Genomic DNA, 69,689 nt, shown 5'->3' with positions numbered 1-69,689 from the left:
CATAATAACATCAATAATTATGGCATAAGGAAACAAAAACATAAGTATAGTAAAAGTCATAAAATGTCAAAAAACGTTATGTATAGTAAGTCAATAAAAAATGCCACAAAACGTCATAGTATAGTATTGGCATAAAATGTCAAAAAACATCATAGTATATTATGCATAAAGGTCATAATAACATCATAATATGGCAAGGAAACAAAACATAAGGTTTAGTAAGTCATCAAAAATGTCAAAAAACGTCATAGTATAGTAAGTCAGAAAAATGCCAAAAAAACGTCCTGAGTATAGTATGGCATAAAAATGTCAAAAAAACATCATAGTATATTAATGCATTAAAGGTCATAATAACATCATAGTATGGCAAGGAAACAAAAAACATAGTATAGTAAGTCATAAAAATGTCAAAAAACATCATAGTATAGTAAGTCATAAAGTCATAAAAATGCCAAAAAACGTCATAGTATAGTATGGCATAAAATGTCATAAAAACATCTAGTATATTAATGCATTAAAGGTCATAATAACATCATAGTATGGCAAGGAAACAAAAAACATAGTATAGTAAGTCATAAAAATGTCAAAAAACGTCATAGTATAGTAAGTCATAAAAATGCCAAAAAACGTCATAGTATAGTACGGCATAAAAATGCCAAAAAACGTCATAGTATAGTATGGCATAAAATGTCATAAAAATATCATAATATGCTATGGCATAAGAAAACATAGTATAAATAATGCATAAAATGTCTTTAAAAACATTATAGTATAGTAAGGCATAATATGTCACAGTATAGTGAAGCGTAAAAATGTTATCTGATAGTATTGCATAAAAACATCAAAAGACATCATAGTATAGTATCATAGAACAATCACATTTTGAACTTTGGTTTATCACACTTTCTACCTTTGTCCCTCTAAGACCTAGCTTTACAAATCCCATGATTTGAATCTGTCTTTACATGTATGCTTTTTTTCTGGTCCTGCATGGTACAAACTTAGGAGTTGCTTCTCCTTGACCACACAGGTGTTTCTCTCTGAGGTTGACACTTTTGATGGCACCCAGAATTGTTCACACACACACATCCTGACGATGCATCCTTTACTTCTTTCTCTAATAAGTGCATGGCCACTCTTTATTTGACCTCAGTCTGCAATTACACTCTGTTGGGACTGCTGGCTGATCTTTTGCAAAGATGGTATTAAAAGACACAGGGACAACTTGATCATTTATCAACTTTTTATTTTCAGATTTCCATCACAATAGTAAGGCATAAAATGTCATTAAATGCTCTTAGGCATAATACAACATAGTATAGTAAGGCATAGAAATGTCAAAATACATCATAGTATAATATGGCATAAAACGTCATAAAAACATCATAGTATATTAAGGCATAAAAGGTCATAAAAACATCATAGTATAGAATGGCATAATAAGACCCTGTATAGTAAGGCATTAAATTATATAGTATAGTAAGTCACAAAACTACATATTATAGTAAAGCATAAAAGGTCATAAAAACGTTATAGTATGGTAAGACATAAGACGACAAAAAATGATCATAGTAATTAAGGCATTGAAGGTTTTCAAAATGTCATAGTATGGCAAGGCATAAGACAACATAGTATAGTATGGCATAAAATTTCAAAAAACTTCATAGTATGGTAAGGCATAAAAACTGAAAAAAAAGTCATAGTATAGTAATGCATAAAAAGGTCCTTAAAAACATCATAGTATAGTAAGGCATAAGAATATTTTTAAAGAGTCATCCTATTGTAAGGCATAAAACACCATAGTATAGTAAGGCATAATATGTCATAGTATAGTTAAGCATAAAAATGTCATCTGATAGTATGGCATAAAAACACCAAAAGACATCATAGTATAGTGTCATAGAACAATCACACTTTCTACCTTTGTACTCTGTATGACCTAGCTTTATACAACCTATGGTGTGAATCTGTCCTTACATGTATGCTTTTTTTCTGGTACTGCCTGGTACAAACTAAGGAGTTGCTTCTCCTTGACATTGACCTTGACAGGTGTCTCTCTTTGACAGGTTGACATTTTTGATGGCACCCAGAATTGTTCACACAATCATCCTGACGATGCCTGCTTTACTTCTTTCTCTATAAAGTGCATGGACACTCTTTGTTCGACCTCAGTCTGCAATTACACTCTGTTGGGACTGCTGGCTGATCTTTTGCAAAGATGGTACTAAAAGAAACAGAGACAACTCGGTCATTTTGTCAACATTTTATTTTCAGATTTCCATCACAATAGTAAGGCATAAAAATGCCAAAAAAAATCATAGTATAGAAAGGCATAAAAATTTTAAAATACGTCAAAGTGTAGTATGGTATAAAAAGTCAAAAAAACATCATACTAGGCAAGGAAAAAAAAAACAAAGTATAGTAAGTCATAAAAATGCCAAAAAACGTCATAGTATATTTAAGGCATGAAAATGCCAAAAAACGTCACAGTATAGTATGGCATAAGACGCTAAAAAAACTTCATAGTATGGTAAGGCGTAAGACGACATAGTATAGTAAGGCATAAAAATGCCAAAAAACGTCATAGTATACTATGGCATAAAAAGTCATACCAATGTCATAGTATGGCAAGGAATCAAACAACATAGTATAGTAAGTCATAAAAATGCCAAAAAACGTTGTAGTATATAGTATGGCATATAAATTTCAAAAAACGTCATAGTATAGTGAGTCATAAAAAGTCATAAAAACATCATAGTATGGTAAGGCGTAAGACAATATAGTATTGTAAGGCATAAAACTGCCAAAAAACGTCATAGTATAATAAGGCATAAAAACATCATAAAACGTCATACTATAGTAAGAGATAAAATGTTGCTAAATGTCATAGTAATGTAAGGTATAAAATGTCATTATATAATAATGATTAACATCGTCATAAAATGTCATAGTATAGTAAGGCATAAAATGTCAAAAAACATCATAGTAATGTAAGACATAAAAATGTCATTTTATTCAGTTATATTTTCATGGGATTTTTCCGACAGGAATTCAACTCATACTTTGATATACTCACCATTTTATATTTACTCCTGCTAGCACCTTGACTGCTAGCCTGCAGAAGACAGAAAACAGGGTTACCTGGCCAGTTAACTTCAACTAACATAGTTATATAACATCAGTTGACATTCTTCTGGTGATGTTAGGTCCAACCGTGATACTCTATGATTTTAGCCTTCAGATAGTCCCCACCCTTTCAGTCAATCAAATGGTAACATGACTTAATTGGATGTCTTGGAGACATCACCTCTTGGAGGGCATACAAACAAGTTCACTCAAATATTGGTTGGGATAATTCTGTCCTCCCAAAATATTGGTAGGGACATGTCCCTACTGTCCATATGCAAACCTATGCCCTTGGGCTAACTGATAAATGGAGTAACCCTTTCAGCTGTACTCTTCAAAGTCATAATTTTAGATTCACTAATTTACATTTGAGTATTATTGCTATTACTGATATTGCTAATAATTACAAAAATAACCAATTTTGTATGTGGATAAAGCAGATATTTATAGTCAATATATGCAAGCTTGATAAAAGAAAAACATCACACAAATAACCAAACTGTGGAAAGTTTTTTTACACAGCACTTCCATTTATTCCACTACAAAAAGAGGCATTTCAAGAGCACCAGTAAAAGAACAGAGTCCAGTTCATCTCCGCCACAGACTGGACTGTTAGCCAAGCAAAGAAGAAAGAAAATAAGTCCTTTTTGTCCCAGAGAAAGATGTCAAACATCTCGCTGTCCATTTTCACATGCAGCAGAAATGCAACTGTACTGTAAAGCCTCTGCAGAAGCAAGACAATGCTGAGATCACATCAGGAGTCAATTTCAAAAACCTAGAAACAGCACATGACGGAAGAAAAGAAGCTTCTCTTATCCTCTGAGGCGAGAGAAGACAAAAGACTTTCTAAAAACTATTTAAGGTAGCTGAAAAACAAAATTCACAACACAATGGGCAATAATATAATAATACTTTTAAAAATATTTCAAAGGAAACATAAACTCTACCCAGAGGTGTGTGAGAGACCCAGTCAGGAAATATACTGTACACTCAGAGGTTTACCTGGCTTACTTGTTTTTTATAGAATACAGTAGGCCATACAATCATGAAATTGGGACCAAACTCAAATCTTTTATGTCAGTCCAGCATGCATCTCTATTTGAGCGGGACGTTGTACAGTAACAGCGGATCAGCTGTAACAGTAGTAGGATGTGACTTCTTGAGCAAATGAAGGAAGCTCAGCTTTTGTGGTTTGGAAAAACAGCATGAAAAACAGCTTGAGGCAGATTTCTGGAGTTAGTCATAAAATTTAGTACTGTAAGAAACTAAAAACTGAAACGAATAAACACCCTCCCCCCACCTTCAGACTGAAGAACCCTAATTCTTTAAATAATAGTCTGAGCAATGAAAATCTCAACACAGGAAATATCCCTTTACAATTCATTGCTTATTACACTAATAATAATAATATTGATTACCCCTTCCATGTACATTCAAGCATGAAAAGACCAGAGTGAGAAAAACGTTCAAGTGTCTAATGGTTTATTCTCAGTAGAACAGCCTACAAAGGTTTAAAGAGATTGTTCCATTCAGAAAAGATAAATAAAAATGTGATTGTTTCTCTCCAAAATGTGAAATTAAAAATGTTTTGTGGACCTTTTCTTGTCTTCAAGTGAAAATGCATAGCAGGATAAACATATCGTTCCTCCAGGGTTTGTTTGTTTCGTCACACATGGCTCTCATAAAACACCTGGCAGGGAGGGGTCTTATCGGCCGTCGGTTCAGGCGCAGCTTCTTCGGCACTCTGCTCCTCCTCCGCCTCAGGCTGCTCCTCATGGTGAAGAGGAGCTAGTGGTGGGGGTGAGGAGGGGGGAGGTGAGGAGGGTGTGTCCTCTGGCTGAGGTGGTGCTTCAATGCTGCAGCAACCTCCGACTGCGAGTGGCGGGTGGACAGACACCTGGATGGCGATATGCTGTGGCTGCTCCTGAACCGAGGAGTTGTCCGAGTCTGCGGCAGGGGATTCGCTGCGCTCCCTCTCCCTCTCCCGCCCTCGCTCTCTCTCCCTTTCCTGCAGGATGGTGAAGACATCTCTCCCCCCGATGGAAGCCACCCTGCCTGCAACCTCACGCCGTCCCTCAGGTGCTTGTCTGACAAAAGTGTGCCTCATCTCCTCCACCCCCACAACTTCCAGGATCTCCTCCATGAAAGTGCGGCAGTTCATGATGAGCGGTGGCAGCGGGATGCTGCGAGCGAGCTCCTCAATGTATCGCGCAAACTCCATGGTCTTGAACTGCGTCACCTTAGCCAGCTCCAGCGTCTTGGCGGAGGTGATGATGGGGATCCTCTTGGCGATCTCAAAGGCCTTTTGGAGCTTCTCGGCGCCTTCGGTGCGGAAGAATTCGTTAATGGCTTTCTCTGTCTTCTTTAGGTGGCTGCTCATCATGCAGAGGCGTGTGACGTTCAGGGCCATGATGATGGTGAAGGTAACCAGACACACCACCATGTAGTACACACCCATGTCACCGTTGGTGAAGACCACCCGCAGTGTCACTGTGCAGTTGGAGCTGCCGTGCACGTTGGATGCCATGCAGGTGTACTTTCCACGGTCTGCAAACTCAATGCTGGTGATGTTGAGGACGCCACTGTCCAGCAGCCACCACTTCCCACCTACAGAGGCAAACAGGCAGATGTTATGAAGCAAATATACAGCACATACCTGTAAGAACAAACAACCACAAATCTGGTTTATTACAACCTGGGTTTTACTGAGCAATTACTTCAACATAACTGATTGAACCAACAGCCAGCGCTATAAAAATTAAACCCAAACAGTTATTAACCATAATTTCCCTTTAAATACAACTGATAACCAGCTACTGTTTGGCAAGTCCTCAAAATCTGTCTGATCGAGCAGAACAAATACAACTTTCAGTTCAGTTTTTTTTTTTTTTTTTACTTGCTTTTAAAAGCATGATTATTCATCTATTCATCGCCCACCAAGTGACTCACTCTAAAGTCATAGTTTAAACCCTGAAAATCCTCTTAATGCATCTGTTTCTCTGCTAAATGACTCGACAGTAAACTCTCCTCTGCAGTGTTTCTGCAGCTGATGTTTGCTGCTTTCCAACAGGAACTTGTTTTATCAGATTTGCTTACTTTACATTGTTCTGACTTTTTTTAAGGAGCCTGGCAACTCAAGAACACATTGTTTTGGCAAACCCGTTTATAACTCAATTTAAAAAGTCCTTGAGGTAGCACTGTATACAGTGATCTCATGTCTAAGCCTCCATCTGTGCTGATCTCAATCTGTGGATCTGAAATGTAAAGCTATGTTACATTCAGTATCTGCCCTGCTAGTGAGTGATGTATATTTGATATCAGATAAATCAGTTGATCGGTTTTAAAGGGAACACTGAACATGGATTTCATCTGTGTTTGTGTCTCGAGTCTAGAGAACAGCAGTGACCTTTCTAATGCTTTCCTTATTGAAACAGGTGGCGCAGCTACATCTCACCAGGAAACACTGCTCTGTGTACTGAGGTTTGAGTCCCTAATCAAAACAAGAACCATCTATTTACATGCTGGACTGGGGTAGGATAAACAAGCATGAAAACATGTTTTAAAGATCCAGTTCACCCTTTTTACAAAACATACATTTATTTTCTCATCTCACAATTTTATCAGACTTTTATTTTTTAGGATTGGAATCAAACCTGGAAAAAAAAATTCAAACGTGATTCTGCATTTTAAGATACTTAAAGTTACAACATAAACATACTGTACATGTATTTGCATGTATTTTCTCACTGAGAGGCTAATGAGGCTAGCTATAAATATAGTTTTAGTCATAGCCAATGATTACATGAGCTGAGCACAAGGAAATCACATATCACCATATTGAGAGAATATCAACATTGTCCAACACAAAAGGTCAGAGAGTCTTTGACAGTACAAAGTGCCCACAAGGAAACAAACATTAAACAAGCACATATTAACTCTCAAACTCAGGCTGAGTCAGCAAAGTTATAGAGTAACACATCACTCCAGTGACAACAAGACTATCTGAAAAATGTTTTGGAAGAAAGTTTTAAATAAAATCTAAACTGGGCACAGATACATGGTCTAGTCACCAGTAACGCCTGTCAGTCAACACTTTTTTTTACCAGTGGTACCAGTAAAAAAAATCCTATAATGGTAGCTGTAATCGTGTGTTTAGAACAAAAAGTGAAATGAACTCTGTGCTTGGTCTTGAACTAGCGATTCACGGACGACTTCAAGGGCAGCATTTATCCACCAGAAGTTAAGTTTCAGTGAATTCAGCTGCAACTCCCCCTCAGTTACTGTTTCTACAGTGTGGGAGTACAGATGGAAATCACAGAAGGCGTCTCTAAATCTGTAGTCTGAAGTCTGGACGAGACCGCCCTCTATACTGCGAGCACCATCAACTTCCCACACTGGTATCCTCTGGAGGAGATGAATGAGCAGTCAGGAAAAGCAGCGTGGCTGACAACAGCGTCCTGCCCATCCGCCTTTTCATGTGAGAGCAAGGTTTCTAATTTTACCTCCACCACCGGATCATGTGATGCGATTGATGTACTGCCCAGTACTACAAGCAAGTTTGTAGGGAAAATAAAAAACACCCAGGAGCCTGAGTAATGGACCGACATCTGCAGGGGAAACCAGCGAGGGCAGATTAGTGACACTGCTCTTAAAGTGACCACTTTTTATCAGAGTGAACTGCTGTGGTGAAAGTCTCTCGCTCCCTAATTATATTCCTGTGTGTAACCCTGGGGAAAAGCTCTGTAATGGTACAGACGCTGTTCTGGGTTTGTGGGTCATAATAACAATGCTGCCTCTCCTCTCTTGGACAGCAGGTTTCAACAGGTCGGCTCAGGAGAAGCAGCAAAACAACAAACGACTCTTCCCTCGGCATTCCTTCTGAGGTGGATCGCAATATTCAAACAGACGAAGGAGGCTCGGCTTGAATGAAAATCATTAGTAAAACAAACAAACAAAAAAAAAAGACTGTCTAAATGACTTCCTAAATCTAACTGGGAAACGCCCGCTGTCACAGAAAGAAAATAATATATGCTGCAAGAAGAAGCGAGCAAAGATTGAGACAAATTTCCCGGAGGAACACAAAGCTGTCCCATCCACATGTTCAGAAGTCAAGTTTCACTTTGATTAAACATTCACAGACAACTGTCTGTGGCATATCAGAGTGGAAGCAGGAGTAAAATCAACACTGTACACAAAGTCTTCAGTTCCTGTCTTGTCTTTTCACTCTTCCTTTTTATTTGCCAAGAGCATTAACTTCCATTACTGTCTGACATCACAATGGCCTTGAATACACTCATTTATGAGCTGGAGGGTCAGCTCCTTTGTTCTTACTGATAGTAATCGTCCATTTTCTTGTGACAGTGCATCCAGATGGAAACTCTTTACGCTGGAACAGAAGATGGCATTTCAGGACCTGACTTCACATCAGTTAATAAGCTCTGATAGCTGCATTCACAATGTCGATCACAGATTATCATCATATTGAGTTGGCACAGTGGCCTTGAAGAAACTCAGACAGAAACTGAGCTGATGCAGCTGCTTTTTTTCTGTCTCTTCAACAATTATAACGATTACTTTTCGTTCAAAAACAGACGGATGACACTTCCTGTGGTTGCTTTTGGTTCCCACTTTAATTGAGGGGAACCCCCAACCCATAGTGTATGAAGTGCATTAAACACCTGTGACTATTGTTTTCTATGTAAGCCCACACACCAGTCGTGTCTTTGTGTGCATCAAAGCATCAGGACTCTACGTTGTCCTATTTCCCAGTGTCTAAACACGTAAAAGCAGCTTTTTTTTTTACATTTGCTCCTCAGATCAAAACATCCTGGCACCGGTACACTACTACTTCTGTCTATGTGGTATATCAGCTGGTGTGAGTATCATCTGTACATTACCTGATGTTATTTCATCCATAAACAGTTTCTCAATCAATTTTACATCAGATTTTACTGTATCACAATATATCCAAACATATCCTCTATTTTAGTGAGAGCTGTTTACACTAAATTGTGTTTTTTCATGCCTTCAAGAGCGGGTAAGATGGCTGCATGGCTATTTTTATATAGTGTACAGACGTCTTAAAGCTGCTAACTGTTGATCTTTTTAATTACAGTATGTGGACCATGTTGATCCCCACTGAGCTGGCCGAGTGGAATTTTTTAGAATTAGAGGGGCTTTGATAGGCACTATAATAAAATCAGCAGGTGTATTTCTAGCCTGGTTATTCACTGGTTCTTATATAGAGTTGGGCCACCTCCAATAACACTGTAAACATTGTGTATGCTTTTCTGAAATAAAACATCAGCCTCCAGAGAAAAAGAGCAGAGTTGCAGTTTCACAGACCAAGTCCCATATATTTGATGAGTCTGGTCATTAGGTCTTCACTCACTAAAAACAAGGATGTGGGTGGCTAACCACCTCTCTTGCATAATCTCCTGGAAGAAACCCTGTAGTATGCATGATAGTGTGGAAGTAATGACTACTGACTGACTTGTTCAAAATAAGAAACTATTCTAAATGTCCTGTTGTTAACTTTCAGAGGCCTTGTCCATAGTATACAACAAACCTGACACCTTTTCTTCTACTGAAATTATAATTAAATGACTGGCAATGCTGGTGTCAAAGAGAACAGGAAACCAGGTTTAAAGTAACAACACAATCTGACTCACCAGTTGTCTCCGTGTCCAGACGGTCGCCATGGGAGTTGAACCACTGAACTCTGGGGAACGGGTCTCCGGTGACATTGCAATCAATCAGCGCACAGCTCCCCTCCCGGGCAATTATCTGGCTCACTTTTGTGAACACAACTGGGACAAATCCGTCGTCTGTCACATTGCCGGTTTGTGTATGGTTTCCATCCGTGTCCAGCGATAAGGCCCCGGCGGTGTGATAGGTGATAAGGGACACCAGGACCACAAACACGTATCCGACGGTCCAGTGCATTTTCTCTGAATGTTGGTGAGGGGGAAGAGGCTCTGTCATTCCTCCTGGGTGTCCATCCTGCACACTGGCTATCTCTTGATAGTAGAAGGCAATTTGGTATTCAGCTCTGCGACTTGAAACATCTCACTGAAAACAAGAAAGTAATTGCCATTTATTAATCAGACAGCACAGGACAAAACAACATGTACCTGTTCAGGCCTTGATGCTCGGCAGCTGGAATAAACTGATAAGGACGCTGCTCTTGTAACACAGGACTGCAACTAACAATTATTTTATATATTAATGGTATGGCCTATAAAACATCTCAAAAAAAAAAAAAAAAAAGCCAGTATTAGCCAAAGCCAAAAGTAACATCTTCAAATTACTTGTTTTGGCCAACCAAGAGCCTAAAACATAAATATATTCAATTTACAGTGATATAAGACAAAGAAAACCAGCAAATTTCTGTTGATTGACAAATTATTAATGAACTAATCATTTCATCTCTTAGTAATTAACAATCGATTAACCAGAATTTCTTTCTTGGCTAATTAAATTTCAATGATGATAACTAGCTATTTAATGTTGTAGTTATTGTTTATCATGAAAAAAATCCCAAGAGGTTGCACCTTCATATCTACTTAAAGATCCTTGCTATTCCTTGTTTTGTATCATAAAATTTCAAATACCATACTATCTGATTACTGACGGTCTTCTACTGACATCCTATGATGTTAGTCTGTAATTGATTATTAATCGTTTAATCAAATAAAATAAACAACATAAGAGGTTAAAGTCTTGCCCACATGCAGCATGAGTAATGGTGTGGTCTCACTAACTCACTGATCATATCTACATTCATTCAGTTACCTAACAGCACAAAACACCAGCATTTAGTCTGGGCTTTCATCCAGTCTAATCTAGCTAATATGTGTTCACTGCTAAAGCCAGTTACATCATATGAAAAATAAAAACATAGGCATCTATAACTTGCAATGACGTAAAAAGAGATCGACTGTAACATTAAAAATCACACAAGTAGCTTTCTCATCTGTGTTAACAGCACCAACTGGCTTGATTAATACGAAAACAAAGCCACATTACAACATAACGGAGCTGTGTGTGGGCTCCGTCTATTTTCTAGCTCACTTCGTTGCCAGACACATAGCCAACGAAGATGACATCGTTAGCTACCTCATGCAAGCCCGATAAAAACAAACTCACAATAATATGGATTGTCAATTGTAATTTAATTATATACGGGGCTGTTACGGCGAATTCGTCGCCTTGAACTGTGCCGTTTAAACGCAACACAAAACAAAGGCGTGGGACCCGGCTATGTGCTGGACGACAGTCGGTTTTTATATCACGGGACCCTTCCAGAACTGTGCCACTGCTGTTTACAAAATGTAGTAAGACAGTCTCTTTAGCTAACATTTAATGGACGATTTATGTAGCTGCCGTTTACAGTAGCAGCAGCAATTGATGACGAAAAAGCGATAAAAGGCTCTGAATTCATACCGACAAACGCGATAACGTTACCTCCTCGGAGCGCGAGCACAGCGGTCCAAGCACACGGCCAACTCAGTGTCGACGCTAGCGGCTAAATGTTGATAAAAAAAACAAACGAAATTCTTCCAATTAAACACTATTTCCTTACTTACATCATGGTGTGTCGCCGGTCAAACGCGGATGTTTGATGGGAAGCACCAGAGTCGATGTTTTGTCGCTTATTTCTCCGGCATCTCGATTCTCCTCCCACCGCTGGTCGTCCGCTATAAGCAACCAGCAACTAGTTTCTCTATGCTTCAGGACGCGCTGGGTGGCAACATTGCCGAGGTGCTTGGGTTGCATTGCTTGGATAGGTTAGGCACTGAGGTGAATAAATTGCTATTTAGACAATGATTTAGAGTAATAAAACATTTTAATGATGAGTTTTTATCACTGTTCCATTAGTGTAAACACTAGTTCCAAAGTGGGTCAATGTATGGGGGTCCACAGGTCTTCTGAGGACATTTCTAGAGCAAATCAATTTCATTTCTAAATGGGTGACATATTATATGGGTCATGAGTATGACTGTTGTAGTCACAGTCTTCCATATTGGCTATTACTTCTTCACCCAGTGATGGAGAGTGAGTACATTTACTCATGAACTGTAATTAAGTACAAGTTGAGCTAGGCTTATTTTGTACTACTTTATACTTTACTACATTTCAGAAGGAAATATTGTTCTTTTTTTTTTTTACTACACTACATTTATCTGGCAGATAAAACAAGCAGTTAAGACATATAACAATCTTATAAAAAACAAGGCATTGTAGAAGATAAAACCTGTGGTTTCCAATCATTTGACTTGTAACCCCTTTAATCTTCTCAGATGATTTCATTTAAACTGTTCAAGGCCCAAATTGGTGAAAATGTTTTTCACATCATCTGTATTTCTGACAGGTAAATGCACTGTGGTCAAAACCCATTGCTGCCTTGCATTTACTTTGTTATCAATTAAAGCTAAAAGGTTAGGACAGTCAAAGCAGACAAAAACAACAACAATCAGGGTAAGGGGCGTAGAAAGCAGCAGGACACAGAAACAACAAATTTCCTTTTGGAACAATTAAGCAATATGGATTTAAAAAAAACGTTTCCTGGGCGAAAATAAAGACAGAACAAAAGGCCGTACGGGCTGTTTGTTTGTGAGCCAGAGTTGATAACTGACTGACCTTGAGGCCACAGTAAAAGTCTGAAATCGACAGTCTGCACCAGGTGTCAATAACTGAGTCAATAATGCTCCATCTACGTATAGAAGCTATGGATATTTCAGGAAATGTGTGTGTGACATTGCTTTAGTTTATGTGATAGTCACCAAAGTCTATGTTTGTTTTCATAATGGAGTAAGATTATCCCAAAGTACAGTTTAGAAGTTAAGGTATATGCTTTTCATGTTAATTTTAATAACATTTAGAGGGAATTTTTTCTTCCATTGTTTTCTTCTTTTCTACCCAAGATGCTTACGAAGATTTTACAGCTAATAGCTTACATTTACGCAGGCAAAGTTTTAAATCCAGGGTTCAGGATGCATATTTTTAATGTAGTATTTTTCCATAGTGGTATTTCAGCCTTTACCTGAGGATTTTTAGCTCTAACACTGCAGCCAGAGGAGTGTAAATAAGTGTTGCAAAAGCCTGATTTCTAAGCCGCCCCTCTGATCTTCTTAACCTTCACAGATGAATGTTTCAGTTGCACACAAACACTTCTGAGATCTCAGACACACTGTTCACACAGTGCTACATACGAGGTGTGGCTATTCAATAATGAGGCTAATGCTGGTTTGACTTCATTAGCCCGGTCTCGTGTTAACACAGCGGGGAGAAAGTCTGTACAAAGGAGAAGGAAACAGTTTCCACCAACAGACAGGCTCTGTTGTTGTCAGCAAGTACTGTTGTGTGACTGCTAACCATGCAGGTTTAAAAAAAGATGAAGACAATCTGGTGGAAAAGAAAATGTTGTTTTTTCTTACTTGAACCTGATTTTTCAAAAGTCAGCAGGAAACAAAGAGATGGCACCAGCTGAATGTTTACTTCAGTCATAAGTAAAGCTGTAAAGTTAACATGAGGCCACAGGTAAAAAGACCACTACAATGTTAATCTACAGTGTTAATCCTCTGTGACCAGTAATAGGAGCTAAAATCCTTTTTTGTGCCCCGATTGCGTAAATCTTGAGAGCTTTAGTTTTGCAACAAGATTTTGGTTTGGGACAACCTTCAAATCAATTGGGCTTTTTAACATAAATTAGCAGATTAAACACAGACCATGGAGAGAGATTTAGATGGTAATGTGACATTTTGATTCTCAAAGCTGTACCTGCAGAAAACAAGAACTCTACAAAAGCATGAAACCATTTCCTCACAAGTTTATTGAGAAACCGGCATGGTTTCTGAATGTTGGTGGTAGATGGGTTTTTCTATTTTTGGGTGTTGAACTAAACTCTGGCAACACTCTTGTTTTAATCTCACAGTAAAGTTGTTTTTGACACTACAAGTGTTGCAACACCCCAGCTCAAAGATTAATTCGTCCTGCCAAGCGCAGGAGTTCAAGTTGACTGTCAGTGAACCTCTGCACCTACTTTTTGAAATAACTCCTCTCTAAAACATGCCCATGAAACCTCGCTGCATCGCCTGCCTTAACTATAACATTATCACACTTTAACAGAACATGTAAGTTAATGCTCAAACTTCTGAGATGTGTTGTCTCATAGAGCCAAAATGACACCTGACATACTATCAACATTCAACTAATACAGGAAACAGTGATATCTAGTGATGTCACTGTTGTGTCCAAATGATAAAAGTTATGTAGTTTAACGTAAAAAAGGTGCTAACGGAGTGTGAAATATATTTTTGTTTTATGTATTTGAATTATTGAAAACCAGGCCACTTTATTTGTTTCTGTATCCTCCAGCAAGTTTTCCCCATCTATGAAATCCATGCACCAGGCCGACTGCAATTTAAGATGTATCTTACAGAGGAAATATTTCATCAGGAGTCATCGTCTTTGAAGTTTTGAGGTTTTAGTGGAGCAGAAACATGTAGACTCACAAGACAAAATACAGAATAATTATAAGCTATTATTTATTTTTGTACATGGAAAAGTTAAAAACAACATCACTGTGTAGTGCAACGATGGAGCAACAAATTATGAGACTACTTCTTTTGTCATTGCTCCAAAGGGTTTTCAATGATAAGCCCCATGTTGAATAGACATGCATTGAAAACATTTTTCTAAACTTTTGACTGTGGTTTACATATAGTCAGAGGTAACAAAATATTAAAATATATTTAAACTCAATAATATATTTCAATATAAAAGCCCTCGACAATAAGTTAGAAAAAATACATCATCTGTCAGGGAAAAATAAACTTCTCATCACAAAGCGTCTTTGATGAGTGAGGAGAGTCGTTTGAAAGCCTGTTGAAAGAAATGTGAGAGATTAGAGTCAGTTATCGAGCGTGTGCATGTGTGTGTGCATGTGTGTGTGTGTGTGTGTGTTTACATGTGTGTACCTCATCAATCTGTGCTGGTGTGGAAAGAGAAAAGGCCGCTCTGACGTAGGGACAGGGGTCACTACTGTTGATCATGAAGACGCCTCCGGGAACCAGCAGCACCTTTAACACACACACACACACACACACACACACACACACACACACACACACACACACACACACACACACACACACACACACACACACACACACACACACACACACACAGGGCTCGTGTTACTTGATATTTTTATTACTCCCCCCCCTACAGTTTTTACACAGTTGATCTTTTCACGTAACGAAGGCCTTGAGAACAGAACTGGTCTTTGTTTTTTATCAGTGGTTGTTATGCGAACACTAAGTGGAGTGTGTCTTGTCCTAATGTAAAGCCAGACAGGTCATCAATTTTCATTCTCAGGACACAAATGAACAACAACTTGATCAAGAGGGTGAAATATTCGTTTTTAAAGTCACTATTCCCAGCCAAGAAATAGTCCCTCATATAAACCACAAGTTGCTGTTTTTACATTTATTTTTTTGTACAGGTTAAACAAATGAAATAAAATGAGAGTGACCTTTAGATTTGCTGGTTGTTATCATCAGAGCCAGGCTAGCTGTTTCCACTCTTTATGCTAAGCTAAGATAACTAGCTGAATATTAAACCACCAGACATGAAAGCGGCATCAAACCTCTAATCTAACTTAAAGTAAATAACAGTATTTTCCAAAACTATTTCTTTCGCATGTTTCAGACATTCAGCTACTTGCTTGTGAGATCATGAGAAAAGATAAAACACAAACAGGATACTCTTTGTTTATTCATTTCAGATTCAAAGTGCTGTTATTCCTCCTCTGTTAGCACCAAGGATAAACTGGAGAAAGTCTTTGCTTTGTTCTGTGTGGAGGTTTTAAATAACCAGGATTCTGAGCAGAGAAGTCCACTGTGCAGAGACCTTGGAAAAGCTTGATTGTACCCACTCTTGTTTTTATATGGCTAATCAGCTATTCGCTAGCAGGGATTTACAGAGGCTCAGTGTGTATGTGTGTGTGTGTGTGTTTGTGTAGGAGGGGAAACACTCAGTTGCTAAACCCACTCACAGTGTGCACAATGCCTGCTTTACATGCACCATCCTTCACTCCTCCTTTACTCCTTCACAAAACCTGCCTCACCCCTGGTGCATAACATCTGCTCGCAAACAGTGCAACACAAGGGACACAGGGAGAGGCAAAAGCACGCAGATGCATTCTGGGTAGCTGTTATTTGCATGCTAGAGTGACGCGGGTATGTGTTAACTTGAAATGGACATGTGTAGGTTTTGCGTGTGTGTTGTGTTTGTGAGTTCTGACCTCCTTCTCCAACGCCTTCTCCATAATCAGCTGTTGAGTATCAGCGATGGCCTTTAGCTTGATCCACAGGAACATGCCTGCTGATGGGCTGTGCCACTCTGCTACATCTACACACACACACACACACACACACACACACACACACACACACACACAAAGTAGGGAAAAAAGAAAAGGCTGGGTGTGTGCTTTCTGACTCAGCCAGCAGTTTTTCCCTATGTGGTCCGTTTTTTTGTCGCTGCAGTGAATTCGTTTCTGTGCAGCTTCTCTAACAATTCTTCTCCATTTAACCGACGCTTGACAAAACATACGGCCTCATAAGTAGTTTACACCTTCACAAATGTGGTGCTTGGTGTTACAAATGGCATGAATGCGCCTGCCAATGTTGTTTAACATGCAGTTCCATAAATGACCTCTAGGCAGTGGCTCCAAGAAAACAAGCTGTTTCCCAAACTCATACCACATAATACTTTTTAGCAAGTTTTGAGTATTTATTGTGTTCACCCCGGAAACCTGACAAAAAAACAGTCTGTGTGGATATGAAGACTAAAAAACTCTGTTGATGGACACTATTCTCCCACAATGCAATACACACAGGAAATGGTGGAGCGGCTCACAGCTGGAATATATTAAAACTAATGGTGGATGGTGGTAAAACTTTTCCAGGAACAGATCAACAAACTTTTTGCTGGGTCTTTGCTCCATGTAACACATATAATGTGTTTTGGTATAAAATGGTAAGGGTGATTGACCTCCTATATAATAAATGCAAAAACAGTAAACTATAGTATGGAGAATATACCATACACAATAAGTACACAGCTTCAGACTGTACTTAACTGACTCATAAAAATCTTCACCATAAATCTATGACAGTATTTTCTTTCACGTGTTATGGTACGGAAAGCTAGTTTCACTTCTTCTTATGCATTTCTATACACAGTAATTTTCCTTTCCCTTTAAAACCTTCAAGGCATCACAGCAAACAGCATTATAATAACTCAGAGTCAACTTAAGTTTAACAAAGACACTGTTATTGCAAATTCCTCTTATGTAGTTTATTTGAGCTTTCAGCCACATGTCATGACTTTTTTAAATTATTTACTGTATAACCACTTGAGTGTCAACATCTCACTTCCAGCAACCTAGCGACCTAGCAACAGCAAACGCTACAGCCAGACACTTCTACTGAATAGACAGCTGAGAGAAACCTCTTTTATGCATTATGTTAGATTTGGCTTAATAAAAAATAATATAAACCATGTTCTTGTGAAGAAACCAAAGTTATGTTTATATTCAGTCTAAATAAGTGTATCTTCCATGCCTGGCAAACTGGCTGACTGCATTTTCTCCCTCATGCAACATTTGCAAAGCAAATCTTTTAAATATTCTAAACCTGTTTTGATTACAGCCACGTGTACGAGCTGCCAGTCTTCTTAGCCGTCTGTCATGCTGCTACATTTCGTAGCAAATTACCGCCACTAATGGTCAATAAGTGGAACAGCATGAAACAGGTAGTAGTTTGAGTGTTTATATCGCCTCACGAGATACAAACATAACATTAAAATGCTGCTCTACAGTTCTACTAGAGCTTTAAACCAAAAACAGCTCCTGGTGGGGGTGGATTTGTTTGATTGACAGATTTATACATGTCTGGCACGCACAGACATGGTGGTGGCGGCCATCTGCTCCACCCACATTAGCTCCCCACCCAGGAATCAAATTTGGGTTCATCTAGTTATGAATTTCTGTTTTGATGCTGTTAGTTTATAGTAAATCCAACTGAAAAGGCTACAACATGACCATTTATAAGTTTATAGGTAATGCTTTGTTTTTCTATTTCATGTCCACAAACCTTTGAGCCACTTGTCTGCAGAGCTGATCATGGCATCACGTTGTTTCCTGTAAAACTCAATCACCCTGTGAGAGGAAAGAAAAACAAAACTGTTTCATGCTTCGCTGCAGGAGCGGCTGTATTATTTAACTGGTACTGTAGCTATAACAGATGAGGTAATTCTTAACCAGTCAAACCTGTCATGCAGAGCAGATGTGTCTGTACAGCGACACTGTTGGAAGTGACGTACCTGTCTATGTGCTGGAGGAAACCCTCTTGTCCCCAGCTGTGCAACAACTGAGACACCATGAGCTGAGAGGAAGCAGGAGACGGGTTATATAATGTGAGGACTGGTACAGATTCAAACAAGACCTACGAGGAACCATATTCTCTTATTGTGGAACGGCTCTACAGCAGATGTTCCACCTTCACATCTGTATTTTTATTACAGTATTACAGTTCCTATACTATCTAGAACAACCGTGCAGTGGGAGTATGACACACCTTCTTCCTTTCACCACAGACAAAATAGATGTATACCAACATGCATGCATTTACTGAGTTACTGACAAGATTTCAGTCCAGATTAGATGAAAAAGCAGAGGCGGGGATTGAATCAGAGGATGGTGGCAGATATCTTGCAGCTCCTAATTAATCCTTTTCTTTCTTATTAAAACCTCCTCTGCAGCTGCTGCTAATCCAGACACACCACAGCGTCTTATTTTACTTGATTTGGCTTCAGCTGCAGTGTAACAACACACCCCTTGTTACTGGTGAGTTTCCGATTGTGTTGGTGTAAATGTGGCGTGCCTGAGGGGTGGGAACAGACACTGGCAGACTATACAAATGACTCTGCTCGAAAATATGCTTCATCGCTGGCACTCTGTGTACGTTGACTGCATAACTGCTCCGTGCTTACTGCTGCACGGAGGTCTGCTTGGTTCACTGCTGGCAATGTCGACAGCATTTTCAAATTTTCTCCTTTAGCCCGTTTAGATGGCACCAAGATGGAGGCTGCCACACAGAATGAACATCAAACACCAAGAGAAAGCAGGAAGCAGTTTGCAAGTAAACCAGACGCGCAGAATATTCAGTGATAGGGAAAAGAGCAGGGTGTGGTGATGTAAAATGAAGTTTTTATTCACCTGTGTGAAGGTACTAGTGTGCATCGTTGAGGCCTGGATGTGCAGCACCACCCGGTCCACCAGCGGTTTGGGACCGGTCACAAAACCTATCCTCAGCCTGAAGCACAAAAAAGAAAATTTAAAAAAAGGCAAAAGGCAGACAAGAAGTCAGAGACATAAAGGTGCTGGTGCAGTTATACATAAAACATCTCCCACACAGAATCCTGTGCAATAGTTAACTTGACATTACTTGAAATATTAAACCAACAACCTTGAAAATGGCATGTAGACAAATATTCACTTTTTATGTAGGCTCTGACTTTGTCGTTGTGTGTTCTTAATCTGTTTGTACTGATGTTGCCTGGCCTTTCATGGAAAAGGTTCTTCATTTCAAAGCAACAAACCAACAAGGTTAAATTCATAAACACAGATTCCAACTCTGAAAGTACATTTGTCTGAAAAACTTTCACTTTAAACATTTTTAGGATTTTTATGACTTAAATCTGGTAAAAATCTGAGTCTGATTGTGCAGCTTAATGTGGTTAATGATGTAAATGAAAGGACATGTCTGTAATATTATGTCTATGATACAGTATCGACTAAAAATCTTTTTAACATGCCAAGTAGTTACAACATTTAACAATTCACAATCAATGAATCTGAAAGTTTTATTTTACTGTTTGATCTATAAAATATATGCATATGTGACAGATTACATGAATACTAACAAGTTAAATAAAGCGATTATAGACAGGGGTGTCCAATTATAATGTATTTGGCCATGAAAGATTTCCTCTTTCCTACGAACACACTCATCAGCTGTATCCTGCACAAGCAACCATCAGATATGAGCAGTGGGGAATTACACAAGCAAATTAAACTGTAAGACTGACTGGAAAAACACACCCTGCTCACATGTCAAGTCCTGACTTTTTACAGGAAAATCTCTGCTACAGCAGAGCCAATAAAATCTTAAATGGTAACAGCAGAGCTTCACATGCACTGGTGTTAAGGAAAAACAACCACCCCTCCACACACACACATTCATACACACAGATTGAGACGCTCACCCTGAAGACAAGATCTTAGAGAAAGAGTCGGTCCTGATGATCCTCCCGTCAACGTCCATGGAGAGAAACGTGGGGGCCCACGGCTGCCAAATACAGAAACACAACATGAATCACACCAGACTGTGGCCTCGATTCATAATAATCCAAGTGAATGTGTTAAGATAAGACCATAAAGTCACAGTAAAGGAGACAACTCAACTATTTTACCTTTTTAAATATGACATAATGTGAACATTCATTTTGACAAACCGGGGAGGTGATTGAACTTTTTGTACCTTGTCAAACTGCAGGAAATAGTACGGGTCGTCCTCGATGATGAGCATGTCGTACTGCCTGGCCAGCTATTAAAAAGAGCGGAGGACGTTAATAGAGAAAACGACAGAATAAATCTGCAGGGAAATCAGCTTCACAACAAGCTCTAATTAGAAGAGTCAGCGCTTCACTGACTGCTTTGCATAAATCTGACTGAAGAGGGATTCAGAGAGATTTTTAAAATACAGCTTCATCTGCAGAGCGTGCCCGCAGTCATCTTTGACTCTGAATGAACTCAGAGATTTGTTTTGTGACTCTGCAGGAGAGACAAACCTCGTACACTTCTTTCTTTCTCTGAACCGTCATGGAGGCACCGGTGGGGTTCCCTCCGTTGGGGATGGTGTAGAGGATTTTGGGGGCAGTGCTGCCAGGCGTGTGCACCTCTGAGGGGTCCCACTGAGATAAGACCTTCTTCAGGGCCGCAGGTATCATGCCGTGTTGATCGCTAGGAACGTTGATTAAGTTGCAACCGAGCGGCTGAAGCTACAGAGTAAAAGGAGTAAGTTGAAAGGTTACTTCACCTTGAGTTACTGTATGTTTGTGTAGTTAAAATATCATTATGAAATAAAGTTCCTCTCACCGCTGCCAGCGTGCCTGAATACGTGGGTGCATCAAGCAGAACGTTGTCTCCAGGGTTGACCAACATCTCAAACACCTAAAACCGACAAAACAGTGAACACACAAGACCCAGACTGTAAGTGGCTGCAACTGTATGTAGCAGGTCTCGAAAAAAATCTGATTTCCAGGAACAATTTTAAGTCAACATTGAAGTTAATTGGGTTTAAAACATAAATTGTTTGTAAACTAAAACTGGGCTTTCACATTTGATGGAAATGACTATGAACAGGGAAATTACTATAAAGATTTGTTGAGATCCTTAATTTTTTATATACATCCTTTGTCAAATAGCTATTCACAGACAAAGAAATATAGAGACTCATTTGGGAGTGGTAGCAACAATCACAGATTTTGGACTCAGTTGAAATTCATATCTATTACCAATTCTCATAAAATTAGGGAAAGTCATTAAGTATAAGGTGATACAACATATAAACAAGATGTTTTTTGAACAGAAAATTGCTGACACCAACGTCTTTGTGTGATCCTTTGCTTTTTCCTCTGCTCCTCGAACAACAGCGTGAGTGAAAATAAACATTAGCACTGCAGCTGCCGGGGTCAGTACCTTACAGAGCCCCTCCTGGCTCCCCGTCGTCACACACATGTCCATCTGGCCGTTCTCAGGGGTGTAGCTGGCGGTCGGTGGACTGTGCAGGTTCTTCTGCAGGTTTTTCATCCACGTCAGCAGCTCAGGGATTCTATGTAGGGATGGAAACTTTTTAAAGACTTAGAGCACAATAAAGTGCACCCTGTAATAATCAATGGCATTTAGAGACACAGAAGAGCTTTACACTTCAATTAACATAAAGGAGCAAGGTGTAGGTGAAGGATGCTCTGTATGGATTTGATGTCTAGACTTGTCCTCGGTGCATTAACCTATATCTGTTATCACTGATGGTGAATGAGTCACTTGAGGCTGTGAAGTTTACAGAGGTTGTCATAAAAACATAAAGGTTGCTGCAGAATGATAACCTCCACGCTCTGCTCTACAGATGTTATTCTGAGGTGGCTTTACGTAAAGATAAGATGCACATTTAAAGTCTTTAACGTGCAGATGCTCCAGCTATTGGCGAAATTGGCAAAAAACAATCTGTTGGTTTGAGTGCAGCTACATTTTAATGTCTCTCTTCAAGTTCTGGAAAATCTCATGAACAAGTGACTGATGCCACAAAACATGGATTCCTGATCCTGATCTCTCACCCATTCGAGGCAGAGTACTGCAGAGCCCTCTTCATCGCAGCTTCATCGAAGGTGACTGTTTGTCCATTCTTCACCGTGATGGACGCTGACTGGAAGGGGAAGGTGTTGGGGTTCGGCGCCCCTCCGGCCAGAGAGATTAGAGACGGAGGCGACCGCTGCTGCAGCTCGGCTTCAGACGGGTGGAGACGGAGAAGATGAGGATTGACTTATAATGAGGTTGCAGCTGAAACGCTAATATCCCAGTTTATTGATCTTACTACAGAAATCTACATTAAAACTTATAATCTACACCATCAATAAAGATGTCATGACTTTAGGAAATTTAGGGAAAATAATTGTTAATGAATTGTTCAGTTTCCAAACCGGTGAACATTTGTATCAATATAACTTTGCAGGTAAAAAGGCTTTAGAGTCCAACTGATACTGGATTTCTGAGATCTCTTTCGAGTTATTTCATAATAAAAAACAAACATTAAAAACACAGCATTTAAAAGTAAAAAACAACCAACTCAAATATATATATTTTAAAGCTAATGCACTGCAGTTTCTTGTAACTTGTCATTACTTAAGTGTCTGTGATAAATTAAATATTGGAATAAAGAAGTTTAGAGTATCTACTAGACATTTAGGCTACAGGGGCAGAATTTGATTGTTTTCAGGAATTTCTTTTTCCCATTTTATATTAATTGTGTTGTAGCAGCATTTCAGTGAAGGTATGTCTGTGTATGGCAGGTTTAGTACAGGTCACTCTGTCAAGTCAGACAGAATCCAGCAAAGTGGTTGCAGCCCCATCTCTGATTTTGCTCAGAGTTTATCAATAAAATGTCTATATGTATATACATATATATATATATATAAATGTCTACACTAAAATACTGAAAATAACAAAAAGTTTACTGTTGCGTGAAAGAAGAAAAGAAGCAATTATCAAATAACCAACAGCAAGCCTGGGGCCACATATTTCTCCTGCATAGAGAGACTGTACAGACTGTACCGTGAGAGGGAGGAATGGGACCCAGCGGCTCAACATGTTCACCGGATACCGCAACTTTGTCTGTCTCTTATGCAACACCACTCATTTTATAAAAGCATAGCAGTGATGGAACTTGTTATGAAAGGCCGACTACAGAAGGAAAACTTACTCAGCATCCTGATGGGTGAAGGCTTTCTGGCTGCACTAACAGCTGTCAGAAACCGAGCGTAATTCATGATTCCTGCACAAATGATAAAAATCAGAAATATTAGTTTCCCCTCGCATTAAAAATCACTTTGTTTATTCATCCATTCAGTCTCAACCTGTTGCCGAGCCTCACAGTGAAGCATATGGTCTGAGTTTGTGTCGTCCATTTTACATTTGATACATTACACATGGACTAAAGTGTGACTAAAAGCAAAACAACAGAAAAGTCATTCTTAATTTCGCCATGCTGGCTTGTCTTGCACAACAGAAATCACTACTGTACGTTAATCAGGCGAGTAGCGTAACGTTAGACCTAATGTAAATAAACACTAAACACACACAAGCAGGGGTTTGGTTTACACTCTACGGGACACCACCGTGAACGTAAATTATACCGACTATATGTGATACATTAAACGGTAGTTACGGCATTAACTTGACCACGTTCAGCTGTGCAACTGACCTTGCGTAGCTCAGTGCGACCGCCCCGGGGGCTTCTGGTTAATGTATTCCTTGATAAATGTCTGTGAATAATGGTCGGCTGCGGTGTCCGTTGAGCAAACTACACTACCCATACTGTAAAACAAAAATTACAGCTTTACGAAACGACTTATCTTAAGTTCTTTTGATAGTTTATTGTTTGGGTCGGTATCATAAATCTACTAAGATTATTCATAAAGGAAATGACTGTAAATCCTTACTGGTAAGAGGTCTGGTGTGACTGTTGTCGAGTTGTTGTTGTTGTTTTTCTCCGCTAGAGGGCGATAAACCGTATCCACAGGCGGAGAATGACCGAAAATCGACGAATTAGACGAACTTCCGTGTTGTTAGCTTAGCTGAGCTGTGCTAACTACGTATGACAAACTTTGTAGCTTTATTGTAAGTAATTACCGTCAAAAATTCTCGAGGTTTGCAGTCTGTGCCACGTTTTTCCTCTCAAATTGGTCATTTTGCGATGGGCTTTTTAACGTTAGCTGTAGGCGATGAATGTATGCTAGCAATTGAGAGTGGTATCTCGGCTAAATAAGGTAAAGTAAAAAGCTGACGACTTCTTTAAGTTAGGCTTTTACAATTAACTGAATAAATACATGAAATACGCTGAAAGGAAAATACGCTCTCGTGTCTTAGCTAACGGAGAAACACGCTCTACGTGCATTCAAATAATTGCAACGGTTGCTGTCTGCATTCATGTTGCATTGAGTTGAAAGGGACCAGGTGTGTTTCTGTCTGTTAAGCAGTTCAGAGTTGTGAGGTTAGTTTCCTAGATAACTTTGAGACCTTAGCTGGCATGTAGAGCTGTAGAGCTGCAGACTGGCTGTTTTTTCCTTGGTGTTAACATTCCTGTCGTCGTTTCAATGGGGAAAAGAAAAGACATGATTCACCCCAGGTTTCTCGGTGAGTATGCAAGATTATTGACATTGACTTGTACATTTCGATAGCCATGGTTGTATTTTCCCTGTGCTGAAATATCCTCTTAATTATCAGTTTACTAGATACACCTAATATAATATTTAGTTAACCCTTATTGATATAAATGAGGAAAAACTGATGACCTAAGAGTTATATCAACATCTCTCTTAAACAATTTCAACAAAAAACTGAACATTATAACTTTAATGAAAGCAGGATTTATTGCAGCGGTTTATAGTTTGAGGTTTGACGGACATAATACACTGGCAACTAATTATACAACTGAATTGTCTTAGGGATATAGCTGGAAATGGTAAATTTAGATTGCACAGTTAATTAGAGTAAAGAAATGCTTCAAATTTGAGACATATTTTAAACAGTTCTTACATGCTTATAATACCTATGTTTTCCATCTTGTCCTCTGCAGGTGAAGGCAGCTCTAGCCTGCACAGCGTTCACAAGCGGAAACACAAAAAACACAAGAAGCACAAGAGGAAGCATCACAGCTTCACTGAGGCCCCGGAGCCCGAGCCTGTCGTGGTTCCTCGGCCTCCTCCACAGCTCCGACTCAAGATCAAACTGGGAGGACAGACGCTGGGGACCAAGAGGTGAGCTGTGATGATGAAGATGAAGGTGGCCTCAGCTGTGTCAGTGCTCATTTGTCAGTTTGACCAGTACACAATCATTTCATGGTCTGTTTTCCTGTTGTCTCTACCAGTGTTCCCACCTTCACTGTGCATCCCGGTGTGGCCCGTCCTCCCTCTCCATTGATGATCATTGATAATGTTGATGTTGATGATGATGACGAAGACGATGACGATGATGATGACGACGATGAGCCTTCTGTGCCTCTGGAGCAATATCGGGCTTGGCTGGGTAAGTGACAAGTAAAGCAGATAAATATTTGTCCTGTTATGACAGTGTATTAAGTTAAGTGAGACATTTTTTTACGTAACTTGGGTTGAGTGAAATGTCTGTTTTTTAAATCTGGTTATCATAACATTACCAATGATTTACTTTTCAAAGAGACCACAAAAGCAAAGTGAATGCAAATGATCTTAATGTTAACAGTTTTCTGTTTTATCTTGGTCAAAATAAAAAAAAAAGAGACCACTTTCTGGCCTCGGTTGGACAATAAATCCATGTTTATCTTGTTTGTCCTGTATCAGATGAAGACAGCAACCTCGCCACATCCCCTATGCCAGACATGGATTCAGACTCCATGCTGGGTGGGCCTGTGGACGAGGAGGAGAGGTGGCTGGACGCTCTGGAGAAGGGAGAGCTCGACGACAATGGAGAGCTGAAGAAAGAGGTCGATGAGTCTCTGCTCACAGCCAGACAGGTGAGAAACGGAAACAGGAAAGATACGTTGATCGAAAATTGCTTAAAACATTTATCCCTGAGAGCATTTTTTGTTGTTGTTCCTGTTCAGAAAGCCCTGTTGCACAAGCAGCAGAGCCAGCCTCTCCTGGAGCTCCCCATGGGCTACAAGGAGAAGGAGATGACCGCAGAGATGATGCAGAAACGGGAGGAACGAGCTCGAAAGAGACGCCTGCAGGCCGCTAAGAAAGCAGAAGAAAATAAGAACCAGACAATAGAGAGACTGACAAAAACCAGCAAGGCCAAGATCAAAAGCATGAAGGAGAAGAAGTCCAAGCAGAACCAGTGCCCCATGGTCCGATATAGTGACTCTGTCCAGGGCATGGCCATCTCCTTTCCCACAGGGGTCCCTGCTCCGGACCCGGCACCTCCCTGTCCTCTGCCTCCGACCCGGGTGAGCTGCGGGGTCAGTGGCTGCGACAACCTGAAGAAATACTCCTGCTCAAAGACCGGGGTTCCTCTCTGCAGCCTTGAGTGTTACAAGAGGAACCTGCTGCTTGTGCAGAGTGCAGCCTGAACTCAAGAGGGACAGGTATCGATTGTAGTTATGCTCGTCCCACGCTGAGATACGATGAGGTGCCCAGAGTCCGCACGGTCGTAAATTCTTGATGAAATTTACGTTACACGGATACTCTTGACCACACACATGTGGAAGGTATAAATTGAACTTTACACTTCAAGCCTAAATCTTTTCAAGACTCAGAATCCAAGTCCAATGTGGATTTACTTTTTATCTAATTGTTTTGTGGTGTTATATTAATAATAATGGCTTTCCCTGCATTGATGCTGGTTACACAATTCAATTATGATATCAAAATCTGTGTACAAACATTCAATATTTATGATTTCTTGAAGACTACATAAAACCCATATTTTTGTACAAGTTTCGAGGTGTAGTAGTATTGTTTCCACTGGCTTGAGTGTCTTATTTTTTTTAATAATGTGTAAATTATGCTGAAAGACTGACAAGGGTCATCTATGACAGACAGATTAGTTTGAAAGACTGGAGAATGAAAAATGTTTTTTAATCTCAAACAATGTTCATTTTGGTAACAAATGAAACCATTTCCATACAAAACTATACAAACATACTTAAATTAATAAATGAAACTCCTTCCCAACACTGCATATAATTTGTGAAAATATCAATATAGCCTTATTTGCTTTGTTGGAGATGTGTGCAGCAGCATATTTTTTATTGGTCCAGCTTTGTAAACTCAGAGGCAGCAAACTGTCAGGGCGACTGCGCTCACTAGAAGGCCTTGTCTGCTCTTATCAGAGGTTTACACCAACATGTCTGAGGTATTCACTGATTGAGTGGCTTTTCATAAACACAAACATCTCTGTTCAGCCCAGAACTGCTTTTGATGTGGAACATGTTACCTGGTTGAACAACAAGGCACAAAAACGTCCTGGTTTGAACTTGAAACCAGCAGCTGGCCTGCTATTTGCTTATCACTGCTGTAAGGCCACGGTCATGCTCTGCTGTTATCTGCAGAAAGTCATCTGTAAAATGGAGGCACGTTGGAAGAGTCAGACTACACGTAGACCCATTTTACATTATCCCACAGAAACCAGCATAAAGTTCCCACGTGTTCCCTCTCAGGTGCTTTCCACAAGCACCACAGTCGGAGGCGTTTTCCTGAGAATGCAACTGATGCTTCATTATATCAACAAATCTCCTTGTCACTTTAATCTAAAGATAGATGACGCATCACAAGGCCAGGCCGAAGGAGAGTCTGAAGGCCATCTCCACAGGAACCTCTGCCACTGAGTCATGAAAACAGACGTAAAATTCCTGAGGGACGGGCTCCAGCAACATCCGTCTGAAAGTCAAAGGAAAAAGATGAGCGACAATGACTTCAGATGGAGATAAATGGCTGAATCCATATTCAGAGTGGAACTGCAGAAAATTTTACAAAAATAGTACAAAAAGCCCATGCTGTGACCCAATTATATTACATACTAATCTCTAAAATAATTTTATTCTAACAGGAAATGATACTCCTGCCACTGAATGTCAAACTGTGACTCATCTTATTTTTTGAGATGTTAAGTATTTTTTCTCCAACTGGGAGCAGCTCCTCCATTCCCTTTGTGCACTGCATAATGGGAGGATAATGACCTTCATAACCACAGTCAAAAAAGACTCAGTTATACTGTGTTTTCATTCTAAAAGTATAAAACGTGGCTATACTGCAAGAAAACTGAAAATCTTTTAAAAATGCAAAATATTGTCAGTCAGTTCAATAAGAGACAGTTTTCCCTCCCTCCCTCCCTTTCAGCTAAAACACCGTGTGCAGTGCTGCTGATTCATTTCAGCCATAACACAGCAGACTGAGGTGATAACAGAACAACTGGTACGCTTCATTGAAAGTTTAAAATAAAAGTGCTGCTCTAAGATGAAATGCAGACATGGTGGCTGCATATGGATCTAATTCAACTTTATCCAATTCTTTTTTACTATCCACAATATCCAATTGCCAGTAGCCACTGTAACGTACCCTATGACCCAGTAAGTCATGGTGGGAGCAGGTTTCCTCTGGTCGGTCCAGTTCTCCGGTTTACACTGGAACAGGACCCCGTGTTCCTTCACGGGCCCCAGACCCCAACCCCCACCCTGAGGCCTGTCTGCTGCCCGACGACCCTGCAGGAAAGAAAATCACACTGATTCATCGCATTAGGTGACTTTGACTTAAACACTTCTTCTTTTGATTGGTGTGTTATGTGAGATATTGTCTGAGGTTGAGACCAACATTCATGTACAACAGTATAACATGAGTCACCCTGGCTGGCAGGCTCTGCTGGAACGCAGCCCGTATGGAGAGGCAGCAGTGGTGGAAGTTGCGGATGAGCTGTGGGTGAATGGAGCCGCTGAGCTGAGCCACTTCTCTGTGAGTAGGAGCGATGAAGATTCCCTGAACAGTTTCCATCAGGACGTAGTGGAACAAGGTGTTCTCAGCACCTGAGGTTAGTCTGTCACAAACGCAGGACAGAAAGATACAGCTACTGAGAGGGCTTATAGTTTCAGAACAAATGCGTTTTTAGTTTTTGACATAAATTACACATGCGTCTAGAATGAATGAGGGATTATTCCTCATCACTTACTTCATGGTATTATACATCTCCTCCGTCTCCTTCTCAGTCAGGGTCTTCTTTAGGGTACCAAGGTAGAACGGGTTCGGGTGCTTCATCCGGGGAATCTGATGTCAAAACACACAACCAGAGTAAACGAGAGCATTGCCATTACATTATGAGAAGTACAAGGTCCATCCTACAAGACCCTTCCCGCCCATCTCTCTTCAGTCATCTCTCCACTTCTCCATATCAATCAAAGGTAAAACAAAAAACTGTGAAAATGTTCATAACATCTTTCAATGAGAAATCCTTCAGTAATTTCTGGATCTGAACTCTTCAGGAAATGCCCTTATAAGTTGAATCACTCGTTCCCTGGCCGCGGCTTTACCCTCCACTAAATTTCATTTTAAATTTAAAGTTTTAAATTTAAAGTCTGCACCTTGAAGAGGCCTCCGCTGCCTCCACTTCCATCAGACCCTCCAGATCCCAGAGAATCCCGTCGCCCCCCGAGCTTCCTCCCTGAGTCCGGGGTGGAATGTGGACTGAAGCCTGGAGCCATTGACGAACTGGACCCTGACCCAGCATCCATCTGTCCCTCACTCCCGCTGTCCGATAAACTCCTCTGCGGGCTGGACCTGCGGGACTTCTCCCCAAACAGGCTGCGGCCTCTGGACCCTGACGAGGAGCCTTTCACTGCCCCGGCTAGTTTACTGAGAACGGGGGAGGAAGAGGCCAGGCTGTCCAGACGGTCACGGGCGGTGGAAGCAGGGAGGAACCAGTCGGCACAGGAGAGGCAAGGAGCAGGCGGAGCATTCAGACGCTCCTGGATACCTGCCTCCAACACCTCCAGCTGCAGCAGCGTGGCCTTCACCTGCCGTCAGAACGTAAAAGAGTTTTAGTTGTTTCCTGTAGATGATGTAGATGAGTAAAATCTATGCATGTTATGTCGAGAAATTACAAATAAGTTCAACAAACAAGGTCCACCTGATCCACGTAAACACAGTCTGGTCCTGGAGAGCCCAAAGCTGGTGAAGCACATCCGCCTGCTTCTAACAGCACACACTGCATGAAGTGCCTCTGAGGTGGAGAGAGAGACACAAGCGAACACATGATTTATACAGTGAATCAATAACATAATAATAAACAGACACTGGGTGATGACGTAACAAGACAACATAAAGGATAGTGTGCCAGTGCCAGGAGTTTGATGTAAGAAGAACGCATTACGCCAGGTTCATGTCATTTCGGATTTTGTTACCAGTTTTCTACAATAAATAGCTCACGTCAACATTTTGAATTTTCAAAAGTCGTAATTTTGAATGGGACACTCACAATCTTCTGGAGGCTCATATCTCATATGACATAGCTCATATCTGATTTTTGGAGGAAAAAACAAAACAGCAAGCTAAGGTGGATGCCTCAAGTTAGCCAGAGTTCACTAACCCTAATTTAATGAACATAGTCTTATATTGTTAACACACAGTATTTATAACCCTCATGTTGCTGTTGATCATACAGCTGACTTGAGTCGTTTGATAACGTGAACACTCGTAAGTCGTAAACATTAGAATCATTTCGATCTCCATCATCCATCCCATATGACATGAACGCATCATTGGTCCAGACTATGTCCTTGCTTCATGTTGTTATTCGTTCAGCAGTCGGTGATTTGCCTGCTTACCAGCCCCACTATGAGGAGGAAGTGTCGTCCCTGTGGCTGGCTGTAGCCCGGCGTAGTGCTGTCGCTGCTGCCGTTAGCTCTCTGCTGGGGAAACACCTCCCTCCAGATGACCAGCTGACCCACGCGCTGCTCGGACGCCAGCGGCAGCAGACAGTAGTGCTGGCAGTACAGGCACACATCCAGCAGGTCCTCTTTAGGCAGATGGTTGGCGATCAGGTAGGACTGGGAGGAGGTGAGGATGTGGATGATTTGAAATCAGCATTTACAGTGAAAATTTGTTTTATAGAGCTGAATAAATGCAAAGAACATCAATATAGTGAGTCAAAAAAGTGACTTGTATGGTGACTTTAACCCCATTTAAAAAAGCTTCAAGCCCTTTAAATGTGCAGAACATAAAACAAACCACCTTTCCTACAGGTCCAAAATTGCCTCTGTATATTACAATACATGAATACAAGAAAACATGTATGTATTTATTTCTTTATAAAACTTTAAATGTTAAAATTTCTCTTTTTGTAAACTGTAGATTTTTTCATGAACATATCTTGCACTTAAGGATGTGTATAAAAGTCAATTCAGTTAAAAGACACCTCCTCTGAAACACAGTCTACCGCTCACTGTCCTCCTTCTCCCTTTTCCACCGAGTTAATATTTTAACAGAGTGATTAGGTTGATGATTTGTCACTGAGTCAGAGGACAGACTCGTTGTGTTATCTTGTGTGAAAGGCCATCTTCTGCAAACAGTTACTGTGAACTGGGTCTTTCATAGTTGACATTTAAGGATTGCTCTCTAGACGGTGGGGTACCATCAGGGGAGGATATGGATATGATAAGGCTGCGGGTGCTGAAGCACGCATGTGTGTGTGTCTTTGTTTTGACTATGACACCTACCTTGTAGAACAAACAGGAGCCAAGAATAACATACAGACGCCTCAGGCCAAAAAAGTCCTCTGACTGCAAAACATGAAGACAGAGATAAAGATACAAGAACAACTCGGAACGATAATGGCGTCTACTTCACTTAACTGCTCCCAGCATCAATAATCCCTCTGTAGTCAGTTAGTTAATGCTGCACATTCAAAGGACAAACCAGACCTCATTAGCTTCTCATTAAAAACACACACAGCGCACACACACATGCACATGAACATGCTTCTAAAAATAGGATAACCTTCTCCTCTCCTTTGCCAAAGCTAGTAGACAGATGGCGTCTCAGCTAATGTCCTAACAGCATGAATTTAGAAGTAATTTCTGTTTTAAGACCGTAGCAGGGGAAAACCAAATATTTAATTTGATTTTATTTGTTGTAAAAGTGTGTGTAAGTGACAACATGTTTTTACAGTCTTACCATTTCGCCAAAATCAGAAGACTCAAAATCAGAAAGAACAGTATCCACCTCCATCTGTGCACAGAGAAAATCAAATAGATGCTTAACAGCATTTAATTATTAGAATGGCAAAGATACTATATATGTCCAGTTTCTTGCAGTGATATTCATAGTCTTTGCTTTAGCATTGATCCAATATCTTCATGACAATCATTACATTTTCATCTAATTTCGATCCAGCTGGCGGCTACATACATCATGTGTCATTTTTAACAGAGGACACTAGAGGGCACCATAGCTGCAGTAGAGGCGACAAGTTCAAAATACCAACTTCAAGTACTTGAGGGAGCAGTCTCCATATACACACACAGAAATGCACCTTGATTTCCGGAGGCAGCGTGAGCCAACGGACCGCTGGCAGTCCGTCGAGGAAAAGGGTCCCTGAGACGTCGGGGGGCGGGGCTGAGGAGCCGTCCCTCAGACGGGACGGCTGGATCAGCTGCTGGAAGAACAGGCAGAAGAAATGGTCCAACCTGGGAGCGTGGTCCGCCTTAGAGAACGCACTGTGGAGGGCACAACGGTCGTAATAACACACTCAGGGAATAAATGGTAATATAGAAAGACGAAGGGTATTTAGGAGCAAAAAAGGAGTTAAGAGAGAGACAGTGAAAAGTTTGTATAAAAATTTTCCTTTAATCTGGTAGAAAGCACTATTTTTATTCTGGTATTTTTTTTTTATTAAGCATTAAAAATGGCAAAGGGGAAACTTCAACCAGGCCTCTCAGCAGGACCACAGGAAAGCAAAGACTGACAAACCTTTCTAAAGAGCCGTACATCACTTTTAGTGTCCGGACTACGTCTCCCACCACCGTCTGCAGATACAGCAGTGGAACCCTGGAGGGAAATGGAAAAATGTCAAACACAGACTTGGATAAATGTCAGCCTTAGCAGATCTAATGCCTATCAGATATATGGACTGACAGCCAGGAGCTATGACGGAAAAACATCTCAGACATGTTTTTTTTTTTTTTTCTACATGTGGGTGTTCCTCAAGAATCGATTCATGAGCCTTCAGGCATGACTGCGGTTACTTCTCAACCGTGATGATGATTGATTGGGCTGACCTGGTTGTTAAAAATGAGAAGGTGGCTTATGACTCATCTCAAGAGCCATTTTACAAGCACATGCTGCTTAAAGAGGTTTTCATCCTGCCAGCAAAGGACAAAAACCAGCACATGTGCAAGTTGAAATTGAGAAAAACGGATGGCCCTTTCCAATTGTTTTCACAGATCAGGCTCTAAAATGTTTCCTCTTCACCAAAAATACTTAATTTCTCGAGCACACGTCACACTCTGAGAATTTATTGCAACGCCAGTATCATCGCCCAGATTTTAAAAAACGATATCCTGCAGATTTGTGGTCGGATCTTTCCCACCTGCCATACAGACTCTTGCCAAGTGTTGGGCGCGTCTCTGCTTTTGATTGCTTTGTTGTTGATTTCACAGGCAGAGGCTGAATCCCACATTTCAATAATCTGTGTGTAGCATGTTTGTGTGTTTGGTGCTGCCTCCCTCTACCTCTCAGCAGGAAGGCCAACGACCAACAGGTTGTTGCTTTCCTTCCAGTAGCCCACATGAACCAGATGTTTCCCGAGCAGGAGAGATGAACTGAGGAGAAGACAGAGGAGAGATAAAAATGGATCATATGTTATATGAAGACCAGTGAAGTCTGTTTGTCTTCACACTGCTTCTCTCCTTATGGGCCACAGGTTTTGATTTGAAAAACAATATGCAAACAAACTGAATATACCTACATTGTCTTCATCACACACCCAGTACTGTCTGACACAGTTAGAGGGTTTGGTGTGTTTACAAAATAACAAACCATTATGCTTAAGTATTCAGGGCACCATTATAGATGAAAAGCTGTTAAGAATCGTTACATGATAAAGAATATTGCCAGAACACAGAGAATTTGTCATTTAGTCAATCAACATATAATTAAACAAAAAATAAATAAAATTAGCTGATTCCAGCTTCTCCAATGTGAGAATTTACATCTTACAGCAAAAACAATGTAATGATAATAATCTGCAGATTAATCAATAATGAGGATAATTCTTAGTCACCGTCCTGACACAAATTTTGTTTCATATTTAGACCCTTTATTTTACACTTACACACACCAGTGATGATTGCATATTACTGTGTTTTGTCCACGCTGCTTTCCGTACCTGATGATCCTCCCTCCTGTGACATTCTCCAGCATGTCACACAGAGTGAGGAAGATCCCTCTCACTCCTTTCAGCTGGCTGGATGCTTCAGACACAGGGTACTGGTACAAGATCTCCTCCTGCAGACACAAAAAACACACAAATATCTGGTTTAAGTGCTGCTCTCTGCCTTGAAAATTATATATGAAAATTATATACGCAACTGAGAGAAAGATCTCTGGTTAGCCTATCAACAGAAAATGTCACGTAAAAATGTGAAATATCTGCCGTTGGATGCTGCAGTTACCAAAATTTATGTCTGCTCTGAATTGTGGACAAGCAAAGAAGAATGAATGGATGAACCGCTGGATGTTTGTTCTGTCACCTCAACAATGTTTGGTTTCAGTTTAGCTGTCAAACCCATCTTCACAAAAAGTCACTTTAAAGATGAATGTTTCTCAAATATTTTATGGTTGACTTTCCACAATAAAGAAAAGCAGATTCAGGAAAATACAGGAATTGAACTAATGCTCTGGGAATCTGTTGTCTGTGTTCTGGGAACCGGCTGTGCACAGTTCATGTTCAAATGATTACACTGGTACTTCTGCCTTGACGTACTACGAACACTTATTTCTGCAATCTGAGAATCTACAGGATCAATTCTCGCAGAAAAAAAAAAACACTTGGAGCACAAGAGAGTGCATTCAGTGCATTGTTGTGCTATTAGTATTCCTCCCAGCATGCTGGCAACTTTGAAGGATACACGGTGGGTAAGAGCTGAGCTGCTGAAAGGGTCAGAGGACGGAGTTGGTGGGTGAGGGGATAAAAACCTTGAAAGAACGGCCCCTTACAGCCTTGGCAACCAGAACAAAGGCACTAGCAACTGCCTATGGAGGATATTCCCCCCCGGGGGTCAAAGCTTTGCACAAGGAGTCCGCTAAAAGTCTGTGAGTGCTGCTGAAGCAACAACCAGCACAGCAAAACCCTTCAGCCACATCTTTTCTGTACAAGCAAGTAAAAAAATAAAAAATACTCACATCATCAAATCATCACACGGTTGAAACTCAAAAATACCACCGCACAACCCTCTCCAATTTCTGCTACTCTGCAATCAAAGGACTAAAAAATCAAAGTCAGAGTTTAGAGGGTTCTAGCACGGCACTGTCATTTAGAAAATCAACCACTGGCTGATGTGGCTCCAGACAACCCGTGCTCTCTATCTGCACTGTCGTTTAGGTCAAGACAAGAAAAAAAAAAAAAGAAAAAAGTCTGGCTTGCAAATACACGAAAAGGAACTGCAGAGCCACAAAGAAAACATAAACCTGCCAACAGTCATCCGCAGGGAAATTGTGATTACAGTGCAGAAGGTGTCGGTCAGCAAATGAGTGTGGTTTGCTTCTCAGAGCAAGAAAACACACACTTTGGGATTAACATTTTACTACGAGGCAAGCTGTGGCCCACCTTATGGGATATAAAACACTGCCCCTCGCATGGATCCAATTAAGAAAAGGAAATACGTTATTTTGTTTATAGGCTGCTGCACTTCAGCCAAAAGGGGAGTGTGTGGATTCACCCTAGAGAGAATAAAGTTCACAGCTTTAAAATGATGGATCATTTATTGACAGGAGCTGTGCTCGGGGCAGGGCTCCCTGACTTCTCTCATTTCTCTCCCCGTCCTCTCTGTTTCCTCTTAGTAGCACCCGCAGGCGATGGAAGCCGTCCAGAGCAGTAGTTTTCTGAAGAATCTGACTCACATCACAGAAATTCAGAGACAGATTTCCAACTCCTCGACGTGGGATTTCCAACACAACTAAGGTCATTCTTAACACTCAGGTATCAGGATACACTTCGTAAGAATGTAGATAATAAAACAAGTCTGTTCAGCATAGTTCAGTGTTTTTAAGTGTTTTGTCGAAGTGCCCAGAGTCACCTTAGACCATAAAGTCATGATCAGGTTTCACTGTTTTCACCAATTTACTTTTCAAAGGAGTGGAACAATACGTGGTCACGCAGGGTTTAATATCTACAACAGCCTCTACATTCTGTTTATTGTCATTTTTGCTTATGTTAAATCTATTGGCAATATTTAAGCTTTATTTTTCCACTCTCAGCAGCCACTGCACACCTGACTGTCACAGAAGGTGGCCCGCTCTTTTCAGTGCTCCCTCTATGATGCTTTTTAATAATAGCCTTCTTTTCCACCGGAGGAACTACAGGAACCTTTTTAGAAACTTGGGAACTTTAATTGCATTTCGACTGGAAGAATCGGCGTCTAAATGTAGCTCTTGGGATCATAGTTCCTGCCCTTCAAAATATCCCCGTTTTGATGGTAGTGCTTTCCCATGGTGCGGGAACTAAGGAGGTGGGGTTTGCTGTACTGAATGTCAATGATTGGTCAAGCGCACTTGCCTTTTCCAATATGAAACACTGTTTTGTTTTGTAGCTCAGGTCCTGTGAGTTCAACATTTACCGATGGTCATCTTAAACAAACACCTACATGGATATACGTCCTAGTTCCTACACTTTAGCTCTTGTCAAAATGGGTTTAAACTGAGGTTTAGACACATGTCTTTAGTCTGATCAAGGTTTGTGGTGTTATTTGTCATTCATTCATACATTTTAATACAAACTGACCTCCTCCTGTGGCGATGCTGAGTCCAGTTTAAGCGACAGGTACATGACAATATGCGGGATGTGTCCTATGGACATCTGGAGTTCTGCGGTGTCCTCGCCCCACAGCAGACGCACCAGCTGGCTGACTGGCGGAGAGGCCTTTGTCTTACGGGTTGATGAAGTGTCACTAGCATTGCTGCCGTCCACCGGAGCCACTGTCTCCAAGGTCAACCTCACCTGGAAGATGTGGCAAGAAGGGAGATGGAAAATGAGAGAGGTAATGGAGGAGAGACGGTTGTGAAAATCCAGTAATGGAACAAGGGATCGGAAAGGAGGCGAGAAGAAAGGGATAAGTTGTGGGAAGGAGAATAATTCATAAAAAAAGGAGGACAGAAAATGGGGGAAAAAGCAGCTATTCTGTTATAATATCACTGCATCAGCCTGCCCACCAGCCCCCCTCTGAGTTTTCATTCATTCAGTCACTATGGCTCCACATGATTATACTTGGCGAGGGATTTTAACACAGCTCATATGTCTGTTTTAGGAAAGTAGAGGTGTGCATGTGTGCCATGCCTCCAGAAGGAAGAAAAGCTTCAGTCATTACAGATTCACTGAGGGGAAAAGGCAGAAAAGTGAATAGCAGGATGGCGATTGTCAGAGAGAAAGTGACACCGACATCCAGACCCAACCGCAGCATAACAAATAGCAGGGATCTGTGTGTGTGTGTGTGTGTGTGTGTGTGTGTGTGTGTGTGTGTGTGTGCGTGCGTACGCTTGTCTGAGTGCGTTTGCCTAAATTAAAACCAGACCACTGCAAGCCCAAGAAACAGTGGCAAGACAACAGACGGTCTATCTTCATGCAGTAGTTTTTTTTTTTACTTTCCATACCCCACTGTTTTATTTTACATTGTCATTCACAGCGAGTCACAGTGGAAACAGAAACAGAGCTGCGTGGAAATCCAACCGGCACGCACATGGAAACACAGGCAGTCAAGATGCATGGCAGGATGAGAAACTGCAGCTCTGTGGCTTCTCTGTTAAAACGGTCATTTGAGTCTCGTACAGTCAGTCAGCGTCCGGCTATAACTCGCAGAGGCTGTGTGTTGACCTCGCAGATTAAGATACTACGCATCATAAGTCTGGAGAAAGTTGAATCTAAATCACAGGACTGGAGTTCTGACTGAATATCATTTTTCTTTCAATTAAAACTTTCTACAGACTTTGAATCTCCTGGATGAATGAGATGAACTTTCACACATATGTACGTATATATTAGTAATACCTCGAAAAATGACATGTTATGCACAGTCGTTCTTTGTACAGACTGGTCCCAACAATCCCATTAAAAGAAATTTCTAACAAAGAAAGGTTTCATATATAGACACGCCGTGGTGGCATAGCGGTTCACACATTGTGTTGACTCTGGGCCGAAACCTGTCAGCGCTACAGAGGCCGTCTGTGGAGCTGAGCGGAGGTCAACTCAAGTAAATCAGAACCACAAGTGACTGAAATCACCGGTCAGGGAGAACTGGTTAGGAGTCCCGAATAAATAAAGTTCTGTAAATGCTCTCAGTTCTTTTTTTTTTTTTAGAAAATTTGTTAAACTTTTTCCTACTTTAATTTTATCAATATATATTATATTTAAATATCCTATATAGGCAACACAGTAGGTCTGAGTTTCCTCTCTCTGAGGCATTGGGTAGAAAAGCTGTGAGGCGGCAGGAGAGTGGAGGTTCTGCTGGGATTTGACCTCAAACCACCAGGGACCTTGTTCTAACCACTCCGTCTCTACTGGCCGCGCCCCAACTATATTTTGCTGTTTGACTGAAACACAAAATGTAAAATGTGCCATTTATTGAGCACGCCACACATAGAAATGAAGAAAAAGGTTTCTGGCGCAACTAACCCAAGAAAATCAGTTAGTTATGCCCAAAGATATACAGTATATGAGGTGTTGTGAACACAGCTTCTGAAGCAGGAAGCTCTGCATTATTCTCAATGCTAGACCATATGGTGCCTACCAAATATGTTGAAGGTCTTATTCTCTGGTCAGAAATGTTGAAACTGTATTTTTCTAATCCAACGATCACTCCCAGAAGTCTCCAAGGCCTGTCAGCAGTAACCACAGGCCACACGCCTCTCCAGTAGGCGCCTACATCTGGGCTCGCAGCCATTTTAGCCAATTTCAGGGGGATATTATTAAAGAAGAGCCGAGTAGTGGTGGAACGCCATGTGATGTACCTTTTAATTGGTGACCCTGTCTGGCTCACTCGCAGTCTAAGAGGGAAGTGAGAGGCAAAGACTGTGAAATGGATTTAAAACTACCACATCTTCAGTTCTTTAGGATTCACAAAGGACACAGGAAATAGCTCTGATTAGACTTGAGCTGAGGGAAACAAATTCAGACATGAAGAAAGGGCAGAAAACGTTCAAATAGGCAAACTCTAAATTTGGGAAATAATTGGATAAAGAGGCTGAGTAGGCTAAATGCAGCACTTTCTCTCATCATAAATAATAAGGATGTGGTTAGACTGGAGTGTGTGCTCTCTGAAAATTCCAGTCTGTTGATGTCAGTCATTTAGCGCTCGCTCATGGATGGGCACACACACACACACACACACACACACACATACACACATACATACACACATGCACACACGTGAAGGGGTAACTGTAGTTTGTCCAGGGTTAGTAAAGGGCACGGTGGACTGACTTTAATACTAATATTTACTCCCCCAAGCATAATAAGTACTGTCTACGTTCCATCTGGGAGGGCTGGCACACAGAAAAACCACCCTCCAGCACGCGCACACACACACACACACACACACACACACACACACACACACACACACACACACACAAAACAATCATTCTGTCAGCAATACAACTCTATTTCAAGTTTTTTGAAAGTCATCGTGGTGCCCAAGGAACGTTGTATTTTTCCAAAAAATCTCCCTCGCTCTTTTTCCCTACGATGTAATTTCGCTTCTGACTACATCTTCTAATCAGCTGAGCTTTCAATCCCACAACAGCTTCCTGTGGCACCGAAAAAGAGTCACTCCACAGGCCCGTCTATCCGCCGTGCTCGCCATCACGGTCTGTCATTTGCAAATTCCTACTTTTTGATGGTCTGCTTTTTGGTGCAAATGCACAACTGAGGCACAGACTACGGATTTTTTAGCTACCGATCAAAGGATCATTTCTCAGTAATTGAGGGTTTTCTGATGTTAAACGGTGCTGGCTTCTGCTTTCTATATACATTTTAGCATCTTAGAAGAACCAATGTGTTAAGTAAAGTAATTTAATGTCTATATTTACTCAAGTTAGCTGTTCGTGTTCAGCGTTTTGAAGGATTTTGAAGACCTAAATGCCACCTCACAGATTTCGAAAGATAATCCAATCCAGTTCTAGCTGAGATATTAACTACTTGTTTTAATGCATGGCAGCAGATATTTTGTATATTATAGTTTGTTTTTATTTGATTTTTTATTTTTTTTTAGATTCACAAACACTAACCTGTGTTGGTCCTGGGATGCAGGACAGAACCCTCTCAATGTTTTCTGTGGTCACGTCCACATCGTCCACTGCTACAAGCACGTCACCTAGACACAGCACACAGACAGTGAACATTTATATGTAGCAGACCTGAATCAAGTAGTAAATAAAAAATAACTAATGCTAATAGATGATAGCTGGTAGTGTATGTCTAACCAGCTTAAAGTCCCATATAGAAATGGGTTTGCCACACACTGATCTGACAGCGGATTCTCTTGATGCACAGGTAAGTATAATAATGTCCACAAGAAAGGGAAGGAATTACACCAAAAATCAAGGCATGCTGACATGATAGCAACAGATTTTTGGCGTTTGCAAAGTGACAAAGCTGCGTGGCTGCATTTTTTGGTGCGATTCTATAACAAGAAAGCACCTTTAAATTTATCTGCATGTTATTTAGAAAGACAACACAGCCAGTACTGACTGATCTGCAGTAAAGCTGTATTTATCGTAACATTTGACCCAGTTTAGGGTTAGGAATGAAATACTGACAGTCAATAATATTCACTTGACTTATATGGTAAGTAAGAGCACCACTTCAATATGAATTGTATGTGCTTTTGACCTATGCACTGGCCTGCAGAGACCTAGAGACACTGTAAAGAGCTTCACCTGCCTGTGTGCAGGGAGGCACACTACCATCTCAGTAACAGAGCTATTTCAGGTATTTAAACACTCTAATTGTTTAAGTATGTAGCTGTGCTCCTTAAAAGCTTCTCTAAACAGTAACTCATGTGGGTAGTCATTTGTGGTGAAGCACAACTGGCATTCCTCTGTCTGCTAGTAAAAACTGCCCAATGATTAGCCCAGATAGAGGAAAATCACTTCAGAGATGCCCCGCTTTCAAACAGGCAGATTACCATTTCTATAGGGCCAAACCAGCACTCAGAGTTTCTCCACGAAACTGTGCTGAAAGTCATACAAACACTGAATATACTGTAGATGCTGATGCTCAGAGCTGGCCATGAGAGGTAGCTATTAAACATCTTACACACATTTTTAACAAGAACTGTTTGGTTTTACAACACAGCTGAAAACTGAAACTCTGATAATGATTTGTATTACTTTGAAGTTGTTACTATGGATTCAACACATGGAAAGAGCTTGGCTACAATATAGACATGACGCAGAATAGAAAAACTAATGCAGCCTCAATTCCAGACCTAGTTCTTGCACTATATTCCTTCAGAATAAAAACAAATCTGTGTAGTAACCTTCACAAATTATACCTCATCTACTTTAGTTACATGGTTACCGCTGACTTGATTAGATGTTTTGAGTTACGCTCATCGTTTAGGCTTTGGTCTCTTATTTTCTAAAGAAATATTTGTGTGTGACTATGTAGTAATAATTGCAGCCCAATGCTTTGGCAGTGCATTTGTGTGGTGTGGAAATGAATGAGTCAGTGTTGGTTCATGACTCTACAGATGACTGTTATTGAAATCATATCTGCTGCATGGCTGCATTTCCCGGTCTTTAGGGTAATACGTTTTTTTTTGAGAATGGAGAGATCACCCTCTGCAAAAGAACAGTCACAAAAATCCTATTTTTATCCGAATAAAATTTCGCTCTGAACTTTTTAATATGTTACAATAGCTCTTAAACTCTTCTGAACACTAGAGGGGACAGATCATCCCTAGTTAAGAAGGTTGATAACATGTCTGCTCCTTGTAAATTTATAACTTGACACGATCTTCATGTACCTTTTCTGTATACTGTATATGCTTTTGTATAGTTAACTACCAGCTAACTGTTGGAATAATGATCTTACCAATTAGGATTTGGCCACATTTGATGGCTGGGCTGTTGGGTATTAATCCATGAACAGTCAGTCTTTCCTCGTGTCTGACAACTGTAGGGTCTCCCTGTCCTCTGCTCCATGAGGGACGATGTACCACACCGAGCAGAGCCTCCAATAGGCCTCCACTGTCAGAGAGAGGTGTTGATGAACCTCCAAGACGTTTAGGGTTGAGGTAGACACATACTTCCTTCAGCTGCTGCTGCTGAACAGTCACACCCTGCTTTTGGCCTGGTTGGTTCTTCAGGATGGATGCTGGTGGTGATAAAGTCGAGTTGTCTTTACCCCCATCCTTCCCTCCTCCTCTACGCTGAGACGGCCGGCGTTTCCTCCTCAAGATCCTGGCTAGCCTCTTAAGGGCGGGCTCGCCTTTTGTCCGTGAACCGCACCGCTGCTTCTTCTTTTGCTCTGTGATGATCTCTGCTTCGTTTTCGCTAAAGCGGACGTGATTAGTGGACACACCTTGATTGGCATTCACCTGGGCCAGTGCAGCCTCCTCTTCGCCCTCACTCAGCTCCAGGTAGAAAAGCTCGCCATTCTTCTGAATGTCATCCAGCCATTCTGGTTCCAAGTCACTGAGAGAAAATAAAAAAAGCATTGAGAGATTTTAGTATTAAAAGCAGCAGTATGAAACTAGGGAGAGAGGGTAGAGCAGTAGAGGTGAGAGAAAGTATAAAGATACAGGACTAGATCTTATTTGAGATTGTGATGTAGCCTAGATGTTGTCTATTCTTGGTCTTAAAAGCTGCACTGAAGTGGCAAATGTTTTTTATTTGGCAGTTCTTGCTGAGTGAAATGCACAGGACTTTACTTGCCTTGCCTGCCATTATATCCACATTATTAATTTCTGTTCTGAGAGGAATTAAATATCCCCCATGCATAGTTTAGTATTTGGTGAATAGTCAAACCAACATGTTTCCAGAGTGACAGAAGGAGGTATTACATTTTTCTTCTTCTTACAGTTACTTCAGTTATTGCCCATGTGTATAGTGCAATGTAAAAACAAAATAGCTAAACTAAAAGCTACTATATGTACAAACCATCACGTGTTTGACCAAAAGGGAGTGTATATAATGGATATTTTTTCTTTTGGTTTCTCTTCTTTTAAACCTGCTTTGAAGAGCAGAACCTGTGGTGGGCAGCTTTGACATGACATCCATAAATTTACTCGGGATGGAAAGAAGCATGCAATTATTTATGAAGGTTTACCTCCCAAACTGAAAACCCTCTGCAGAGCTATGAAAAGCCCAAGAGATGGAAACTGTATGGATGGGATGACAATCTCTCTTTGGCAAAGCTGGTCACTGCCTTAGCAAAGTACAAACCAACCATCTTTATTATATGTGTAAATAAATGATCTAGAGCAGCCACATACCACTACTACATTTCACACCTACAATGTAAACCAGCAAGTGTCATCTCTTACAAGCACTAGCAGCTTTGGAAGACATCATATTGGTAGCTGCAAGAGCAGACAGATGGTTTGTTTGTTTGTTTCCAGTCTAGCCGGGAGTAAAACTATCTCCTTGCTACGCTGCTGAAGTTCGCTTCCGATGGGAAATTATAGGAAACTTAACTTTAAGTATGATTGCACCTCTTGCTATTGTGAAAGTGTCTTTGACATTTTGCATAAAACCTTCATTCTGTCTGAGACCCACTTTCAAATTCTTGTGACAACACAAGAAGGGAGAGTTTTACTCAGAGTAGTCGGAGCTGCTGAAACTCGATGATGTGGATTCACAGTCACTACCGCTGTCGTGCTCGGTTCCGTCCACTTCCGTTTGACCGCCACAAAAAGCTTTCTCGGGACAGTGGCGGTAATTTGCGGAGGCCATTTGGTCAGAAGTCGTTTTTTATTTCCTGCGTACTTTTAGCTAAACAAACGGTGATATTCTCTCGCCATGTTGTTAGCATCGACGAGACTTCCTCTTGCGCGGTCACATGACGCAGATACGTGTCATCTGATTGGTGGACGGTGCGGTTGCCCCTGACAACGCAGAAGCTTTGAGAGAGGATAGGTAAGAATGAACGATCTTTATCACCTGCAGCAGCGTGAAGTTCTACTCCCATTTAATAATGCAGCAACCACACAGACAACACCACAAACCTGCTCAAGTTATAACAGGTGACTTAAATTAAATTTATGAAGTGTGTAAATAAATAATAAATACATAAATCTAAATGAAGGAACAAATGTATGAGAACCACACAAAACCCTTTCTTTCTGCAATAATTAAAGCAATTAAGAGGAATGTATGACCTATGGATGCAATAACAATCAATTGTCTGTAACTGCTGAATTTTTTATTTGCACATGTGCACTTTTATTTATTTATTTATATTTTTATTGTTGCCCCTTATCCCTACCTCCCTGCAGGCTTGCACGAGGTTTTTAAATCCCCTCCGGTATTCAGCAAACTTCAGGCAAAGTGGCTTTGGCCAAACACAGGCACACAAACTTTAAGTTTGTAAAAAAAAAAATAAAAAAAATCAATCTCTACTCAGATATTTGTGCAGTCCTTGGATGATATAAAGCCTTTACTGACCTGTAAAGGAGAACACTGCGGATAGAGTCGAAGTCCTCCAAGTTTTTAGAGAATGAACCTCCATCTATAGAAATGTTAAACATCATTTGTGTTTCATGTTTTCGCCGGGATGAGTGAGGCCAACAATGCTGCGTTAAATTAAACTATCCAGTTTTTGAAGTTGCATTGTAAAAATCCTGCAAGAAAAGTCTGAAAACGGTTTGTACTCAGCCACCGACGAGATCAAAATTAATTCCTCTCCCGACCGCATGAGCACCAGCATGAGGCTGAACTGCGTCTCCAGGACCAGAACAAATCCTCCTCCAATTTCTCACGTCAATCAGTACCACGGAGAAGTAAACAGTTCAACACCAGCGCTTTTCAAAGGGAGAATAAAGACATTTTTTTTTCCTTTTTTTTGTCAAGGTTTGAGTGTTTCTCCAGGCCAGCAGAGCGGAATTTGTCCCAGCGGTTTTCTTGGCAGGTGGAGCAAAAACCCGCCTACTCTGGACTACCAACAAGAAGCTCAGCATACAAGCCCACATTTGTACCTTCATAAAAAACAGCATTGAAGCCTGAGGAAATAATGGTGCTGCACCACGCGTATCCTTGGCAAAACTACTGAATTAATCCAGGACACTCCATTAAAGCTATTATGTAATTGTTATTGGATTATTCCTACTCAATGCAAGGAACAAGAAACATTGTAATGTTTTAGTTGGAGGTCTTTTGAGCTGCTTTGGGCAGTTTATTGTATTAAACGCATCATGTTTTGTAGATAAAATCACAACCTGCAAAATAACTAAACCTAAAACTACCCTACTGAGCTGCATAAGACATAAGACACTTCATTTGTCATTGTAGGAATTTAGGAAGCATGTAGGAAATTACATTTGCTAACTCGCAGAGACCAACAGAAATGGTTAAACAGGATAAAACAAAAATAAACATGAAGACGTAACGTCCTCTATCTCTATATAATAAATAAGGGACTTAAATGAGGCAAGTAAACAGTGAAAGTACAAACCGCGCTGTATAAAGGATATTGCACAACATGCATTGTACACACCTGTATAAAAAATGTATATTTTTAGCCTTCATGATGTTTCCTAAGTTATACTTGGCAAGAGCCTGTGACAGATCATTTCTGGTATTATCTTTATGATAGAAAGCGTCTAAATAAACCAATGAATTGATATTTGACAATATAGCACTACCACTCTGATCATACTCCTTCCCTCATTGTCCCCAGAGGAGACAGTGAACGGTCATCAAAAGCGAAGAGCATGTGAAGTTAATCAAGTCTCTTCGCCCGCTTCGCGCTCAGAAAGGAGTATCACCAACTCTTCATCGTGGTTAGCGAGACCAAACACTTTAGAAACACATTTCTCGAGTCAGAAACTATAGAAATGATCCCTGAAAGTATAGTCTTGACTCTGGTAACGATTTGCCAGACTACTAGTATGAGGATCCTGAGCGTCACTGTCATGGTGCTCACACGACATGCCGTATACTATCTATATTTATTAAGAAAATTATCACAAATAGATCATATTTGAACTACAGATAAGGCCACTATGCATGTACTATGTAGCCACTATGAGTTAGCGACGTTTAAGAACATTTAAAAACTGGTAATAATAACGATTACGACTTCTGAACATATATTTACACACCGTTATACCGAAAATACAAAACACATCCTGCACATAGCAGCTGATTGAAAAACAATATATTAACCGTAAAGTAATGTATAAATTGTCTTTATCTAATATACCCACAATGCTGTCTGGTGGCAAAGCCCTCCTCCGTTAGCTCTCATTGGTTGGTGCGGTCCTATAGGCAGCGTGGTAGCTTCAATTGCTAACAACAACTGACGTGTAACTATAATTTTTAAAGCCCAGACGTTACACAATCCCTACGACATACTTTTTTACTGAATGTAGGTGTCGCAAAATGTAAAATAGCAAGGGGTACAGATAATGTCACTAAAGAAAAGGCGAGAAAATTACAGTTCAACGTTATGAAAAGCTAACTAGCATAAGGAAATGTGTGCGCCAATTTCTTTACTTCCGACCAGAAACGGTACTATACGATAGTTCCCGTGTATGACCTAACATCATAATGTTTTACTTTAATGAGAATTCCTGTTTAAGTCCAAGAAAACACGAAAAACACATTTTACAACACAATGTTCAAAGCCACCAATATGCACTTTTGTAAAGGTTAAGGCAAATGTGTATGAAGCAATTAATTTGTACTGAAAAAAAACGCATCCCTGTTTAACTTTGTTAGAGGGCTAGTAGGTGTAGCATCTTCTTTGTTTAACCTTGTTAGAGAGCTAGTAGGTGTAGCATCTTCTTTGTTTAACCTAGCTCGTGGGCTCGTCGTTTGTGTTAGTTGTAAGCTAATAGAAGATCATTAGCTTTTATTATCGTTTATTTGAATTTTGCCTAATTTGTATGTATGTGCCCCGTTTTTTTTCTTTATATTGAATTTTACTGTTCTTACTGTTTGTTACTCTTATTCATTTTACAATTTTTGTAAGTGAATGCTGATATCTAACATGTTTTATCACAATATTCTCTTGTTTAACTGTTTGTTTGTACAGCTGTTCTGTTCTCTTTTGGCAATAATAAAAAAAAAAGCCACATGGAAAATGGAATCATGTATAACTCAAGAAAATATTTTAGGAGTAAAATCCTTTAGGAGTAATTTATAATAACCAATCATTTTTTAAAAGTTCATTCTTTGACTCACCCTCACTGCATTGTATCGGTCTTACACCGCCCTCTTCTGGAAAATAAGCGAAAAGTTAAGGATGACGTTTACTGATGATTGTAAATACATGAAATAAACAATAATAAAGAAAAACAAACAAACAGGCCATTTATATCGGTGTGAACAAAACATTTGGTTTATTAATTGACATTTTTCCTATAGATTAAACCCCCCCTTTTTCCTAGCCCCTGACCATTTGTTTACGATGACGTCATACGTATGCGACGCTCACATGTTCGCAACCTGGAAGCGACTCCTTTCTCTGCTCAGGCATGTATTTTTTTTCCTTCTACCTTTAGCTCTTTTATATGCTGCTTTCAATGTATCATTTAGAGGATGTCAGAAATATCTATCTATCTACTGTTTGGCCACACACACACACACACACACACACACACACACACACACACACACACTTTCTGTCTTAATCAAACCCATTATTCCTTTTTGCTACAAAAACTAGAGAAATATCTGGACATTGACAGAAGAAAATAACGTGTTTTTAATGTATTTATTTTCACGTGATACATCTGAAGTCAGTGGATACAGAGGAGAGCAGCAGACTGAAATGGCACATATTCCCTCTGAAGTGTGTGACATGCAGATGAATGGAGTCTCAGAGGGGATGGATCTGCTTCACATAGATGTGGAGACTGATGAGGTGGAAGAAAAGCCTGGGAGAGGAGACGTGCTGTGTTCTGTAAGTTTGTTTACCAAGCTTACATCTGAAATAAGGACTATTTAAAAATCTCTAACCTTGTATAACTTGACATGGTAGCATTATTTTTACTGCCCATGTATTGATTGATTATTGTCTTTATTAATTCGGTTAAATGTAAAATAATAATGATACATGCATTTTCTGAGTGTCCGGAGAACAGGTCATTTACATGTTTTTAGATTACTTTGGTTGGTAAAACACAATTCTTCATGTTGTTCTACACTTCTACTGTTTTTTTGTTCAATAAAAAGAGGAATGTGTTGAGGAAACAGCGAAACTGGGAGAGGCAGCTCGCTGCAAAGAAGAGCAAAAGGAAAGAAGAGAAGCAGAGGAGGAAACTGAACCGTGAGCAGGAGTCAGGTAAAGAACCAGCAAACAGAATTAAACTATCATTTTGTTTTTCAATGACATTTAAGGTGAAAGTTACATTTCTTTGGCTTCTTCTATAATCAGAGCACCTGCTGTTCCTATGTGTTATTTGTCACGTAGGTGCCAATGCTGACTGTCCTCAGTTTACCAAACGGGTCATGAAGGCGATCACAAAAGAGCGTTTAGCTGAGGCCCAGACAACAGGGTCCAAACTCTGTGTTGATCTCAGTATGACTGACTGCATGTCTGACAAGGTAGGTGTCTGAGGAGGAAACCTCAAACCAGCAACCAGCATCATTCGCTCTCAAACATCCTGTTTTTAAAAACACTCAAGGTACAATGCAGCTAGTTTTGTTTCATATAATGGTGCTGCAGTTGTACTAGTTTCCACAGAGCAGCTTTTGTTCACCTGCTTCTCTTTGTGTATGTTTGTCTGGTTCAGGAGATAAGCCGGCTGGCTGGTCAGTTAAGAAGGCTGTACGGGTCGAACAAGAAGGCAGCTCGACCGTTCCACCTGTTCCTGACAGACCTGAGAGAGGACAGCCGTCTCTACAGAGAGTGCATACGGATGAACGACGGCTTCCTCAACTACATGGTAAGTCACCTCCCGCCGAAACAACTAAACCTGATATGAACTGCTAAGGACAGTTTTGCTGAACAATGCGTATGCGTATGTTGTCAGGTTAATTATATTGTGAACAGGGTAAAATGCAAAAATGAAACCTTAAGGCTTTGTCTTGGAGCTTAGCGTTGCCTCAGTAGTCCCACTCACCTCCTCTATAACTTGGACTGGGAATAGTTTTTATATTGAGCAACAGACTCGGACTGTTTTCAGTTTTCATTCCCTTCTCCTGCTTATTTCAGATGGACATAACAGAAGAAAGCTGTCTGGACCTCTTTCCTACAGAAACTGTCATCTACCTCTCTCCAGATGCCGAAGAAGGTTTGAAGGATTTGAATTAATTAATTGCACTTTAGAGTCAATTTTGTCTGTTTGTGCAGGGTTGCTGAAAGTTTCAGTAGGGGTGAATTTTATAGATGGAATTTCTTTGGTTGAAATATATCTTTTGGCCAGCAGAGGGAGCCACACGACCCCTTTCATTTGTCCATAAATAAAATTACTGCTGGTTCTGCCACTATTGCTAACTTTACTGCTGTTAGTGATAAAGTTGTTTGTACAGTACTTTACTAAATTATACTTCAATTCCACTTCCTCAATAAAACACAGATACTTCCAGTTTGATAAGAAAACTCAAAAAAATAATAATAAAAAAGAACATACATTTTTTTTTGTTATTTTTTTAAGACTGTTGGGGTGCACAAGTCTCCCTCATGTCTGCAGTAGTTTACCTCCAACAAACATGCAGCAGCAGTGAGAATATATATATATATATATATATATATATATTTGCATATGAGTGTGTTTGCCTGTTTGATTCTCTAAGATACAATTTTTTTTATCTTGTTTTATTTCAGCTTTGGAAACAGTGGATGCTGACAAGGTGTACGTCCTCGGTGGCCTCGTGGATGAAAGCATCCAGAAGGTGTTGTGCATAGATTATAACTGGACAACACACACTTCACAACTCGCTAATTCAATAGCTTTTGTTATTGATAAATGTCAGGTATGGCTGTGTTGATTATTGCCATCTCTCCTCTGCAGAAGTTGAGCTTCTCGCGGGCCGGAGAACTGAGCGTCCGCACGGCGAGGCTGCCCATAGACGAGTTCATGGTGAAGAAAAACAATGCCAAGAATTTCCACTCAAAGATCCTGGCAGTTAATCAAGGTGAGCGACGATTTCAGACTCTTTTTCTCACCTCTTTTGTTTGTTATTAATGAAGTCTCTCTCTCTCTCCAACAGTGTTCGACATCTTGTTGACTTTCTGTGACACGGGCAGCTGGTCAGACGCCCTGCAGGCATGGTTTCCCCCGGGGAAGGGTTATGTTGTTGCACCAGATGATTCCTCGCCACTTCCTGCAACACAGACTTTGGATTAATGGCGTCGTTTTCATTTCAGAAGCTGATGTGGACGGACACTAAGAGAGAAAGACTATATGTGTTAATTACCTGAGGGGAGCTGACATAATGGTGCCTGTTTAGGAAAGACAGCAAACTGTTGTTCAACATATCTGGTGATTTTTACACTGAAACCAAATAATGTCATATCTTGGGAGATGATTATCAGTTCTCATCTGACTTCAGGGTTAAAACCGAGTGTCACAACTGTAAGGGTTGTCAGGGTTTGAGGGGTAAAGCTGGACCCAAATGCAGCCAACACATGGGAGTCGGTGCAGACAGGTTTATTAAACTAACACAAGCACAGGGAACCACAGGGGATGACAACAGGTGACATGAACAGAACGAAGACAAACCAGACTTGAACAGCTTGAGGAAAATCCAGAAATCAACAGGCATGAACAGGCTAAGGATAAACCCCGAGACAACAAAGACAACAGAGGGACAACAGAGACAAACCGACCCAGACAAAGGGGAGCCCACAGACTATATAGACGAAGGAGGCAAGGGTGATTGCACACAGGTGAAACACATTAGGGCGGGGCAGACAATCACCACACAGAAACAGGACCAAGACAGGAAGCAAAAACACTGACACACAAGGAAACCAATTACAAAATAAAACAGGAAGTGCGAAAGGTCCAAACAAAACTAAGGTGTGTCTGCCATAGCAAACCATGACACCGAGAAGCATTTGTGACATTTTCTCGAGTAATTTTTATGCAGTTCAGCAGCAGTGAACAAGATCATTTTTAATTACTTTGATAGAGAATTAAATGTTTATTTATATTATTATAGTAAACAAATCCCTGAGGTTTGTCTACGTAAATTGACCGGGAATGAGTAGTTTTCTGTTAGCGTTCCTGCAGAGAATATTTATCTAATCAGTTCTTGTACATAAAATCCTAATATAAATATACAGTAGTTTTGTGTGTTCAGTATGATTTATTACATAGTAAATATTTTGCAACAGAAACTGAGAAAATAAATGTAGCAACTCTGCTACCAGGTGCAATTTAGCAATGAAATGGTTTAAAAGAGGGAGGATGTGTTGGAGGATTACCTTCCTTCAGGTCATGCCTGCAGTAAGAAATCTACTGTAACTTCTCTGTTTTATCTTTTTACATTTTTCAGGCTAATGAGCTGTGCTGTATCATTTTTAGAGATTCTTCAAATAGCTGGTATATTTGTTATCCACCATTTTTTCAAAGGGTTTTTTTTCCTGTTCGAATACAATCTGATCTTTTCTAGACCGATTCATCTTCTGGCTCCTAAATGACTGTTGGCAGAGAAACCAGAGATGAACATCGACTGCAGTGTTTACTGTATTTTCTGGTCCAACCAGCTTGATTGAGTCTTTCTGTATATTTGTATTGCTTGAAAATCTCTATTAATAATCTTAAAATTAATTTCTCAAAATCACTGAATCACCCAAGTGCCACCATTGAGGTTTTTAAATCATCCTTTGTCCTGTACTGGTGTATTCAGCAGACTAGATTGCTGCAGTGTTTTTTTTATTTTCATCTACTGGTTCTCAGACATCTCCAGTGATAAATATCAAAACACACTAAGATTTTGATCTTGCTCCATGATGCCGTCTTTCCGGCCTGGCCCTGAATCATGCTCTCCTTAGATAATTGCAACAGATTTCTCAGGACAACTGTCTCCTTCAAAATCCTAGATTTTAATCAAATTGTAACAACAGAGCCTTCAGTATTCATGCATGTGAAGCGTGAAACAACCTGCCTGCTGTTTGAGGTTTACACAGAATCTTTTGTGTGTGTGTGTGTGTGTGTGTGTGTGTGTGTGTTTGTTTATATGTAGCTGTCTGGATGAAGGTTTAACTTGTTTCATCACACGTTTGAGATGTTTTTGGATGGCATTGTGTTCAACAAATGTGAGTGTCTCTTGTAGGTTGCAACCCTTCACTCCTTTTTAAGGGATTTAAATTTTAATCCTCAATGTGGATGTTTTTTACTGTTTATCACCATTCTAATAATAACTAAGATAACAAGGATAATAACTATGATAACTAAGAAAAGAAGACAGGAAAAGAAATCTATTTCCCTTCCACATGATAGCTCTGATACTCCCCGACATTATTTCTTAAGAGTTACAGATATTTTTGTGGGAAAAATGTTAAATGAAATGTATCGGAAACCCTTTCTTAAATGACAGAGCACATGAATCAATGACAAGATAAATAAACAGCATATCTGCAGAACAAAAACCTTCTGGCTCTTGACATTGACATCAACGAGTGATTTCATAAATATCTGGAAGAGGGCCCCAGCACTCTCAGACACCAGTCAAATCTCAGTTCATGCTGTTTCATAAGCCTCTCTGCACAGAGTCCTTATGAAGGCTTTGGTTAAAACATACTTTCCTACAGCAGAGGAAGACGTTTTGAGATATCCACTGGAATCCAGACTGCTTTACCAACAACTAGTACTACTGCACAAACTGTAAGTTCTATGTTATGTATTCAAAATGGATACCCAGAAGACAGAGGGCACAACCAGAAAATGAATGCAATTTGGACTGAAACAGTTAAACAGTTTGTATGCGATACAAGTCACATATTAAATATTGAATATGACACTACCTCCTCACGCTGAGTGACTACCATGAATGAGGAGCTCCCAAAGAAATCTCCTTGGAAAAGTGATTGTGACATGTGGATGTTGAAATTTGTTTCCTGAGACACGAACAGTTTTAAAGCAGAATTTGTCTGCCTGACATAAAACCAAAATGAATCAATGTCTTGTGACAGGTTTGTAATATTGTGTCACTTCAGACTTTGTCAGTCTTGTCTATAACCTGAGGTCATTGAATTCCATGCATTGCTAATGATGATGCTGTATCAGTCCAGCCGGTGCAGCAAAGTTTAGGGGAATGAACCTGTCAATCAATGCACACACTCAGAGTCATGACAGTATGTTAAATCAGGCATTTATTTCTTTACTGTGCATTATAATGTCCTGTTTCACATTTTACTTTTTACTAAAGGCATTTTTAAAATGAATTCCTCTTAATACTGAGACCCGATGTCTTCAAGTCCTCAGAGACAAATATGTGGATTTGGGGAATGTAAAAAAAATTGCCTTTACTTGGAAGCGAAGGAGCAGCATGATGGCAAACCTCCATGGATGAATGGAGGTTTGGGGAAAAACAAGGGAAATCTGTACTTACAACTGTGCTTTCAAGAACAGGACCCATCAGTCTTTGACACAAACACTCAGATGATGCTGATGATTGTTTTGACTGATGATGGATCAACCATTACTGGATGGATTGCCAGGAAATGTAAAAATATTCATGGTCTCTGGAGGATGGTGAGGTTCACATCTGTGGTTTAGAGTGAAATGTATCAGCAGCTATTGGTTGGCGAGCCATTAAATTTGGCTGTGTGTTCTGTGTTTTATTCGGCAGCAAGACAAATTTGTGGGGACAAAAAAGTTGAAGCAAACATTTTATTTGAAGTGTTGATCCAGAAGAAAGATATATTAGAGCCAAAAAATATCTCAGTGTAGTTTTACATCTCCTTTCTCAAGCTCCTCTCTGGAGCTCTGGCAACAACTGTTCAGTTAGCCAATCAGAAGAGAGGCTCTACATACAAAACCAGTTTTCAAATAGTCACAAAATCAAACTTGTACAGAGAGAAAATATTTACATTTCAGGCCACACTTCACTCTTTACAAACAGTAGTCTTCCAACACTTTTACATTAGAGCTGGTTGCTTACTTTACATTGAAATATAATGACACACTTTTCAGCCCTTTATTAATTTTTTTTTCTTTTTCTGGAAAATGTGCATAAAATATTTGGTAAAAACAACCAGAAGAAATATCATTCTGAAATAGAAACTCAAAGAAATAAAACTACCACCGGGAAAAAAAAAAAAAAGAATAAAAAGAAATTAAAGATACACAGACTGGTTAAATTTTATGTGTCATTCTTTAAAGTAAAACAGCACGGCTCATTGTGGCAGAAAGGGGTTACAGATAAGTTGTTGATTTGGAACATAATGAATTCATGTCCGATTCTTGGGGAGTGGCGCTCGCTGATGTAACTGTTTCTCAAGAACAAAGTGGATCAGCTTCCTGACCCAGGAGGACCGAGGATTCAGGCAGACCTTCTCCCCGCTCGCCAGTCCAGCTCTGATTAAAAACACATATCACAGTTAGAGCCGTAGCAAGGATTTGAGAAACAATGAGGTCATGAAGTCTATAGAGCAAATCCACCCATACAATTCTCTCAGTTTCTTTTCTCTCTGGAAAAAAGATATCAAAACACACTCTGATCTAAATGCTTTTTCAAGGGCAACATGAATTCGTTACACCCTTGGGGGACAAGGCAATTCAAAGTGTGTCATGAGAGACAGAGAAGGCAAAAAGACAAGCTATAAAAGAAACAAACGGTAATATTAAAAGACACATAGAATAAAAGTGAAATAAAATACAAGACAAAATAAGCTAAAAGTCATTATTAAAATTATTAAAAGCCAGTGGCAGGGATGAAACTTTTAAACTTCAATTTAAAGCATCTCAGAGTTCGAGTTTTCTGGGAGCAGATATGTCTGATTGACTAGAGACCTGCTTAGACACCATTACAGTAATTGAGCCAACTAAAGATGAAAGCATGGACCGGTTTTTCTGAGTCTTGTGCAGGAATAAGTCCATTAAATCTTGCTATATCTTTAAGGTGAGTTTTCCAGTCTGTCTACTAACGAGTTTTGGTCGATGGTGGCAAGATCCAATAATACTAAGACTGAAATTTTGCAGCGGTCTATGTTTCAGTACATGTAAACAAAGTATTTTCCCTAATGCCAGAACATAATTCAGGTGGAGAAAGACAAAATCACCTTATTTTAGAATATTTTTGGCTTACAAATAGTCAAATTTAAAAATACTGACTGAAAAAACAACACCTACAAAATGTAATTTACATGTAATTGTAGTGTGTAAACTAATCCTCAGTTAAAACCCCCAAATACACAGTAATAATACTGAGGACATGTTTATACTATCTTCTATAATAAAACACTTCTTGCTGTTGTTCGACGCTGTAACAGTAATTCTAGTTTTTCTTGTTTGCATTTATTTGACTTTGTTTTACAGATGTGTCTGTTTTGATATCCCTGTACATGTCTACACCTGTTGTGTAATAACTTCTTGGCATCGATACAAAAATGTTGTTTTTACAAGGTACATAAAGGATCCGCACCTGGCACCCAACCATGGAGTTTGAGTCAAGTGCAAACCTTAACTGACTGCAAGGAGCTTTTAAAACCCCAAGAGTCCGATACTGAATCCTCATCATCATACCAGAGGCACATCACAGCAGCCCTGTCCAAATGGACCCAGCACCTAATGCAGAGATTGAACTGATGAAAGATGAGAGCAATCCAAATCACCCTACATCACAGTGTGATAAGAGAGGCCAGTGGGCCAACAAGATGGAGTTCATTTTTGCGATAATCGGAACTATCATTGGTCTGGGCAACGTCTGGAGATTTCCATATCTGTGCTTCAAAAATGGAGGTGGGGTTTTTTTGATTCCTTACATTTTCTTCCTCTTCACATGTGGAATCCCCATCTTTTTTCTGGAGCTTTCTCTGGGACAGTTAACTAGTCAGGGCATGGTCACATGTTGGAGGAAAGTATGTCCTTTACTTGAAGGTTTAGGCTATGGAAGTCAACTAATTGTACTTTACACTTCAGTGTATTATATCGTCATCTTGGCTTGGGCTCTCTTCTACCTATTCTCCACCTTCAACACTGTACTTCCCTGGGCAAGTTGTAACAACACGTGGAATACTGTGGACTGCGTTGATTATCGACTGAACCATTCATCACTTAATCCCGTTTCTCAAAACTCAACATCTTCAGTTGAAGAATTCTGGCAGAGGAGAGTCCTGGGTTTGTCTGAAGGAATCGAACAGATCGGTAACATACGCTGGGACCTGGCTGGGTGTCTTCTGCTGAGCTGGATTGTTTGTTATTTCTGTATCTGGAAAGGAGTCAAGTATTCAGGAAAGGTGGTCTACTTCACGGCCACATTTCCTTATGTGATGATGACTGCGTTGCTGATCCGCGGACTGACATTGCCAGGGGCCATGGATGGTATACGATTTTACCTCTCTCCTGATCCAACACGTCTGACGGATCCTCAGGTGTGGATAGATGCAGCGAGTCAGGTATTATTCTCCAATGGTTTGTGCACAGGCTGTTTGGTATCTCTGGGAAGTTACAACAAATACAACAACAACTGCTACAAAGACGTATTTGCCCTGTGCATGTTGAACAGTGCGACCAGCTTCATTGCTGGCTTTGCAATATTCTCTGTCCTCGGCTTCATGTCCTATGAGTTGGGTGTGAACATCTCAGCAGTGGCTGAGTCCGGCCCTGGCCTGGCATTTATTGCCTACCCTCGAGCAGTAGCTCTGATGCCTTTACCCCAACTCTGGGCTGCCTTCTTCTTCATTATGATTATCCTCCTTGGACTAGATAGTCAGTTTGTGTATCTTGAAGGTGTCATCACATCCATATCAGATATCTATCCATCCTTCTTTTTCACTGGGCATCGATGCAAACTACTTCTGCTGGTCATCTGTGCTGTATCCTTCCTCATGGGTCTCTTTATGGTCACTGAGGGAGGACTCTATGTATTTCAGCTTTTTGATTACTACGCCTGTTCTGGGATCCCATTCATACTTTTTGCCATTATGGAGTCCATTTGTATAGGATGGGTATATGGCGCTGATCGGTATTACAATAGTATTACAGACATGATTGGGTACTGCCCTTCACCTTATATGAAATACTGTTGGAGGTTCATCACTCCATGTGTGTCTGTAATCATATTCCTTTTATTTCTGGCCGAATTCACCTCTCTGAGATACAGCACCTACCAGTACCCGTGGTGGGGCTATGCCCTTGGGCTATTTCTTTCTTTCTCTTCAGTCCTCATTGCACCAATTTGGTTACTCTACTGTCTGGCTGTGACTCCAGGAACACTTAGACAGAGACTGAAAATGGTGACCACCCCTGCAAATGACCTGTCCCGAGCACCACAGAGGAAGACTCTCAAATCTGAGACTGCCCTCCCTACAGAGAACACCAATTTGTGAAGATGCCTGAAAAATAGATCATTTCTAATGGGGTTTGAAAGCTTTCTGAGGACGGTCTCATAGCTGTCAACAAAATAATAACTTCAACACTTTCTGTACAATTTATTGTTTAATTAATACTTGCCCTCAAACACACATATATAATTCCTATGTGTTTTACTTCTGACAACTTTGACAGTTTTGTTTAGCAGCTTGTTTAAGAAAAAAAATGTAATAATTGTATGTGGTAAAATGTTTAGGTTTTTACAGGGTGTGTATGTGTACAGTATAAGTTGGGGAGATGTATATGTTATTTCCACTTTGGGAAATGAATGAATAAATGATCTTTCATTTTTTAAATGATGTACCATTAACTGCTTAGTATTGTTTCCTGTAATTTTTCCCTAAACGAATATTCAAATACTGTTTCAGATGAAGAAGCTACATCTCATTGACTTTAATTTGTTCAGCTTAATTTTTATTCCTAAAAGCAATATTCAAACGTATTATGTCAAAACAAGTGTATCTGTGTGAAACTGCTGAATGTAAACTCCTATCGGGTCATGTCAATAAAACTCTCATAAACAACATCAAAGTCATGACTGTCCTCATTGGTAGCCACAGCACAGGATCATATTTGGGTTTTATACCATCAATTTCACCAAATAATCAAATTCAAGATGTTACCTTTAGCTTTGGGAAATTCTGATGGCTATTTATCACATTGTTAATTGACTGTTAATGAATAATCCATTTGCCTTTGTGTCAAGAATTCACTTACATTACTTCTATGTCTGAGCAGTGAGGCCCTTCGGGGAGGAGCTTGATGCTCCTCAGATTGTCTGGAGGGATGATCCTCGACTCCACCTGAAGGCACCGACAGTGTGTGTTGAAGTCCCTGCTGATCGGCGGCATTCCTGCCGTCAACAGACATTCAGTCAGAACACAGATTTAAAGCAAACATATCATTAGAGGCTTTTCTTCTTTGGAAGAGATTTTGTAAATTGTGAAAATAAACTTCAAGTCCAGCAGAGCAGAGGCTGTTGCTGATTAGCTCGTGTTTTCTTTTCCACTATCACCTCAGCAGTGATTTACTTTGGCAGAAGTTTTAATTTGGCTTCGTCCTGCAAACGTTTGTCATTATTCGCCTGAAGTCACTAGTTCACCTCTTGGACCCTACAACAAATTCAATTTTACTGCAACCTTTTGTTCAGTTTTACTGAGATCTTGCCTTATCTTGATGAGATCAGGTGCAACATTATTCATGAATAAAATGCTGACATGCCCTTTTCTCCTAACAGGCACTTCTTCATTTTCTCTCCCACTCATCTTCCTGTTTACTACAAGTTAAATACGCAGAGTCAATGTGCGGTAACAGTCATATTCTGTATTCTTACAACAAACTGGAAAGACTCACTGAGATGTTGTAATACACGATGAGTCCAGTCAGTGATCATCATTTAAATTAATTCTATGTGCATAAAAATGTTGCACATTCAACCCTTCTGTGTTATTACACAATCATGTTTTTGTGCATTGGGCCATTTAGTGGATCCACCACTCTTTTTAAATTCTGGTCAAAATCTGAAAGTTTCCAAAGACAATGAATTAATCTTACAAAAAATATATATATAAATTATTATTATTATTATTATTATAAAATTATGCACCACCTTCCAAGCAGCCACTGCTTTCCATTTCATTTGACTAGAATATAAAAATCACCGGGAAGACTTGAAACATTTTTGCAGGTAATCTATGTCCGCATTTATGTTTGCACAAGTTACTGTATAGTCATGTAGCACAATAATAGACATTTCAAATTAGTGACCACTAACAGCTGCAATACCGTGCACCAAAAGCTGAACTTTAATGACAATAAAAGCAGACGCAATCTTCACATGATGGAGCAAAAATTGATTTTCATTTTTTGGTGAAATGAATAGAAACGAATGGCTGCCTGAAATGTGCGAAAGCACTTAAAAAGTCCTGCAATCCAAATTTCAAGAGGTTAATTATTATTATTATATATTGTCACATACTGGAGTTTCGTCTAATGTTGCAAAACAGTGGTGGTTCGCTCACAGGTTAAAAGAATTCCCTATTCTGGATTTTGATAGCATGTTTAATGTACGAGGAAAGTTGAGTCAAGGGCAGCTGGGCTTGGCTGGCACACCTGGTTGTGTAACGACAGTTGTTAGAGTCACCTGAGGCGAAGCGTTAGCGGCAGTTGTTGTTGGAGTCACATGAGGCTATCTGTCTATTACATTCACACTTGGCCTTAGGTGACTTCCAGCAACTGTAATGACAAATGCACTAACGAACCAAATGACATCAATGGCCTTATTAACGACCCCACAGAGGCTGAACACCCGGATCTCCTCACCTGTCAGTCAGAACTGAGGAAGCCTCTTGGATCAGAGTAAACATCTCCAACTATCTACGAACCTGGATGTGTTTAATGTCCCCATGAAAATCAGCTGTTGTTACCAGATTTACATTTCTCCATACATCTCTGAAGCTTCAGTTTCCTGTACCCCTCATTAAACGTTCATTCCAAGCTGCTTGAGTCATGCGCCGCACTAAAACCCTGACCTTAACCACAGGAAGTGTGTGTAGCTGTGTAGCTCTTACCGTTAATGTCAACAGAGAGGGCCAGAAACACAAGCACCACGCAGAGCTTCATCCTGTTAAGGCAGCAGCTGATGTCCTTGAACACAGGCAGATTTTGTACAGCTGTTGAGACTGTTTACATACATGTCCACTCCAGTATTTAAACACACAGTGATCATGTGCTCCTCATCAACTTGGCTGTGGGAGATTTGAGGAAGAAAACCCTTGTCTGTGTGTGTGTGTATGTGTGTGTGTGTATAGGTTTCACTTTGACATTTCCACATGTGCAGCAGAAGATAGTCATGGGATAGTGAGGTTAGGGACAGACCAGAGGCCCGACTGAGGTTAAGGGACGACAGGTTGCGGTCAGCGGCTGCAGAACTGTATCACACAGATGAAGTGTGCCTGTCTGGACAATGGAACAACAGTCTTATTCCTCATCTGCTTGACATAACTCTGCAGAACAATTAAACTCTTAACTACTAAAAAGGAAATTTATAATGATCATCAGATACTGTTTTGTAAACAAGCTCAATTTTCCCCGAGGCTGCAGTACATATGACTCTGTGACACAGTGTTGTTGTTGATGATCTTAAGGTTTTATTCCTAGGGGCTTTTTCAGACCTTGCTCTAATCTTCTGGCACAGTTTTATTTATTTTCTCATTCCCATGTGTGGTGAATATGTGTTTTAGACCGGCTGTTGTATTTATTGATTGATTGTATTAAAGCAGAATTAGTCAATATTTTGCAGGCTGTGCAGACAGTGTTTTAACACCTAGCTCTTAATTTCATTTTCGGTTTTAATTAACAGTAATAAACATAATCTCCACTAAGTGTGTAATGTTGGACTGGGGTAGAGATGAAGATATTTAAACTGTTTTAAAAAGACAACATGAAAGTTAATTTTACACAAAGTATTAACACATAGTGAATAGTGATGAATCATCATCAAATTTAGCTGAAAACTTGTTTTGTGTCAGTATCTGCGGAAACGTCTGAAACAAAAGACAGAAATAAACAAATAAGCAGACAGACAGAAAGAAACCACAACCACCTCGGCAGCGGGTAAAGACTCACATCACCTTATTTTATGGACAGAGTGCTTTCTGGTTTGACTTGAGAAATATTGCTCCCTTATGATTGACAGCATGTGACGTCTGGGCCATGAATGTGGAATAAAAGTGGGTCATCATGCGAAGCCTCAAGCCCACATGACATGTAAGAAATGAAATGATGTATTACAGTATGACTTTACAAAATTGTGACCTTTTGAAAAACAAGGGGATATTTAATGGGATTTTTACTTACCAAAACACAAAAAGACCATAACACTGTATATATATATATATATACTGTCCGTTTTGGGTTGATAAGGATATTAACAAAGTATGTACACATATAAATAATACCTGTGACCAACTGATTGCTGGAATTTCTTTTTCCAGCTGGTTAGTGATGGAGGCTGGAGAGTGAACACAACAAAAGCTAGAAAAGGAAATAGAATAACAGAAAATAAGGTAAACTGCGTCTAGTTTGTTGGTTCAAGGAACAAACATGTTTGGGAATGTGATCGAGGTGTTCTTGTAAAAGAGAGATTGCCTAGCGTACCCACCCTCCAAGAAAGGCATGGAAAAAGACACAATACTGATCCGATTAAATGGTAGTGTGAGAGAAACAAACAGTAAAATATTTTGATGGTTAGGGAGTGGTGATGACAGATAAGAAAGAAAGAAAGAAAGAAAGAAAGAAAGAAAGAAAGAAAGAACGAAGGAATGTCAGTCCAACCACCAGTATGGGATGAATCAACAAATGTGATTCTGTCCAATATTTTAGCAAGATGGTGAACATCATAAACATTGTACCTGCTCAACTTATCACTGTGAGCATGTTAGCATGCTGACATTAGCATTAAGGTAAAAGCAAAGTATAGCCTCCGTCCTTTAGTTTTAACGTTGACTGTGGTGTCTATACATTTTCTTATTATCAAACCATGTGCACCTACAGCTCAGTCTTCGTGTTCATGAGTCAAGGTGGAGCAAAACAACAGCAACAGACAAATACAGATGATTGACTGCAGTGAAACTGTATGTACTAAATATTGAAGAATACAGCCACCTAGAGGAAAGAAAGGAAAGAAAACCACTTCCCCCGGCAGCTTCTGAGCTGAGAACTGGTTATTTATTCATAATAAAATACCAAGATGTCACAATTTTCTTTTTTAAAATATCAGATTTATTGCAGTTTTTCGGCTCTTCTCGGCAAGAGATAGTTTGGCAGATTATGATTTGAGTCTTGGCAAAAAACAAAAACAAACATGACACACATACAGATATGTGCGCACATAAATACACATTTGTAAAAAAGAAATTCTTCAAATTATACAAACAAACACAAATAAATCTTAATTGAAATTGCACATTGATTTTACACAGTCTTAGATCAGCGTAGTAGAGAAACCTTCTGCCCATTAACCATGGATTCAACCTTAAGGCAAAATTTAGATAGAAAAACAACAGTCCCATCAGTGTAAACACATCACAGATGGAGGGAAGGACTTTCCATCCCACCAAAGTATAATCTCAACAGTGTCTGTGTCTGTCCCTAAGGACATTTCACTGGCTTCACAAACTGTTTCTAAATATGCCATAATATATAATATAACACTCAGTTAGGGCTGCTGGAGTATTAAGTATTTATCACATTTACATCTTGCTTTTAGTTATAGCTGCCAGTGTGGAAACCTCATTCTTGTATCCTTCAGTGAACTACAAGCAAAGTAAAACAAGTCAGTTTTGTGCCACCTTTTTAAAAAAAAAACAAGCAGGATGTGCACCAGTCGTACCCTGACTTCAAGGAGGTGTGCTGCTCTCTCTGCCAATGAACTGAAATGATGAACATCCGGTGTATTTATGATACTGGTGCTATTGTGTTTGACGTTGTGGCTTCCACTGTGATGGTTTTTGGGACAGTGGTGTTCATCTTAGCAGCTCGTTGTGCCCTCTGCCTGTGAATACAAACATATCATGGTCAACTTTTAATTTGAAATTTCAATCATCTAAAACATTGGTTTCAACATTTGACCAAATGTCATGTCAGATGCATGTTTTTCTTCTCAACATTTTTTGAAAATGATTAGTTTTAATATGTAAATCTATTCAATTATTCACAAGCTAAAGAATGGATTCTTTGGCATTGTAAATCAATGCAAAACGATGCTTTCTTTCTACTCGGAATGTGACTTCAGATATGAGTTGAAACAAAGAGTCTGCGTCTCCAGATTTGGAACCACTACTCTAACTCTAGTGTGCAACTAAAAATGCATTAAATGTTGGATTGGGTTGCAGCTTAAAATATGCTTAATAGAAACCTCTTCTTTCCTTTGGCATCGGCTGCCTCTACTCGAGCAGCTGGAGGGATGCAGAAATGTTACTTTCTTCCCAAGCACTTCAATTGGCAAGCTCTCCCATATCTAATTACATGAGCGTCAATTCATGCCCAGTGGCATATGAAAGTGAACCATCTAAAAAAAAAAAAAAAAAAATGTCATTTGACTTACATTTCGATTACTTTCAGGATTGTTTGGGTGAATCTTTTTTTGGGGTCGAGACACATCAGATTATTGTCTTTCAGTAAGACACTGTGGGAGAAAGAGAAAGCTTTAATGTAAAACAACTCTCTAAAGAACACTTACAAATTACTGTCACTGGAAAATCAACACAAATCAAGCAATGACAAATCAGAAAAAAGGTCTATTTCTTATTTTCATGGTACTGCAGGTACTTACATCACTTCTGTCCTGTTGCAGTATGGACGAGGTTTATACACCTTGACATCAGTGATGAGATTTGGGTTCACATGCCCTTTTGTTTTTACACACTGGCAGCGCTTAATAGCTGTAAAAAAAAAATAGTATATGTATATATAGAAATGTTAGACCGAGCAGAAGAAGCAGAGTGTCAGAGTTTAGCTCATTTCAAGTCACATAAATGCAGAAAAACAACAAACAGTCCAATAAATTAGCACACTTACACATTGAAGAGCAGATGACCATGCAGGCCAGGAGGACGATGCACTGGATTGCAGTATTCATCCTTGTCTTAAATGGTAGGAATTAGTAGGATCTGCTGAATCGATTTATCTTTCGAGTCTCAAACTGTTCTGCTCCTCAGATATGCAGAATCTTAACTTTACTCTCCTTGTGGTGCCTGAGCATGAAAGACTGGTTGCCTCATGCTTTCTGGACCTCCTTTTTATACAATCACAGTGAGGCGAATACTCTTCCAGAGAAGTCTTGGAACCCCCACCCCCCACCCCCCACTCCGCTGGCTTCCCACACTATTGCTGCAACATTTATAGTCCATTCCCTCTTTCCAGAGAATCCAGGTTGACTAGGTTCAATTTTCACTTCCCTTTAAAGACTTCCTCCATGTGTATGAATGGGTTCCTCATGTTGAGACACATCTGCTGTTGGCACTGTCCCTCCATTATCAGTGTTCACAGTATTGATAGACCCTCATCCAGCATATTTCCAAACACTATCACACAAGTCACATTTGCACTGGCACTGGTTTTTGTCTGAGGTTTCTTTACCTGATAAAGAAAGAGTTTTTCCCTGCTACTATTCCCAAGCGCTTACTAATGGAGGAATACTGGGTCCTTGTTAATAATATTATAAGGAGTACTATATGAAAAGTGTCCTCTAACTTCTGTTTTAGTGATGTATCAATAAAGCTGACTTCATCTGACCCAGCTCGTTTTACCTCTGTCAGCCAAAGCTTTTAAACTACCCTCAGAAATCTTCTTTTGGAAAGGTGTCTTCCTGTTTTCCCTGGAGCACAAAATGTTTCCATGATCATTTTTGTTGAACAGATCAGTTTCCAAACAGTGACTGTGCATCTTAGGCTCCAATGTGAAAATGAATCCAATTTGTGCCTCTCCCCAAACCGTTGTGTTGATGGTAATAAACTATTTATTTACAGCCTGATACCCAGATTCTCGATGGAGATTGCTTTCCCACGTGGACCTTGAGCTTATGCCAGACTCACTGACAATCTCCACTTCTTTTTAATCTATTCAAGCACATTACATCTGGAGACAAAGATTTCCAAGTAAGTGACTCATTGCAGTGGTACGCAGTGGTACGCAGGGGTGTGAAATAGCAGGTCTAAGTATGTTTCTGTCTGTCTGTCTGTGTGTGTTTGTCTGAGTGTGTGTGTTTCGAGGGAAAGGGGCGGGGGGGGGGGGGATCGTGTTGCAACTCAGCACAGATGTCAATCAGGAGACAAAGAGACACACAGTATTTCAACCACTTCAGTTGCAGGGAAAGGTCCGTTGACCATGAATAAATAAATGAATATGACATTCAGGTATTTAGTCGTGTCACAAATACCAGGATTTAGCTCACACCTCATTCCTTTGGTCATGATCATGACTGGAAGAGAAGAGCAGACCACACGGAAGCAACAGCCAAGAAAATGGATCATCAAAGTTTAAAAAATAAAGTTTCTGATCGTGCTACTGTCCCCAGCACAGTGGAGGAGAAGGTGACTGCTTGGTCCCTAAAAGATTTATGCGAAACAGAAATTTGGTTTGCCAGTAAGTTTTCCCAAAAGTTCCTCATGCAGTTAGCCAAAGTAGCTCATCTAAGTCGTCTGCTTTTAATTTAACAGAAAGATCTGAAATGAATTATGAATTACATGAAAGTGAAGTTTATTTGGAAAGATTTAACAGGCTCAGCGTGCCCGTGATATGCCACTGAGATGCATGGTGAGTGCTGAGTTAGCATGACCCACATTCACAATGGCCACAATTATCCAAACGACTGTTTTGATGCTCAGTGTTTAAATCGGGCACAACAGCAGCACCATGGACAGAAGGTTTTAGTTTGCAATTGCAGTCTGTCGCACTTTGATGATGTTAGACAACAAACAAGTGTGCGCTGCCTGGTGCTCGCAGATCACAGTGGATCAAGAAAACAGATGTGATATAGTGACATTTTATTTTATGATGTATATTCTCAGTAAATAAAAATAAACAAACACAAAAAACAACAACAGTTTTGTAACACTGTATTGTCCAATACAAAGTCTTAAGTTAAGCTAAATGCTTTGTTACATCCTGGTAAAACATCAGAAGTGTGAAGACTATCTATGTGATTTCAGCATCGATCAAATTGTGATGCTGCGTGTTTTGGTGAGTGGGAAAGTGAGACAATCCTCGTGACATTTGGTGCAGTCTATGTTCGTGTTGTTGTTGTTTTACCTTTGCATCTCAGCCTCGTCAGGTCAGATCAACTGAGGAGAACAAAACTCTGAACTTTAACTTTAAAGAAAAGAGCCCTCAATTAAACAAATCATTTGAATACAGTGGGGGAACTTTTAAAAGGCCTTGTTTTTTATCTTTTCTGCTCTCATTCCTAAATCCTTTTCCAAATATGGACATTAGACAGTGTGTTTTTTGGGGGAGATATTGCCATATATAAAGGTTTTTTTTGTGGGTTTGAGGCCATTTACTGTAAAATCCTCCCACAGAGATAATAATGATGAATGCCTCATTAATTACAGACGCTGGCAACATTACTGACAATACAAAGGAAAAATGAATGGTTTTCATGACTATACAGTTTTGATTTGATTAACATGGGCTGTTACTTTTTTAACAATGTTCAGCAATGTTATGAAAATCAGCAACTTGTATTTTCATTCATTTTGTTAAAACCATAATATCTAGGGTCTTTACATTCAGTAGATTTTAGTTGGACAAGCTCTTCAGCTCAAGATCTTTCTAATCTCATTTCAAAACACGCAGAGCTACCAGTAATGTTGAGCAGGCTGGTTAATATCACAGTTTTTTATGTGTTGTTGCGTGAATCAGAATAAAGTGCCCCACTGTTTAGTCCAAGTTCCCTCTGGTGAAGTAACCCAAACTACCCTGTGGCACCTTTGATGAGCCCATGTATCTTAAAGTGCCCCTCACTGTCCCTCTGGTGAGTCTATGCCACCTAAGAGCCCATTTGGACAGTTTAATTAACACCTGGTCAATGTAAGTATCCTCTGATTAATCCAAGTGGCCAGGTGACTCTTTGAGCTCAGTTTAACTCAGTTCAACTCAGTGAATAGATAAAACACCAAATGATGCTTTATCTTCCACCTCTGCAAGTTTTCCCGCGTCTCTCCTCTTCTATCCTTCGCACTGGCTCCCGGTGAGAGCTGTGATGCTGGTCAACAGGATGGAGTTCATTTCAGCTCATGGACTGTGCATGCATGCTACTACAGAACGAATAACAAAGGCTCAAAAACTAAAACTAATAATATCTCATAACAAACGTAATAAATGTAAACTGTGGGTAAGAGTTTATTGCAAGACTAAAACAAGTTCTTGCAAGTTGTAAACACACGATAAACAACTGCTGTTTCATTGTGCATCAGTAGAATTTTTAGTCTTAGTGTGACATCTACTGGTTTGGTGCGTTAGTGCAGGATGTCAGTTTTAGACCAGCGATTTTTATGTGAAGGTGTGTAAAATCACGACACATGACATTAAGGAAATATCAGAAAGCATTGGTGTTGAGGCGCCCTGGTGGACTAGAGGTTAGGGGACCAACCATGACCCGCAACGTCCTGCTTTGCATCCAGTCCAGCAACCTTTGTCACATATCATTCCCCATCTCTCTCTCCTCTCATTTCCTGTGGTCTCTCTACAGTTTGCTACCAAATAAAACAAACAACAAATAAAACATTTAATGCCATTCTCAGCACTGATTTGTTATCATTACATCACATTAGATTTATATCATATAAATATCTATAAACTTTTTTCCTAAATTTTCTTTAGACATTCACCAAGCCAAACACAGAGACCTTGAGAAGATTTTCAAGGTGGACATTTACCCTGAAGCATATGAAGTATTACGGAAACAACTCTCTTGCTACTAACCTTAAAAAAAAAAAAAACCTGTTATTGAAACATGAGAAAGTTTCCGTAACCATACTAACTCACTCACCGGGAGGGAGAGACGCTGCTGCCAGAAAAGCCGCTCACTCTTCTGAGCAGCATGGGAATAAATGCTGTGACAACTCGCTGCTGCTGTGTCTTGTTTGCCCCTTGAGCTGCCAGTGTCCCCTGTGACATTACCAGTTATGAATTAGATTTTCATGCAAGTATTTTGTATGTATCAACATTAAGACTTAATCATCAATGTAATCATCATTGTTACACTAGGCTGTTACTGACTGCGATACCTGCACAGGTACAAACAAGGAAATGCACTCAAAGCCAAAGGTTGACTCTTTTAATGTCAATGTGGGTGTGTCCATTTGCAAATCTAATAGAACCACATAAGCATGAGGATTTACTGGAAATGAAACATAATAAAAACACTTCAATGATTAAGCTTAACTCAGCTCACGGTGACAGACAGAGCAGTGCTTTACTTTACTTGGTTTTCCTTTCACTTTTCAGTTCAGAACTGTTGGTAAAATGGATGAATATCAACATCCACTGTTTTTTTGAAGCGAAATCTCTCACAGACAGAGAGAAGCAGAAGCTCAGGAGACACTTCCAGACAAAACAAGGCGAATGTGGAATAATTGAACAAGCTGGAAGCAACATCTATAAAATCTGCTTCAAGATAAAAGAAGGTAAGTTGTCTCTTGGTGTTAAAATTAGCTGCGTAAACAAGACTCAGTCATGTCAACAGCCATGCTAGCGGCTGTGTGAGGC

At 40.0% G+C, this 69,689-nt stretch overlaps 7 protein-coding genes and 1 pseudogene across 13 annotated transcripts; 3 read left to right on the top strand and 5 right to left on the bottom strand.

Moving 5' to 3' along the window:
• Positions 1-4,591: 4,591 nt before the first annotated feature.
• mfap3l (microfibril associated protein 3 like) lies at positions 4,592-11,825 on the bottom strand. Of its 4 annotated transcripts, none has more exons than XM_022764189.1 (3): positions 11,711-11,825; positions 9,798-10,197; positions 4,592-5,733 (listed from the first exon to the last, which is right to left on the bottom strand). In XM_022764189.1, the coding sequence occupies exons 2-3, from the start codon at positions 10,108-10,110 to the stop codon at positions 4,793-4,795; spliced, it is 1,254 nt and encodes a 417-aa protein (XP_022619910.1). In that variant the 5' UTR covers positions 10,111-10,197; positions 11,711-11,825; the 3' UTR covers positions 4,592-4,792. The 4 variants fall into 4 exon arrangements, with proteins under 4 accessions (XP_022619910.1, XP_022619909.1, XP_022619912.1 ...); XM_022764188.1 differs by having other exon boundaries at positions 11,715-11,825; XM_022764191.1 differs by lacking the exon at positions 11,711-11,825 and adding an exon at positions 11,593-11,697.
• Positions 11,826-14,611: 2,786 nt separating this feature from the next.
• aadat (aminoadipate aminotransferase) lies at positions 14,612-24,517 on the bottom strand. Of its 4 annotated transcripts, XM_022764143.1 has the most exons (15): positions 24,475-24,517; positions 24,237-24,349; positions 23,736-23,807; positions 22,594-22,762; positions 21,959-22,091; positions 21,356-21,430; positions 21,049-21,258; positions 20,739-20,804; positions 20,464-20,546; positions 19,415-19,511; positions 18,520-18,581; positions 18,291-18,355; positions 16,436-16,542; positions 15,108-15,209; positions 14,612-15,012 (listed from the first exon to the last, which is right to left on the bottom strand). In XM_022764143.1, the coding sequence occupies exons 3-15, from the start codon at positions 23,800-23,802 to the stop codon at positions 14,971-14,973; spliced, it is 1,278 nt and encodes a 425-aa protein (XP_022619864.1). In that variant the 5' UTR covers positions 23,803-23,807; positions 24,237-24,349; positions 24,475-24,517; the 3' UTR covers positions 14,612-14,970. The 4 variants fall into 4 exon arrangements, with proteins under 4 accessions (XP_022619864.1, XP_022619865.1, XP_022619866.1 ...); XM_022764144.1 differs by lacking the exon at positions 24,237-24,349 and having other exon boundaries at positions 24,475-24,516; XM_022764145.1 differs by lacking the exons at positions 24,237-24,349; positions 24,475-24,517 and adding an exon at positions 24,134-24,224.
• A 76-nt stretch (positions 24,518-24,593) lies between these two features.
• Positions 24,594-27,448, top strand: ino80b (INO80 complex subunit B). Its single transcript, XM_022764147.1, has 5 exons — positions 24,594-25,168; positions 25,611-25,791; positions 25,902-26,059; positions 26,353-26,525; positions 26,616-27,448. The coding sequence occupies exons 1-5, from the start codon at positions 25,129-25,131 to the stop codon at positions 27,078-27,080; spliced, it is 1,017 nt and encodes a 338-aa protein (XP_022619868.1). The 5' UTR covers positions 24,594-25,128; the 3' UTR covers positions 27,081-27,448.
• Positions 27,449-27,541: 93 nt separating this feature from the next.
• On the bottom strand, positions 27,542-45,458 carry intu (inturned planar cell polarity protein). The gene is made up of 17 exons (XM_022764115.1): positions 45,376-45,458; positions 42,803-43,404; positions 40,993-41,078; positions 37,496-37,711; positions 34,883-35,001; positions 34,227-34,316; positions 33,466-33,543; positions 33,029-33,212; positions 32,671-32,724; positions 32,214-32,276; positions 31,323-31,544; positions 30,626-30,718; positions 30,081-30,512; positions 29,672-29,766; positions 29,350-29,539; positions 29,068-29,210; positions 27,542-28,389 (listed from the first exon to the last, which is right to left on the bottom strand). The coding sequence occupies exons 1-17, from the start codon at positions 45,456-45,458 to the stop codon at positions 28,278-28,280; spliced, it is 2,862 nt and encodes a 953-aa protein (XP_022619836.1). The 3' UTR covers positions 27,542-28,277.
• A 3,232-nt stretch (positions 45,459-48,690) lies between these two features.
• trmt10b (tRNA methyltransferase 10B) lies at positions 48,691-51,715 on the top strand. The gene is made up of 8 exons (XM_022764163.1): positions 48,691-48,835; positions 49,108-49,216; positions 49,346-49,479; positions 49,668-49,820; positions 50,090-50,168; positions 50,702-50,769; positions 50,889-51,012; positions 51,088-51,715. Exons 1-8 carry the CDS (start codon positions 48,704-48,706, stop codon positions 51,222-51,224), a joined length of 936 nt encoding a protein of 311 aa, XP_022619884.1. The 5' UTR covers positions 48,691-48,703; the 3' UTR covers positions 51,225-51,715.
• Positions 51,716-54,702: 2,987 nt separating this feature from the next.
• On the bottom strand, positions 54,703-61,183 carry LOC111235656 (interleukin-8-like). Its single transcript, XM_022764177.1, has 3 exons — positions 60,989-61,183; positions 59,136-59,271; positions 54,703-55,403 (listed from the first exon to the last, which is right to left on the bottom strand). The coding sequence occupies exons 1-3, from the start codon at positions 61,038-61,040 to the stop codon at positions 55,277-55,279; spliced, it is 315 nt and encodes a 104-aa protein (XP_022619898.1). The 5' UTR covers positions 61,041-61,183; the 3' UTR covers positions 54,703-55,276.
• Positions 56,505-58,561, top strand: LOC111235655 (annotated as a pseudogene).
• A 2,020-nt stretch (positions 61,184-63,203) lies between the features above and the next one.
• LOC111235669 (interleukin-8-like) lies at positions 63,204-65,173 on the bottom strand. Its single transcript, XM_022764194.1, has 4 exons — positions 64,998-65,173; positions 64,753-64,861; positions 64,525-64,605; positions 63,204-63,972 (listed from the first exon to the last, which is right to left on the bottom strand). The coding sequence occupies exons 1-4, from the start codon at positions 65,056-65,058 to the stop codon at positions 63,876-63,878; spliced, it is 348 nt and encodes a 115-aa protein (XP_022619915.1). The 5' UTR covers positions 65,059-65,173; the 3' UTR covers positions 63,204-63,875.
• Between the last annotated feature and the right edge of the window lie 4,516 nt (positions 65,174-69,689).

Source organism: Seriola dumerili, unplaced genomic scaffold (genome assembly GCF_002260705.1).
Source record: "Seriola dumerili isolate Sdu_G_001 unplaced genomic scaffold, Sdu_1.0 BDQW01000531.1, whole genome shotgun sequence".
Lineage (NCBI taxonomy): Eukaryota > Metazoa > Chordata > Actinopteri > Carangiformes > Carangidae > Seriola > Seriola dumerili.
The sequence above is the reverse complement of the archived record's forward strand: the minus strand, read 5'-3'. Positions and strand labels throughout refer to the sequence as shown.

Excerpts from the sequence above, each read along its gene's own strand:
- mfap3l (XM_022764189.1), bottom strand. The coding sequence starts at position 10,110 with ATGACAGAGCCTCTTCCCCCTCACCAACATTCAGAGAAAATGCACTGG. Across the intron at positions 5,734-9,797 it reads TCTGGACACGGAGACAACTG|GTGGGAAGTGGTGGCTGCTG; the intron begins GTGAGTCAGATT and ends TTGCCTCTGTAG.
- aadat (XM_022764143.1), bottom strand. The coding sequence starts at position 23,802 with ATGAATTACGCTCGGTTTCTGACAGCTGTTAGTGCAGCCAGAAAGCCT. Across the intron at positions 20,805-21,048 it reads GAAAGAAAGAAGTGTACGAG|CTGGCCAGGCAGTACGACAT; the intron begins GTTTGTCTCTCC and ends TCTTTTTAATAG. Across the intron at positions 18,356-18,519 it reads TTCCTCCAGCACATAGACAG|GGTGATTGAGTTTTACAGGA; the intron begins GTACGTCACTTC and ends TTCCTCTCACAG.
- ino80b (XM_022764147.1), top strand. The coding sequence starts at position 25,129 with ATGGGGAAAAGAAAAGACATGATTCACCCCAGGTTTCTCG. Across the intron at positions 26,060-26,352 it reads GCAATATCGGGCTTGGCTGG|ATGAAGACAGCAACCTCGCC; the intron begins GTAAGTGACAAG and ends GTCCTGTATCAG. Across the intron at positions 26,526-26,615 it reads CTCTGCTCACAGCCAGACAG|AAAGCCCTGTTGCACAAGCA; the intron begins GTGAGAAACGGA and ends GTTCCTGTTCAG.
- intu (XM_022764115.1), bottom strand. The coding sequence starts at position 45,458 with ATGTTTAACATTTCTATAGATGGAGGTTCATTCTCTAAAAACTTGGAG. Across the intron at positions 43,405-45,375 it reads CGCAGTGTTCTCCTTTACAG|TGACTTGGAACCAGAATGGC; the intron begins GTCAGTAAAGGC and ends ATTTTCTCTCAG. Across the intron at positions 30,513-30,625 it reads ACTGTGTTTACGTGGATCAG|GTGAAGGCCACGCTGCTGCA; the intron begins GTGGACCTTGTT and ends TTCTGACGGCAG.
- trmt10b (XM_022764163.1), top strand. The coding sequence starts at position 48,704 with ATGGCACATATTCCCTCTGAAGTGTGTGACATGCAGATGAATGGAGTC. Across the intron at positions 48,836-49,107 it reads GAGGAGACGTGCTGTGTTCT|AGGAATGTGTTGAGGAAACA; the intron begins GTAAGTTTGTTT and ends TTCAATAAAAAG. Across the intron at positions 50,770-50,888 it reads TGGATGAAAGCATCCAGAAG|AAGTTGAGCTTCTCGCGGGC; the intron begins GTGTTGTGCATA and ends TCTCCTCTGCAG.
- LOC111235656 (XM_022764177.1), bottom strand. The coding sequence starts at position 61,040 with ATGAAGCTCTGCGTGGTGCTTGTGTTTCTGGCCCTCTCTGTTGACATT. Across the intron at positions 59,272-60,988 it reads CCTCTCTGTTGACATTAACG|GAATGCCGCCGATCAGCAGG; the intron begins GTAAGAGCTACA and ends TGTTGACGGCAG. Across the intron at positions 55,404-59,135 it reads TGCTCAGACATAGAAGTAAT|AGCTGGACTGGCGAGCGGGG; the intron begins GTAAGTGAATTC and ends GTTTTTAATCAG.
- LOC111235669 (XM_022764194.1), bottom strand. The coding sequence starts at position 65,058 with ATGAATACTGCAATCCAGTGCATCGTCCTCCTGGCCTGCATGGTCATC. Across the intron at positions 64,862-64,997 it reads GGTCATCTGCTCTTCAATGT|CTATTAAGCGCTGCCAGTGT; the intron begins GTAAGTGTGCTA and ends TTTTTTTTACAG. Across the intron at positions 63,973-64,524 it reads ATCCTGAAAGTAATCGAAAT|GCAGAGGGCACAACGAGCTG; the intron begins GTAAGTCAAATG and ends TTGTATTCACAG.